The 57654-nt window shown below is 45.7% G+C and overlaps 1 long non-coding RNA gene across 1 annotated transcript; it reads right to left on the bottom strand.

Annotated features, from left to right (window-relative positions):
- Positions 1–31999: 31999 nt before the first annotated feature.
- Positions 32000–33130, bottom strand: LOC141172871 (uncharacterized). Its single transcript, XR_012252546.1, has 3 exons — positions 33069–33130; positions 32589–32662; positions 32000–32090 (listed from the first exon to the last, which is right to left on the bottom strand). It is a non-coding gene; the product is annotated as an uncharacterized lncRNA (long non-coding RNA).
- Between the last annotated feature and the right edge of the window lie 24524 nt (positions 33131–57654).

Here is a 57654-nt window from a genome sequence, read left to right as displayed (position 1 = left end):
CTACCCAGTGTAGACACTACTGTACACTGACAGACGGGATTTCTACATATATGTAGTGTGTGTGTGTATGTGTATATATATATATATATATATATATATATATATATATATATATATATATATATATATATATATATATATATATATATATATATATATATATATATATATATATATATACATATATATATATATTACCGCCCAACTTTTGAAGAAAAGAAAAAGGGACAAATTATGCGGGCGCGCTGTGGCAAATTTTGGCCACACCCCATTTACCATTATCTTTCTCCCATGGCAGGAGGAGTTGTCAGAGGGGCGCTGGTAATGAGGGGCTTTCAGCAGACGCTCGAGACTGCAGGGAGCAGACACAGATCCAGGACGGTCCGCTGAATCCGGGACAGTTGGGACTAGAGATGAGCGGATGGATTCCCGGGTCTCCAGTCCTCGTCCAGATCAGTGCTGCATGGCGGCTGGACCGGAGGCCGCGCATCTCTCCTGGGGCAGCGCGACCTCACCTGTGCGTCCTGCTTATCTCTTGTTGGGACGTGAAGATTATTTTTTGTTCCCTCATTCACAGTTGGAGCTGCCAGAACTTTGCAGAAATACTGTGTTTGTTTTCTGCAAATGTCGGCACCAAACTCCAGATGCGTTTCTGGTGCAGATGTGAAGCCGCGTTTTTAAGGTGCTTTTTATAGGACAGAAAAGCTTTGATTCTGCACTTAATGAAGTATCTGCGTTTTTTTTTTTTTAGGCTCCACATAGAAGCGTCTGAAGACTCTGCTGAACTCTGCGGTAGTGATGAGCGAGTGTGTGTTGTTAACCCTCTCAGCAAGCACGCTCGGCGTGTATGTTATTGCCGCTGTGGCTGTCTAACAGCCACGACACATGCAGCTGCGGCGACTCAATTATAGATGCCAAACACGCCGAAAATACTCGGCGAACATCCGAGCCTGCGCACCAAAAGGGTTAACCATACACCCTCGCTCATCACTACTCTGCAATTTTGGTGCATTTTCTCTCTATAGGCTTCTTATGAAAAAAAACGCATGGAGAAAAAAACCACCGCTGCATTTTTAAGTGCAGAATAAAAGCTTTTCTGTACTATTAAAAAGAGTTAAAAACTCGGCTTCATCTCTACCCCAAAATCGCATCAAATAAGCGGGAAAACGCATAAAAGAAACGCAGCAAACACCAATAATCAGAGAAAATTGTTACTGCATTGTCTGATGCGGACACCTGCAGCAAAAAGAACGCAGCATTTACTCTACGTGTGAACACGGCCTCAGCATTACTGTTTTATAACTTTTTTGGGGGTTTAATAAAGAAAAAATATCAATCACGCCATTTTTTTTTACATCATTTACCGATCCCCGTAAGTAATCTGATCGCTGTGTTCTGCGGGTCGTTACGATTACAGAGACACCAAATATGTCCATGTTATTTGCTGATTTGTGATGTTCATTATTTTTTACAAAATGCAAATGACAATATTTTTTTTCATTATCAAATGTTTTTCTTTATTATTTTTTAGCAATTTTATAGGCTGAAAAAAAATCTCTTATTATCACTGTAAAATAAAATTATATATATAGTGCCCAGCAGTGTATTTAGATCAGTACAATAAGCCTATAGTGAAAACCGGCAGTACAGGTCAAGTAGACAAAATTCTAGCAATGGTTTTACTAGAGCTGGTGGCTCAGCAGGATAAGTGTCTGCTGTGTCAGTAATGTTTTACAGTTGTGGGGTCAAGAAAAATAAAAATATCTTTGTAATTGTTCACAAATTTACTACTTTTATTTAAAGGATCAAAAAAAATCATTTTCTTCAGATCAGTACACAGGCACCATAAAAATACATTGCTATACACAATGTATTTCTATGGAGATGTATACTCTGCTTCTGTACTGTCTGTGCTTCTTGCCTCTACAATGCATTGCCTGCATTGTAGAGTCAAGTTCACTAAATCCTCCTATGTTTATCACTGAGTGCTGTAGCTTAGTGGTTAGAGCTGCAGCCTCTGGACACTGAGTTCCTGGTTTGAGTCCTGGCAGATGCGATCACAGGAGAAAGAAGAGGTAAGTATAATTTAATTTATTCATTGACCAGTGAGCGGCCCCACCCCCAAGGAGGAGGAGCTACGGAGCGATGAGAGGTGAGTATAAATAGAATACGGGATATATATCCCATCTGTCAGTGTACACTAGTGTCTACACTGTGTAGCAGTGTTATTTCTGGTCACGGACATGGTGCCATTATTTAGGTACAATACAAATATATATGTGTATTATATATAATACATATGTTAAATATATATATATACTTATATCTGTATAATACACATGTACACATATATATGAGTGTGTATATATATATATATATATATATATATATATATATATATATATATATATATATATATATATATATATATATATATATATATATATATATATATATATATAATTATAACATATGCACACAGTACAGACCAAAACTTTGGACACACCTTATTTAAAGATTTTTCTGTATTTTCATGACTATGAAAATTGTACATTCACACTGAAGGCATCAAAACTATGAATTACCACATGTGGAATTATATACTTAACAAAAAAGTGTGAAACAACTGAAAATATGTCTTATATTCTAGGTTCTTCAAAGTAGCCACCTTTGGTTTGATGACTGCTTAGCACACTCTTGGCATTCTCTTGATGAGCTTCAAGAGGTAGTCACCGGAAATGGTTTTCACTTCACAGGTGTGCCCTGTCAGGTTTAATAAGTGGGATTTCTTGCCTTATAAATGGGGTTGGAACCATCAGTTGTGTTGTGCAGAAGTCAGGTGGATACACAGCTGATAGTCCTACTGAATAGACTGTTAGAATTTGTATTATGGCAAGAAAAAAGCAGCTAAGTAAAGAAAAACGAGTGGCCATCATTACTTTAAGAAATGAAGGTCAGTCAGTCTGAAAAATTGGGCAAACTTTGAAAGTGTCCCCAAGTGCAGTTGCCAAACCATCAAGCGCTACAAAGAAACTGGCTCACATGAGGACCACCCCAGGAAAGGAAGACCAAGAGTCACCTCTGCTTCTGAGGATAAGTTTATCCGAGTCACCAACCTCAGAAATCGCAGGTTAACAGCAGCTCAGATTAGAGACCAGGTCAATGCCACACAGAGTTCTAGCAGCAGACACATCTCTTCAACAACTGTTAAGAGGAGGCTTTGTGCAGCAGGCCTTCATGGTAAAATAGCTGCTAGGAAACCACTGCTAAGGACAGGCAACAAGCTGCAGAGACTTGTTTGGGCTAAAGAACACAAGGAATGGACATTAGACTAGTGGAAATCTGTGCTTTGGTCTGATGAGTTGAAATTTGAGATCTTTGGTTCCAACCACCGTGTCTTTGTGCGACGCAGAAAAGGTGAACGGATGGACTCTACATGCCTGGTTCCCACCGTGAAGCATGGAGGAGGAGGTTTGATAGTGTGGGGGGGCTTTGCTGGTGACACTGTTGGGGATTTATTCAAAATTGAAGGCATACTGAACCAGCATGGCTACCACAGCATCTTGCAGCGGCATGCTATTCCATCCGGTTTGCGTTTAGTTGGACCATCATTTATTTTTCAACAGGACAATGACCCCAAACACACCTCCAGGCTGTGTAAGGGCTATTTGACCAAGAACGAGAGTGATGGGGTGCTACGCCAGATGACCTGGCCTCCACAGTCACCAGACCTGAACCCAATCGAGATGGTGTTGGGTGAGCTGGACCGCAGCGTGAAGGCAAAAGGGCCAACAAGTGCTAAGCATCTCTGGGAACTCCTTCAAGATTGTTGGAAGACCATTTCTGGTGACTACCTCTTGAAGCTCATCAAGAGAATGCCAGTCGTCAAAGCTAAAGGTGGCTACTTTGAAGAACTTAGAATATAAGACATATTTTCAGTTGTTTCACACTTTTTTGTTAAGTATATAATTCCACATGTGTTAATTCATAGTTTTGATGCCTTCAGTGTGAATGTACAATTTCCATAGTCAAGAAAATACAGAAAAATCTTTAAATGAGAAGGTGTGTCCAAACTTTTGGTCTGTACTGTACATATATGTGTATGTATTATATACATCTATATATGCAGATAGATCGTACACTGTGTATAGGTGATAATTGTTGCTCATTTATCTCATAATGCATCCAAAATTATAAATTCTGGAATCCGATTGGTCGTTATCGCAGCGGCTCCAATCGTTTTCTTGCGTTACTTTCTGAACATGCTTGATATCAGTCTGTGAAATCAATGCATGCACGGCCTGTAGATGGCGCTATAGACTAGTCACAGACGATCTACCAGATGAGGATGGGGGAGAGGGGGTATACATGACAAAAGTGGACAGAGATTGAACGCAACCGTTTTTAATTGACCACAAGGTGTGTATCTAACCCCTTCCTGATATGGCTGTACATGCACATCGCATGTTAGGTGCCACTTTATGGCCTGCTCCATGCAATGTGACTCATAATTGACATTTGCTGCAGTTTAAAGGGGTATTCCCATCTTAATAAATGGGTAAAATTACAAAGTGCATGTAAAAACAAGCAACTTTGCAATTCGCCTCTTATTAAAAATCAAGAGCGGAGGGATTTCGAATTCTGTAGGTGGCTGGTCTGCTAGGTAGGGATTGCACATTTGCAGGCTGTTTGCTATAGAGCTTGTTAGCGCTGCTCTGAAGCTCACCGCTTTGCAGTATCCGGAATGTCTTGGTTGCATTAACCTTCTCTAAGAACAAAAGGACCAATGCTTCTGGTCTGAACTGTCAATCTTCAGCAACGCACCGCACGCAGAAAATAAGCCAGGAAGCTGAGAATTTGAACATGAGACAACCCAAGATGCTGCGGTCAATAGCAAATATGGCATCCAAATTATCAGGCAGGGGTTGGGGGTCATGGCAGATCGGATTCTACAGAAGTCCTTCATACCTGTCATCTTGGTACTTCTATGAAGCCCTGCTATAGCACTATGGGTTCTGCTAGCTGTCATGCTTGTGGGTTTGAACCCACTGTGCCATGGGCTAGTCCTGTCTTCGAGGGTCATGACTAAACATCTACTTGGTTCTTCACTAGAGCCCCTGATGGTGGGTTTAGGCTTGTGACGCATGTAGCCGCCACATACAACCCCAGGGCAGGAACGCAGGTATGGAGTCAGCGTGTCAGTCCGGACAGAAGCAGGATAACTGGCAGAAAGGTGCTGGTTCAGACTGGACGGGTTCTGCGAGTTCAGGATAACAGGTACTGGTTCAGACAGGATGGGAACCTGACAACGGACTAGAAGGTTTGAAGGTAAACTAGACACTAAAGTTCGTCAGGCACCTCCCTACAGGGGAGGGTGCCTTAAATACATGATACCTCCCAGCAATAGGCTGGGGACACTTCCGGAGTGTGCGCTTTCCCTTGAAGAAGTGGGGAGCGTACACCCTAAGCGTGTTGCCAGAAGAAATGCGTGGCATGTGCAGGCTCTGGGAGCTGCAGCGGGAGTCGGAGCAAGAGGAACAGCAGAGCAGCCGTGATGGTGAGCATGTCAGCTTCACTACCAGGGAGGAGGAGGAAGAAACATGCAGGGACGCCGGCGTTACTGTACCCACCTCCTTACGCCCACTCTTCTTCAATCCCCCAAGAAATCTCTGCAGAAGAAGTGGGGCATAAATATTCTCCATGGGCTCCAACAATCTCTCTTCGGGACCAAATCCTTTCCAATCCACGAGGAGAAAAGTCTTACCGCTCACCCTCTTCATGGCCAAGATGCTCTTAACCTCAAAGACATCCTCAGAGCAGACTGATGCAGGTGTGAAACCAGGATCCTTGAAGAAGTTGCTCAAGACGGCTGGTTTAAGGAGAAATACGTAGGAGGACAGATGTATTTCGAGGCGAGCCATGCCTTGTCTCCCAGCTGAAAACATGGTAGATACATGTGTTTTGTTGGCATGCCTTTTCATCCGTTGGAAGGACTTCTCAAGAGGGGCTTTGTTGTCCCTCCAGATTTTAAAGAAATCTTCAGTGATTGCATCGGCTGCCGGACTCTAGAAGCGACCGACACCGGAAGAGGAATACCAGCCTGTTGACCATCGACAGTGAAGAATGGTGGCTGCGCAGAGGAGGACTCGCTTACATGGTTATTGTAGGAGAACTCTGCCTAAGGCAAAAGCTTGGCCCAATGGTCATGATGCACGTTCATAAAATGTTGCAGAAAATTAGACAGAATCTGGTTGACCCTCTCCACCTGACCGTTGGATTGATGGTGATATGCAGAAGAGAAGTCCAAGACCACATTCAAAAGTTTACAAGTGGCTCTCCAGAATTTGAATGTGAATTGGACAACCCTATTGGATACATTGTGAAGTGGAAACCCGTGAAGACAGAAGATGTGCTGAATAAACTTCTCAGCGAGCACGGGAGCAGACGGAAGACTAGGCTATGGGGTAAAGTGAACCATCTTCGAGAAGCGGTTCAAAACCACCCAGATGACGGAGCATCCAGAGGACACAGGAAGATCTGTAATAAAGTCCATGGCGATGTGTTGCTAGGGAGCTGAAAGCTCAGATAGTGGTAAAGGTCGCACAGACGGAAGATTATTATTATCATTTATTATTATAGATGCTTTGGAGTCTTGTTACGAGAACAAGAATTACAGACTGAAACAAATTCCACAATATCTTTATGCGTGGTTGGCCGCCAATAATGACATGAGATAAGTTGCAAAGTCTTTTTCTGCCCGACACCGCCAGCCAACTTTGAAGAGTGCCCCTGCAGCAGAACTTTCTTCCTATCCGATTCCGACACTAAAGTCTTCCCTGGAGGAATCTGAGCCAAGTTTACCGGAGCCATAGTAGCTATCTTGGAAGACTCGGTAAGTTGGGGTTCCTCCTCTTGGATGGTGGGTAGAAAGGACCTAGAAATTGCATCCGCCTTGACGTTCTTGCTAGCCGGCCGAAAATGTAGGACAAAGTCAAAGTCAGCAAAGAACCGCAACCACCTAGCTAGGCGCAGATTTAGCCTTTGTGCGGACTACAGATAAGCCAAGTTCTTATGGTTGGTTTATATGACAACCTGGTCAACTAGCCCTCCGAGTAGGTTACGCCACTCCTCAAAAGTAATCCCAATTGGCAATAACTTACGATCGTCAATCGAATATTTACGCTCAGGTGCAGAGAAGGTCTTGTAGAAGAATCTGCAGGTAACCTTTGAACCAGAGGAAGACTTATGCGTGAGAACAGCCCCTGCCCTAGAGGATGAGGCATCCACTTCCAGGAAGAATTGTTTGTTGTCTTCAGACCTATGTAGTACAGGAGCAGAGAAGAAGGCCTGTTTTAGGGAGAGAAATTAGTTTTCAGCCTCCGGAGTCCATACCTTGGGACTAGCGCCCTTGCGTCCAAGAGGAGAAATGAGAATAATCTGGCAGTAATAGCAAATCCTAAAAATTGCTGAATTGCTTAAACGCCAGCAGGACGTGGCCAGTTGAGAATTGAAGACCCCTTCTCAGGATCCATCTTCAAACCTGTGTCCTAGATGATATATCCTAGGAAAGGCAGAGGTGACTGTTCAAAGATGCATTTCTTTAACTTAGCATACAGGCGATTCTCCCTAAGTCTTTGCAAGACCTAACAAATGTTTCTCCTATGAGAAGGCAGATCTGGAGAGAAGACCAGAATCAAATCCATATATACCACCACGCGAGAGTAAAGGAGATCTCGGAAGATGTCTTTCACGAACTCTTGGAAGACAGCTGAGACATTACTGAGCCCAAACGGCATGAAACGGTATTCATAGTGACCACCCCGGGTGTTGAAAGCAGTCTTCCACTCATCTCCTTAGCGTATGCGGATTAAGTTGTATGCTCCTCTCAGATAAAGCTTGCTGAAAATCCTGGCACTTATAAGACAATCAAACAATTCCGGTATTAGTGGCAATGGATATTTGTTTTAAATCGTGATCAGGCTGAGAAATCTATAATCTATAGGAAGCCATCCTACCATCCTTCTTTTTGACAAAGGAGAAACCAGCTCCTGCCTGTGAGGAAGACTTCTGGATGAATCCCCTTGTCAGGGTCACTTTAATGTAATCGGACATTGCCAGGGTCTCAGTCTGAGACAGAGGGTAGATACAGCCTTGAGGGGATGACGATCTTGGGAGCAGGTCAATGGGACAATCGTGCTGCTTAAGGGGAGGTAACGTCTCCGCTTCCTTCTTATCGAAGACATCAGCATATGACCAGTAAGCGGGTGGCAGACCCAGCAGAGTAGAAGGTGTCACTGGTGGCCGAACTGGACATATTGGGGCAAGACACCTTTCATGGCAAGACTGTCCCCAACGAAGCACCTCTCCAGATCTCCAGTCTAGAACTGCTCGTGAATACGTAGCCACGGCAGGCCCAGGAGAAGTGGATGTGACAGGGTAGTAATGAAAGAGTAGTTATCTAGCAACTCGTGAAATTGACTTAAAAAATAGCCTTTATTTTGAAAAAAATTAAAACATGAGACCATAGTGTAAATAAAAGCGTACAGAGGCTTACGCGTTTCGGATACGTAGATCCTTATTCATAGCAAGGTGTGACAAGGTAGGTAGCACATAAAAGGCAGTCTTCTCCATATGCAGAATTCCTACCTGAAGCTCCACCTGCTTAGTAACAAAAAGAACGACTTCGGATAGGACCCTTTCATGAACAGACGTCACCATTAAAGGACTCTGGAGGCATCGGATGGGAATCTGCTATCAATCTACCACGGCTTGCTGCATGAATTTCCCAGCCGAACCGGAATCTAGATACGCCGTCTCAATGAACCAGGTACCTCCACATGATACGGATATGGTCAGGGTCAACGGTAGAGCGGAATTACTCTCACCCAGGGTAGCCTCTCCTACAGACCCTAGGCTTGTAAGTTTCCCGACTTCTCGAACAAAAGCGGATAAGGTGTTCCGTTCTACCGCAGTAAAAGCACAATCCCTTGGCACGACGGTGCCGTTGTCAGCCAGCTTAACGTGGTCGTCCTGCATAGGTTCAATGGAGACTGCTGCCACAGAAGGCTGGGGAATGAATGGTCTCTGGAAGGATGAAGCCAGCCGCAATGGTCTCCTCTCATGTGTTGCTTCTGTGGGGCACTCCTGGAACCTGAGATGGATCCAGATAGCCAGGGAAATTAGATGATCTAGAGAAGCGGGGATTTGCCGGCCAGCCAGTTCATCCTTAATCCTTCCTGACAAACCCTCCCAGAAGGCGACTACCTGCATCTCGTTGTTCCAGCTACGTTCTGAAAACAGGGTGTGGAAAAGGAGATATATTGGCCTACAGTCAGATCTCCCTGACGCAGTCTGAGGAGAGAGGATGCGGCAGAGGTTACACTACCTGGCTCGTTGAAGACCTTGTGAAACGCCCCCAGGAAGGCCTGCGAATCCGAGGTCACAGGATTCCCCCTCTCTCCCATAAGGGATTGACCCATGTGAAGCCCTCTCCTCTGTGGTGGGACATCAGAAATGCCACTTTAGCTCGATCAGAGGGAAATTGGTGGGACAGCAGTTCACAGTGCAGCTTGCACTGGTTAATACTTCCACGGCACTGTTTCGGATCTCTGTAGATAGACCAGGACCAGCTCCTAGTGCGTGAGTTGCAGGCTACGTAGTCACTGCCGAGGTTGCTGCAACTTGGGCTGGAGCGGATGAAGCAGCTGACGTCAGGCCGTCCAAATAGGTGTTCACAGACCGCAAGTAGGTCAAGATAATATACCGCTGATCTCATAGGTGGGTCATCTCCTGGAATAAATCCGAGAGTGAAGGGGTGTTGGGGTCAGCGGAGTCCATGGCCTGAGCAAACTGACACGCTGTTGGGTGTGGACCGACTGTGCCACGGGCTGGGCCTGTCCTGGAGGGGCGGGACTAAGCTGGTTCCTGGTTCTTCACTAGAGACCCAGATAGTGGGCAGTCCCTGGTACCGCAGCAGCTGACTCCGAGGGACGCAGGAACGGAGTCGGACTGTCAGGCAGGACAGGAGCAGGTTCACTGGCAGAAAGGATACTAATGCTGGTTCAGACTGGATGGGTTCTGCGGGTTCAGGATCACAGGTACTGGTTCAGACAGGATGGCTGGTTTAGACAGGAGGTAGGTAGGATCACAGATATTGGTTCAGACAGAGCAGGGACCTGACAATGTACTAGAAGGTTTGTAGACAAACTAGACACTAAAGTTGGTCAGGCACCTCCCTACGGGGGAGAGTGCCTTAAATACATGATGCCTCCCAGCAATCGACTGGGGACACTACCGAAGTGCGCGTGCTGTCCCTTTAACCGCTTACTGGCCTGGGGCGTATTAGTACGCCCCAGGCCATCACTCCCGATTCAGCACGGGCTCCGGCTCTGTGCCCGCACTGAACCGGGCACATGTCAGCTGATTCTTACAGCTGACATGTGCCCACAACAGCCACGGGTGGAATTGCGATCCACCCGCGGCTGTTAACCAGTTAAATGCCGCTGTTAATCTCTGACGGCGGCATTTATCAGGCCGCGCCGGAAGCTCGTCACTTACCCCGCCTATCGGTGACCCCGTCACGTGATCGCGGGTCACTGATGGGTGGGCATGACAACCCTGGGTGTGCAGCAGACCCCAGTGGTTGTCATGTAAGGCTCGCTATGAGCGCCACCTTGTGGTCGGCGCTCATAGTACAAGAGCATTTCTGCTACATAGAGGTGATCTGCTCATCACCTCTATGTAGCAGAGGCGATCAGAAAGTTGCTGCTTCTAGTCTCCTATGGAGACTATAGAGGCAAGCAAAAAGTGTAAAAAAAAAAAAAAAAAAAATGTTTTTAAAAATATAAAAAAAAATTAAAGAAATATAAAAGTTTAAATCACCTTTTGCCCCATTCAAAATAAAATAATAAAAAATAAACCCCACATACACATATTTGGTATCGCCGTGTTCAGAATCGCCCAATCTATCAATATAAAAAAATAAATAATCCGATCGGTAAACGGCGTAACGAGAAAAAAATTCCAAGCGCCAGAATTACGTTTTTTTGGTCGTCGCAACATTGCAATAAAATGCAATAACGGGCGATCAAAACATCGTATCTACCCCAAAATGTTATCAATAAAAATGTCAGTGCAAAAAATAAGCCCCAGATCCTGAAAAATGGAGATGCTACGGGTCTCGGAAAATGGCGCCATTTTATTTTTTTTTAGCAAACTTTGGATTTTTTTTTCACCACTTAAATAAAAAATAACCTATACATGTTTGGTGTCTACAAACTCGTAATGACATGGAGAATAATGATGGCAGGTTAGTTTTAGCATCCAGTGAACGTGGAAAGAAAAAAAAAAAAAAAAAACAACCGTGGAATAGCATTTTTTTGCAATTTCACCGCACTTGGAATTTTTTTTCCCATTTTCCAGTACACGTTATGGTAAAACTACTAATGGCGTTTAAAAGTACAACTCCTCCCGCTAAAAATAAGCTCTCACACGGCCATATTGCCCAAAAAATAAAAACGCTATGGCTCTGGGAACAAGGGGAGCAAAAAACGAAAATGCAAAAATGGAAAATCCCAAGGTCGTAAAGGGGTTAAGAAGCAGGGAGCATGCGCCCTAAGCGCATTGCTAGGCACTAGGACCTGGGAGCTGTGGTGGGAACTGGATCAGGAGTAATAACAGAGTGGCCGTGGTGGTGAGCATGTCTGCGTCCTTGCTGGGGGGGGGAGGAAGAACCATGTATTGACGCTGGCATTACATTAGCTCTCCTCTGACAAGAATGATGAGGGAAAAAAATGATCGGGTATATTGGATTCACATGTCAGTATTTTTTGATCAGTATTTCATCAGTATTTCTATGCCAAAACCAGTAGTGTCTCCAAAACCCAAAACAGGTGTAAATCTTAAATCTTTCAGTTATAGTTTCTCTGTAAGGCCTCCTTCACATGTTTGCATAAAACACGTACGTGAAAAACCGGTAAGAGTATCATCATTGTTTTCCATTTGGTCAATTTCATACGTCCTGATGTTACCGGTACTGGAAAAAACAGTAGTAGTGCTATCCGTGTGTCACATCCATGTGGCATCCGTGTGCCGTCCCTGCGCACCATTAGTGTGACACATACCGGTGTCTGGGAAAAAACAGTACAATGAGTTCTGTTCCCAGGTGCCCGGTGCTGAATCACTCTCATCATTGTCGCCTGGTCTCCCTGCAATCAGCATGACCAGGTGACGCTGATGAGAATTGGATTCAGCACCCACTGTCTGCGTATCACGCGTATTAAATACATTTAAAAACACAAATGACGAGGGGTCCCCCTTAATTTTAGTAACCAGCTGAGGGAAAGACAACAGTTGGGGGCTGGTGTTAATATTCTGAGAAGGGGCCAGTAGCCATAAAGGTTCCCTGCCTATTAATAACAGCTCACAGCTGTTTGCTTAGCCTTTACTGATTAGTAAAAAGGTGGATCCCCCAAAAAAAATGATGAGACGTCACCCTATATTTACTAACCAGTAAAGGCTAAATAGACAGCTGCAGTCTGATATTAATAGGCTGGGAAGGGGCAATGGATATTGGCCCCCTCCCAGACTAAGAATACCAGCTATCAGCCCCCTCAGAAATGACGCATCCATTAGATGTGACAATTCTGGAGTTTAGCCTCGGCTCTTCCCACTTGCCCTGGTGTGTTGGCAAGTGGGGTAATAGTTATGGGGTTGATGTCAGCTGATTTATGTCTGTTTATATAATGCGCCTGTGAGGATCTAGCCTTGTTCTAAAAACTATCAGATTTTTTCCAGCACGGAGCACCGGTGCCATCGATCTTATTGTTATGTTTTATTAGTGATTTTTTTCTGTGTTTTATTGTTTTGCTTGCTCGTCAATATGTGCACTAATTTCACTTGTAAAGTGTCCAGCATTCCAGTAATCTCAATAGTATCTCATGAGCCTCTAACCATTGTTCAAACAGTGACTAGGTCCATTGTGTGAGTGTTGGAAGTTGCCCCGGCAGAGCCGTCACTACAGGGAGTCCAACATGCAGACCCAGGTGATTGGTTCGACCTGAGAAAAATACCTCCACTAATGCACACTTAGCTTTGGGGGGGGGGGGGTGGGCGAAAGCAGTTCTGCCCATACAGGGGCTGATCCCAGTGAAGGAGAAAAGAAGCCACATGTTTAGTGACTTGTTGGTGGAATGATGTCGAAGGGGTAGGATCTAATATGTGGACCTGGACCATGGATGGATCGATGGCATATGTGACTCGCCCAGGGGGATATGGGGGACTCGGTACCCGGGGCTTTACCTTCTTGGGAGGTCACGGCAGTCTGCTCCCGGGCCCGTACTCTGGGGTCACTCTTTAAAAGGGGCTTGTTACTTGAAGGGATGAATAACAGTTTTGTCTCGTGACGCTACTTGTGGTTCCCGGTAATGGGTACCAGCGCTGCTGCAGACCTCCGGGGGTGACGGGATGGCAGCTGGGATGCTTCGACTCCCCGGGGCAGGGTTAATGGAAGGAATGCAGGTGAGAGGTGGCCCGGTCGGGTCAGGGGGAATGATGGACACGCACACAGGGGATTCGCTTCAGTACCTTTACTGGTGTAACGGCAGGTATGGTCCAGGGTACTCAGTAGGAAGGGTGCACTTCTGGACTCTCCCCAGTGATCGGGTAGTAGGCCTCCTGATCCGTTTCTTCCTCTCTCTAAAGCTCCTGGCCAGCCTGGAACTCGGCCTAGCTTCTGTGCTCTTTCACTCTCTCACCTTCGGCGTGGTAGTAGAACTTTTCTCTGGCAACCACTATCCCTGGATGCTGGGGCCTTCGTGGTTCCTAGTTCTGTAAATGATTACAGCTTCAGGTTGACCAGGGGTCTGTAATCCTCCTGGTATGCCGGTTATCCCTACTGGGTGTAGAGGACCCTGTAGGTGCGGACCCGGTGTCCAGCTTGTGTTCTGGGGTGAGCTTAAGGTGCTCCTCTGCCCTCCTTAACTTCTCTCTCCTCTCCTTGCCTCGGCCACGCTCTAGGCCCTCAGGCTTCAGCACGTCCTTTGGGCCCTGGCTTGCCCTCAGCACAGCAGCACAACAGGTGCTGCCTCTTCACTGATCTCCAGTGCCAGCACTCTCTCTCTACTTAACTCCACCCTCCAGTATATACAGTACAGACCCAAAGTGACTACCTCTTGAAGCTCATCAAGAGAATGCCAAGAGTGTGCAAAGCAGTCATCAAAGCAAAAGGTGGCTACTTTGAAGAACCTAGAATATAAGACATATTTTCAGTTGTTTCACACTTTTTTGTTAAGTATATAATTCCACATGTGTTAATTCATAGTTTTAATGCCTTCAGTGTGAATGTACAATTTTCAAAGTCATGAAAATACAGAAAAATCTTTAAATGAGAAAGTGTGTCCAAACTTTTGGTCTGTACTGTATATCCCTAACAGGGCTCCCTCTGGTGATATGAGGTGGAAGGGTGGAGGTGTCTGTGTGTAGTGAGGGCCTCTTGTGGAGAAGCCCGTCCATGCACCCTTTTGGGTGGTAGCAGGGTGCCACATATGGAGTCTTGGAGATCAGTACCGACTGGGCTGGATGAACGTGTTACAGTTGTGGGATATGTCATTGGGATTTAAACTTTCTTTAAGGGAATCTGTCACCCACTGGGGCTTATCTGACCTACAAATATGGGCATACAGGTGATAGAAATGTTAATCTATATATATATCTATATGCCTCATATTAGAGGTCTGGTTGTTATGAAATTGCTTTCCATTCTTTCAGGTTTCTGATGCTTTGGAGGCCCGGCTCCCACAAGAAATTCCCCCATCCTGAATTAATTATAATGTTTCCCCCCTCCCCTGCATGTCATAGTGCCCTGTGCTGCGCACAAATCCAGCACCTGCACACTTCCTCCATTTTATGCTCATTGCATAGGAGGATCTTGTGCGCAGGCGCCGGTGAGTCACTGTGACTTATGCTTCAGTGGCCTCCGGCATGCAAAGCACTAAGGTGCTCTCCCCACTTCCTCCCTGGATCATCATCGTTAGGAACCATATGCATATACATATGGTTCCTAACGATGACGATGCAGGGAGGAAGTGGGGAGAGCACCTTAATGTTGCGCACGCCAGAGGTCACTGGAGCTGAAGTCACAGTGAATCGCCAGCGCCTGCGCACAAGATCACTGCTGTACACAACATAGCCGGGAGCAAAAAGTGCACCTTGCGTGAAAGGTGATGTGCGCATGCGCGAGTTTTGGATGCCAAGACTGAACATCACAGGGACTGTGACTTGCAGGGGAGGGGGAAACATTATAATTATAATTAATATAGGAGGCGGGGATTTCTAGCAAGCATCAGCAACCTGAAAGAATAAAAACAAGTTTCACAACAACAAGACCTCTAATATGAGGCATACAGGTATGTGTAGATTTACATTTCTATCACCTGTGAGAGGATGATAGGAGTTATTCTACACCCAAGACTACGATGTAAGACACAGATGAAGTTATTCTTCCCTTATCTGGACATTTGGACTGACGCCCAGAAACTAGATTGTAACTTGTTTTAGCTGTCTCAGCAACCTTCTACTAATTATCACTTTTCTGTTTATGAAACTTTCTTATCAACATTCCACTGTTATGAATCATCATTTCACTGCTTGTGAAACAAAGGCATTTTACTGCGCATGTCTGACAAAAAAAAAAAAAAAAAAAAAATGATTATTATTATAAATAAAGGGACAGCACCCATAGAGGGAGACGCGCTCAGGGGCTTCCCAGTACTTGATTATACACTACGTGTCTGTGTATTTCTTGTTACGGGGATACCCCGACTCCAACAAGGACCCTCCATGGCTGAATGATCCTAACAATTCCTGGCGCCCGAAACAGGGACCCGAGGTCTGCGTATTCCTTCAAGTTCATCGACCGGCACGAGTAACCGCTGAGATTGGGACATCGGAACAGCAGATGACAAACCTGGCCAGGTAAGAGACACTGTTAGTTCTCTTACATCTGCTCTGCGATAGTCCGTAAATTTCATGCATATCTTGTGTTGGGATTGAGGAACTAGTAGAGAAGGATACCTATAGCTCGGGTCATTCATGTATATACTGTAGGATCTGCCGAAGGAGAGGTCAGAGAAGGTTATGAAACGGATGGTATGAAAGAGATGTGGATGTCGGGAATAGCCTCATAAGCCGCACTAAGGTAGATGACATAAGTATTACGGAGATTGCCTAACTGAGTCATAAGGTTGTGTCCTTTCGGGGAAACCTTCGCTCACGCTTAACTCCCGAACCTTTGTCCTCCTTTTTGACGGATAAGAGATTGACAGAATGAGCCCATGGAAGTAATGATAATACTCCAGGGACACGATATATAATGGAGACTGTATGGTTCATTTTATGTATTGTTGGTCTTGCCCTTGTTGCCATATATATGTGTGTTAGAATTACTCTACACTTCAGACAAAACGGTCCAGAGAAACCGTTTCAGATACTGGCTCCTTAGGACAGAATAGGTAACGAGGAAAGGTAGAATATAGAATATATTTTATCTAACCCAAAAAGCCTCCTAAGGTAAGAATAGTCAGGAAAAATGGGCAACAAACAGACTAAGACCACAAATGATGAACAAGATGTCTATATGATCGTGAAAGAAAGGTGTGGTGTAGAAGCAACTAAGAATTTAGGGAAAGTTTGCAAAACTTTTCAGGTAGCAAGGCATGACAGGTTTAACAGGAAACTATGGGAGGATATTCGGGTTAGAAAAGCAGGAGTGATAAGAGACAAAGGATGGCAGGAACAAGTAGAGGCCATGGTCGAACTATCAAAAACAGCAGAGACAGACCATTGGACTTTTAATAAAGACAATGGATTATGGAGAACTCCAGTCAGACAGGGTCCCATTGTACAAACAGAAAACAGTAAACAAATGAACCCATTGGCACCACCATATCAGCCCAGGTCAGAACCCACACCGTATCCTGATTTTCGGGGTCCGGGTGGATGGACATGTACAAACTGTGGACTCCAGAATCCAGACTGGAGAGACACATGTGCAGGATGTGGAGCACCACGACCACATGATATGTTGGCACCAGTGCGTATCCTCAGTCGACCATACAGAGAAGAAGATGGTGGCAATCCACCGCGTAGAGTAACTAGATACCATCAGACTAGACAATATTTTCCATGGACCCCCGCTGAGGGAATGTCCCTACTTCAGAATGCACCAGATCCAATACAATGCCCACTAAGATTTGCTACGTACATACAGCAGATAATACACACCCATAATGGAACATGGTCAGATGGGACAGAATTATGTAGAATGAAAATGACACCAGGGTTGTATCAGGAATTGATGACAGTTATAGAACCTCATAGACCTCAACCAGTAGATGGTGAGGATCCAAATACCGCACTGTCAGGACAGAATTTTATGATCAGACTTATGGAGTTTATGAGAACTAAACAACGAATGAGAGGGACTTCAGGAACTGTCTCCCAGAAGTCAGGACAGCCTGTAGATGAATACTACTTAGCGGTAGAAAACAGTTACAGAGACGAGGGAATGGACCTTTCCAATGAAGGAGTCATTCGACTGATGACAAAAACTTTTATAGAGAATCTTAACCCAAAACTTAGGGAAAAGTTCAAGGCTGCAACTCCTGATTGGAGAACCCTAGATGATCCCCAGATAGTCAGACAAAAACTATTAGGGATAGAAATGGATATGCGTGAGGCAGCATCCAAACCCGTCAGAGTAGCAGCAAATAATAGTCTGGTCAATAAAAACAACAGATCAAATCAGACCTATGACAAAGGGAATTTGGATAAGAAAACTAATCCATGTCACTACTGTAAGAAACCAGGACATTGGATTAGAGAATGCAGGAAAAAAGCCAGGGATATAGAAGATGGTACCTATGTCCCAAGAGAATCACAAGAAAAGACAGTACAGGCTTCTGCTCCTGCAGCAAGCGAGTGACTAGACGTGATGCAAACCACTTTGACTGGAAGGCGCCCAATAATTCAGGTAAAAGTAGCAGGAAAACAATGCCCTTTTCTAATAGATACCGGAGCAACTTCCTCCGTCCTCAATGAAGACGCCTTACCAAATGCTGATTGTTTATCAGATGATGTAACCTATACCGAAGGGTATGATGGAGGAATCAGGCCACTCCCATATAGTATTCCCCTTGAAACAAAGATAGGATCTAAAATATTTTTATCTAAATTTCTTTTTGTCAAAGGGGCACCTACTTGTCTTCTAGGTACAGACCTATTAAAGCAGACAGAAATGAATATCCAATTTTTGGAGGATGGTAGAGTCCAAATTTTGGTGCCTGATGACCAAGAGTCTCTAGAAAACATTGTAAAAGTCCAAGCCTTAGAGGATGAGAAAGATCCTGCCCCTACCCAAATTATTTTAGATCTTTCTGAGGTACCAGAAAAATTATGGGCACAACATGACACCGATGTAGGACTAATGCCAATAGCTCCAGTAAAAGTCACTCCTGTTCCAGGTGTGACACTACCCCAATTGAGACAGTATCCTATTAGTGCCCAACAAGAACACGCCATAGGAGAACAGATAAAAGATTATCTAAAAACTGGAGTACTGATAGAAGTAAAGTCACCAGCCAATACACCGTTGTACCCCGTAAAAAAGAAATCTACTGAGGGGTCAGCTGCTAGGTACCGGATGGTACATGATCTAAGAGAGATAAATAAAATTTTGGAACCTATTACTCCTGTTGTGCCAAATCCACACACGTTGCTATCACAGATCCCAGCAACAGCACGAGTATTTTCTGTCATAGACTTATCAAATGCATTTTTTTCAGTACCATTACACCCAGACTGTTACAAACTGTTTGCATTTACATTTAAGAATAGACAATTAGCATGGACAAGATTACCACAGGGTATGATACATTCACCTACCTTGTACTCAGAAGCTATGAGATCAGTTCTTCAAAATTTCAAACCTACGGATGAGGTTGTAATTCTTCAATATGTTGATGACCTATTATTATGTGCCCCTGCTCAAGAGTCCGCAAACAGCAACACAATAAGATTGTTAATATTTCTAGCAGACATGGGCTGTAAAGTTAACAAGAAAAAAGTACAACTTTGTATGACTACGGTAGTATTTCTAGGACACTGCATTTCACAAGGTATTCGGCACCTCACCGCCGACAGACTAAAAATCATTAGAGATCTTGTTCCTCCCAAGAACTACAAAACATTAAGAGCATTTTTGGGAATAGTATCACACTGCAGACAATGGGTTATACATGCTAGTCAGCTTATGCAACCTCTATATGATTGTTTAAAAATCGAACCTTTCCAGTTAACTGAATCAGCACTCATAGCCTTTCAAGACCTCAAGAAAGGTCTCATGTCAGCCCCGGCCTTGGGAATCCCAGACTACGCCAAACCATTCCAATTAATGGCTGCGGAAATGTCTAATCATGCTACAGGAGTACTAACACAGAAACATGAAAATAAACAAAGACCTGTCGCATACTATTCTGCTCAATTAGATAATGTTACCAAAGCTGCACAATCATGTGTCAGAGTAGTAGCAGCTGTCTCTCTTTTGGTAGAAAAAGCCTCAGAAATAGTACTAGACCATGCCCTAATAGTACAAACTACACATGATGTACATGGCATACTGAATCAGGTATTGCCAAAACACATTTCAATGGCTAGACATCTTAGATTACAATGCTCCTTACTAATGCCACCAAACCTCACTTTTCGCCGCATATTGTCTCTAAATTTAGCCACTCTGTTACCACTAGAGACAAAGGGGGGAGTGGAAGGAGGTCAGGAAGACGAAGATGAAAATTTTTTACAATACCACGAACAAGACAATATAATACATGATTGCTTACAGTGTATAGAACAAGAAACACAAGGGCTACCTAATGTACAGGACACCCCTCTTGACAATCCAGACCTACATATGTATATAGATGGTAGTAGGTATGCAGATGAAACTGGTAACTTTCACACAGGTTATGCCATTGTATCAGATCATGATGTTATTGAAGCTGAGCCAATGCAGGCCAGCTGTTCAGCCCAGGAAGCTGAACTATTAGCTCTAATACGAGCATTACAGTTAGCAAAAGAAAAAACCGCTAATATTTTTACTGATATGCATATGGTATTGTACATGATTTTGGATGTATATGGAGAGCTAGAGGTTACATGACAGCTTCAGGTCAACCAGTAAAACATGGACAAATGATTAGACAAATCCTAGAATCAGCTGCCTCAACCAAACAAGTAGCAGTAATAAAAGTACCTGCACATGTAAGACTCGACACCGAGATAGCTAGGGGTAATGACCGAGCCGACAAGGCTGCTAAGCGAGCTGCAGTAAAACCTCTGACAACTGACCACACTATTAGTGCAGTATCAGAATTTGACTTAATTACACGGCTCAAAGAAGCCCACCAACAGGTGAGTAGAGAAGAAAAAGAAGAGTGGCAGAAACAGGGGGCAGAAGAAAAAGAAGGACTATGGAGAAAAGGAGATGAGCTTTGTCTCCCCCGAGCATGGTACCCTGTTGTGGTCAGTGAAGCCCACGGACCTACACATGTGTCTGCAAACGGTATGATACAGAGGGTCAGACAGAAGTGGTTAGCCCCAGGGTTCGGCCAGGTAGCTCGAGCAAAATGTGGTTCTTGTGAAATCTGTTTAGCCCACAATCCAGGACAGACTGTTAAGACCCCCCAGAAGCACCATGTAAGACCACTATATCCGTTCCAGAGACTTCAGATCGATTACATCCAGATGCCTAAGCATGGACACTATGAGTATGTACTGGTATGTGTGGACATGTTTTCGGGGTGGCCAGAGGCTTATCCAGTTCATACAGCCACGGCTAAAGTCACTGCAGTAAAAATAGCACATGAACTGGTACCCCGTTATGGTATCCCAGAAGTGATCGAGTCAGATAGAGGTACACATTTTACTGGAGAGATCTTTCAGAATGTAATGAAAATGTTGTGTATAAAAAGTGAACTACACACCCCTTACCACCCACAGAGTTCTGGTAAGGTTGAGAGAATGAATGGAACACTTAAGTTAAAAATACAGAAAGCCATGGCAGAAACACAGAAACCATGGACTGAGTGTCTCCCAATAGCATTGTATTCAGTCAGAAACACCCCCCAGGGAAAGAGCAAACTCACCCCCCATGAAATATTGTTTGGTAGAGTTGCCAATACAGGATTGTATTTCCCACAGACTTTAATGTTAGAAACTGAAAGCTTAACTGCTTATGTACAAAATTTATGTAAGCATGTGTCTAAAATACACTCTTTAGTGTTCTCTTCCATTCCAGATCCAGATTCCATTGAGGGAACGCACAAGCTGCAACCAGGAGACGAAGTTTACGTAAAAAGACATAACAGAAGAACGCTAGAACCCAGATTTGAGGGTCCATATCAGGTGTTATTGACAACTCCAACTGCAGTAAAATTGGAAGGAAAATCAGCATGGGTACATGCAAGCCATTGCAAAAAGAAATAGTGGTGATTGTACTTGTGTTAGCTATAACGATAGATCAGGGAGACCTGTGGGATAAACTAAGTTCCCCAAAACCTACAGATAATAAATTTATAAAACATCATGAGACATTGGTAAACAGGCTGCTCGATGGCGGACAGAAAATAGCAGACTGTTGGATTTGTACGCATTCTCCAATATCAGCCACGAGCATACCCTTCCTGGCCGTACCCATGACCCCTGAGGAAGTGTTTACATGGACTAATTGCTCAGACAAATTAGCAAATAACCAAACCGTTAATTCTAGATTATGGAACACCACTGTTGCCATCCCAGTTGTGGGGTGGGTGGGATTTCCCTGGTGGCAAGGTAATATGACCGGAAAAATAAACAACTTACAATATTTAGCGTTTAAAGGAGGTGTATGGGTTCCTAGAAATAAGACGGGACTAACAGACTTAGGGTTAATTCCTACAGAAAATATACAACTCAGTTTTAGTAGCACAGTATCTTCTTCTCAACCTTTTAAACCTGATATAGTAGAAAAATACATACACAATAATGGTTGGAAATATTCACAATTATTCCCCGATGGAAACAATGATACATGTTCAAAGATACCAGGTAATATATTATGTAATGAGTCAAGTGCATATGACCCAGGTACACCGACTTGTGAAAATCCAGATGCAGGATACTGTAGTCCATTAGGTCAAAAACCCCCTTGGTGTATACTTCAGAATGTATCTAAATTTTTAGATTTGGTACATAGGTTGGTGCTCCAACACTCTGCAATATGGGATCTGCCTGAAGGAACCTTCTGGATTTGTGGAAATGGAGCATACAAATGGCTCCCAGTAGGAATAAAAGGTACATGTACTCTAGGACGCTTAACACCGGCCACATTTATAGTTCAGAATCAGCAGGTAGATATGCAAGCAGTACCTAAACACACACTATACAAAAGAGCAGCCGACAACTCGCCTAGACCTTCAGGTAGGCCACATGTGGTCCAAATGGGAATTCCTAATAAAATATTCAGCACTTTCTTTGTGTATCCAATGTTGATGCAGATGTGGGATAAATTAGTTCAGGCCACCGACTATCTAGATGATCAGATATGGGATATTATGGATATACTTAATACTAGTATAGCTGTACAAAATCAACTTATAATTGTTACTAATCAACATACTGTAGTGTTAGACTACCTAACTGCGGCCCAGGGAGGAATGTGTCAAATTATTGGTCCAACCTGTTGTCATTACATAGATCCAAACAGTACAATGAGTATGAGGTTCAAGCTGGCAGATATACAACGATTACGGGATGAATATGACAGACACAATGACCAAAATAAAGATAGCTGGTGGTCAGACACCTTCTCCTTTCTCAACCCAAAGAACTGGTTTAAGGGTATTGGAGGTTGGGTGGCTGGAATTCTGCAAGGTATATTACAGATTGTGCTAATTATAGTAGTCATATATGTAGTGTTTAAAATAGGATTAAAAATTATTTTAATATGCATAAATAAGCTTTGTAACACGGACTCAAGAATATGAAAGAAAAGAACTCCCGGACCAGGTCTTCTACCAAAAGTCCATAAGGAAGAATCAAAGGGGGGACTGAGAGGATGATAGGAGTTATTCTACACCCAAGACTACGATGTAAGACACAGATGAAGTTATTCTTCCCTTATCTGGACATTTGGACTGACGCCCAGAAACTAGATTGTAACTTGTTTTAGCTGTCTCAGCAACCTTCTACTAATTATCACTTTTCTGTTTATGAAACTTTCTTATCAACATTCCACTGTTATGAATCATCATTTCACTGCTTGTGAAACAAAGGCATTTTACTGCGCATGTCTGACAAAAAAAAAAAAAAAAAAAAATGATTATTATTATAAATAAAGGGACAGCACCCATAGAGGGAGACGCGCTCAGGGGCTTCCCAGTACTTGATTATACACTACGTGTCTGTGTATTTCTTGTTACGGGGATACCCCGACTCCAACAAGGACCCTCCATGGCTGAATGATCCTAACACCTGTATGCCCATATTAGAGGTCAGATAAGTGCCAGGGGGTGACAGATTCCCTTTAAAGGACTGTTGCTACTGGATACTTGTGCTTCCATCGTGGTCTGGACGATCGTGTACTGTGGCTACAGACTATGCTGGCTGGAGATATGAAATCTGTAGGCCAACTAAAAGTTGGGAGACTGTGAGTATGGCCTGATACAAATTCAGTGGAACTACTGATCCCAGGTTGGGAACTTGAGGACTGAGAGAACTGTATTTTGGCCATTTACCTGGAGTTGTTGAGTTACCATGGATGTTGTTGCATCGTTAACCTGCCTAGGTGATTATTTACAACCTCAGATCTTCACAGCGCCTTTTCCATAGACTGTATGTGTAAAACTGTGGCCGGCCTGTGCATGCGCTCATTAACTCTGCCTTCACGTTTGACCTTACGAGGAGACGCGCCCCCGGTACCCTGGGCATGCACATTTAGCTTGACTCCTTATTGTTGGGTTTCGTTCATCCTGCGCAAACACCGTCATCTAATGGCAAGCAATCTGTCCTTTTGTGATGCTTTTGTGGTGATTTATTTATGTGATTTAATAATGGATGCCCCCTTCTTAACTAAATGCTGCAACAATCGTTATGTACCGGTAATTACTAATCACCTAATTTTAGCATGTATGTGTAATGACCGGAGGTCCGAGAGAGATCCAGTGAGTCACAAACTGAGCCAGAGACAGAAATAAACAACACTTTCTTTACTAAAACAGGGATTAGACTAAAATTCAGTATTGCATGAATCAGTCTCAGGTTCTACCTGGGACACTGTCCCTACTAAATACACACAATCAGCAAAAGCTGAAATCAATGTGCCAATCTCAAGGTTTCCAGCTTGTGTGAATTATTCTAAAGATCTGGAACAATTTTACCTAAACACAGTGTCAGTCTAGTGATGGCGGTCTATAGGGACCCCTGAGATGGCACACTGCATACAATCCTACCACTATTAGCAATAACAATGCATGAAACTATACCAATTGCTCTTATACCCCTATTATAAGGATACCCGGGTATCTTAAAGTTACGGTACCGTTAACCTCAGATGTGGTCTATCACAGTCCTGTGAATCGCGGTGGCTGCAGCTAGTCCCGGAAAACTTTGGCACCAAAACAAAAGCAGCGTTCACAAAAACAGCAAAGGCTCCTTGTCTTGTCGGCCGATGCCGAGCCCACACGTCGGGGACTTTAGTCCTGTAGCCTCAGGTTAAGGTCTGGGAAGATCTCTTCACAAGGCTTGTCAGTATCCTCTCCATGTGAATGGCACCGGACCCCTTCTCTCCTCTCGCAGTCACTCACTCTTTTCCAGACCACCGACCACACGTTCCTTCACCGAGATGGATTCCTCAGTCTCTTTCCCTTCTCAGTCGACACTTGGCTCCTTCAACACAAAGTCTCTTGTCCACTCAGCATGGACTTCCACAAAACTCCAAAGAGCCACACAGCTTTCCTCAGCTCAGCACTTGTTCTTAAGCAGGGACACAGCTTCACCAGGGCCAGGGGTTAACAATCTCCACAGGGAAGCTTGTACAGAGAGAGTCTTGTTGCAGCTCAGTTCTCACAGACTTCCTGTCTCGCCTCTCACACAGCAGACACCCTCAGAACACACAGGGTTTCCTGCTCTGCCCCTGCTCTGAGCTCAGCCAGGCAAAAGTCACAGGGTCCTAATGCTCTCCTGCTGCTATCACAGTTCACACTCTCACATATGTATATCAGTACTCTCTGCCTGCTATGTACTCACACTTCCCCTGATGAAGCTGTGATCCACAGCGATATGCATGGAGTTTGTCCTCTGACATTTGGGCTATACCTTCTTTATTTCCTTCCATCACTTTTTACACTTATTGATTATCATGCCTACTTACGAGTATCTTTAGTATGATGGTGCTGCTTACACTCATGGTTTTCCCATGTTCATTTTCATTGCATGCCTTGTGGTTATCCTTCTGATTTTTTTTATACACATGTGCTCAGGCCTGGGACAAGGGGTAGGCAGGGAAGGCACCTGCCTAGGGCGCCACCTCCTGCCTACCCTCGGTGGGGGGGGGCACATTTTTTTTAAAAAAATCACTGAATGTCACAGATTTTCAGCACGGTGATGGCTGGGGCACTGATGTGAGCGATGGCACTCACTGACACCACTCACCCCTCTCTGCCTGCACTCCGACCATCGCTCCCTTCTTGCATTCAGTTGTATTCTTGTCTGGCAGACGAGAATACGATTGCTATGTGCGCTGTCTGGGACAGAAGCAGAGGAGCTGTAACAAACCCCCTGTTCCACCGGGATCTCTGGTAAGACGCAGTTAACTTCTGGGGACATTGGATGGTGCGATGGAGTGACGTCATTGCGCCATTCAACATCCACTGCTGCACTTCACAGAAGAGGAGATGGTCACCAGGAGCCGGGATTATGTGGGTGGAGGGGGGTGAATAAAATGAGGATATTGTCTGTGCTGATGGGGGGATAAAATGAGGGGAGGGGCTGTGCTGATCTGGGGGAGAATAAAATGAGGGGAGGGGCTGTGCTGATGGGGGGATAAAATGAGGGGAGGGGCTGTGCTGATGGGGGGAATAAAATGAAAGTAGGGTGTATGTTGATGGGGAGGTAAAATGAGGGTCTGTGCAGATCAGGAAATAAACTGAGGAGCTGTGCTGATGGGAGGGTAATAAAATGAGGGACAGTGCTGATGGGGGTAATAAAATGAGGGGTTCTGCTGTTGGGCCAAATAAAATGAGGGGCTGTGCTCATGGGAGGGGTAATAAAATGAGTGGCTGTGCTGATGGCGGGTAATAAAATGAGGGGCTGTGCTGATGGGGGTAATAAAAAGGGGCCGTGCTGATGTGGGGTATTAAAATAGGGGGCTGTGCTGATGGGGAATAAACTGAGGGCTGTTCAGATGGGGGGACTAAAATGAGGGGCTGTGCAGATGGGGGATAAAATGAGGAGCTGTGCAGATGGGGTTAATAAACTGAGTGACTGTGCAGATGGGGGGAATAAAATGAGTGGCTGTGCAGATGGGGGATAACATGAGTGGCTGTACAGATGGGAATAAACTGAGTGGCTTTTAAGATGGGGGGAATAAAATGAGGCGGTGTGCAGTGGGGCATAACATGAGGGGCTGTGTAGGGGGAGCATGAAATAAGGTGCTGTGCTTTTGGGCCATGAAATGAGGGGCTGTGTGAGGGGACAGCAACGTATATGAGGAGCTGTGGAGACCATACTGAATATGGGGCTGTGGAAGTCATCATACTAGGGGATGTGGTGACGATACTGGAAAAGAGGCTATGGTAAATATCATACTGTTTGGGGTGCTGTTTGTGGGCCATAATACTGTATGCAATGCTGTCGGGGCCATCATAGTATACATGGGGCCTGTTTTGGACATCATACTATTTATGGGGGTCTGTGTTGGACATTATACTATATACTGTGAATTCGCATATATAGTGTCTTCAATAAAATGGCGCTGGAGTTCACAGTATGCGCACGCGCTGACTTCTGCGCCATTTCAGCTTCAGACAGAAGGACGCGTCCAGCATTATATATAAGCTAATGGTAGACAGTGTGAAGGTCATATAACATAGGAGGCTTATTTAGGACATAATATGAACAGATATTTTTATGCAGAGGGCATTGTAATAACACTCTTATTTTTATCGGCACCTTGTGGGGATATGCTGCAAAAGACCGGAGAAAAGGGAGGTCTGCCGAGACCAGCTGTGGATGTGAAAAATCATAATGTCATCTAGACAAGATGGAGATGGAAAAAAAAGAGACTACTCCAGAGAATATATCATCTGTAAGGTACCTGGATGTAAATATTTATTTCTGATACTTACTAGGTCTCATCAGTGCTGTGGTTCCTGTATGGTCCGCAGTCTGATGATGGCTGTTAATAACAACTCCCAGTATCCCCTTACCATTGTTAAGGTCATACTGGGAGTTGTAGGGTTGTAGGCTCATGCGATACAATTATTTATGGGGCTGACTTGATATTACAATTGATCGTTGTGCTAATCTTGGTTCTTGCATTCAGGTACTCTTGGTTCTGGTTATGTATTCATGTACTTACGGTTGTTCTGGTCATGTATTCATGTACTGATGGAGGTTCTGGTGATGTATTAATTTACTGATGGTGGTTGTGGCGACTTAGTCAAGTATTTATGTTGGGTTGTTGGGTCTGTTGATGTATTCATGTACTGATGGTGGATCTAGTGATGCATTCATGGATTGATGGTGCTCTGGTGACATTCATGTACTAATGGTGGTTCTGGTGACATTCATATATTTATGGTAGTTCTGGTGACGTATTTATTTACTGATGATGTTTCTGGTGCCATATTTATGTACTATTGATGGCTCTGGTGCTTTAATTATGTACCGATAGTGATTTTAGCTTCGTATTCATATACTGATGATGGTTCTGGTGATGAATATATCACCAGAATCATCATCACTTCATGAATATACCACCAGAACAACCATCACTTATTGAATATGTCACCAAAATGTGAATCCATCGCCAGAGCCACCATCAGTTTTGTGCAAGCTGTATTTGTCGCATGATGGACGTAAAAACCATCAGACATATCCCTTTATTTATAGTGGGGGTCTGTTTATTTTCCCTTAGGGTATCTGCCCAATGCTGAACACCTTAATTGCACTTAAACATCCCTGATTATAGTTACGCATTATTAGTTTCCATAAACTATCTTTAGGTTCTACATTTAAAATATAGGACCGTCAGGGATGTATATGGCTATTTTTTCCCCTGTATTGTGTAAATGGTCGGTAAAAAATGAGTGATTCTGTATCTAACTTTGAAATTGCACTCCCTGTTAAGTCACATCCATTATGTACACCACTTTTTATTTACTTTTGATAAAATTTATTGGAGAAAGAGGTAACAATTCTAGTGGAAGTGGTCATCAGAATATGCTACCTAACCTATTGGAGGAGAATGGGGGAGGTGCATTAGGCCAATCCTTTGCTTTGGGGTGAGGGGGATGGCCATCGGCTTCATCTCCTTAGGGCACCAAAATACCTTGTCCCAGCCCTGCATGTGATCCACGTAGTTTGCATCACTGTGACATTGATCCACCATCGGCATTCTGGTAGTCATGCTCCCTGTTTTTTTATGCATTTACTACTTGTCCCTATTTTTTGGCATACTGTCTTATATGACTGCAGGTTAGGTGTTGAGTTGTACTACTCTTATACAGCTCATGCAAAGGCGTAGCTAGGGTTTTGGTTCAGGGAGGGGTGAAACTTCTGAGTGGGCCCCTAACCAGGTAACCCTGATTACAGCTATGGTGACGCACCCAGATAGTGGATGTAGGAGAAGCTCAGCAGATGATCGGGCTGTTGCTAAAAATAATCTCTATACAAAGACCAGCACTGATGCTACCGCCATATGGTGACCATATATTGATAGATGCCAGGCCTGCAGAACATATTAGAGATCACAGCACGGTTATACATACAGTAGTAACTTACAGGTGATGTTCTTTCTGATTATATTGTTCATTTTTCACGTCTTTTCCATCTGGCCCAGACCGACACAACAACTTCTCCCGCCAGGACTCAGAGTCTCAGGTCTGCAGAGATCACAACTAAGACACATTTGACTCCTTACATTTCAGGCCCCGTCCCCATCTATTCCCAAGCTGCACAAACACCTCTTCCTGCTAATACCCCAATACTGAGCCGCTACTATCATATCCCTATTACTGCACCTGCTGTGTGCGCTCTAAATAGTAAAACAAACCTCTAGAATATAGTAATGCTGTGTGTAAGTGCCCTAGAAAACAGAGCCCACATTTTGCCCCCTAGAAAGTAATATTGCCCTCTGTGTGCTCCTTTGACAGTCATAACAACCTGAGTTCCCCTATAACAATAAGTGCCCACTTAACATTTAATAATGTCCTGAGTCTCCCCCCATGTACATCTCCTCCCCTCTACACTGTATGATGCTCTCTTATACACGGTATACTGACCCCTTAGTAGCCTCCAAACTGATGGCTCCCACACTGTATGATGGCCCTCACACTGTGCAAAGACCCCACATTATCTCCCACACTGTATTATGGCCCCCACACTGTGCAAAGACCCCACATTATTTTCCACAATGTATTATGGCCCCCACACTGTGCTAAGACCCCACATTATCTCCCACACTGTTTGATGGCCCCACACTAAACAAAGATCCCACATTATCTCCCACACTGTATGATGGCCCCCACACTGTGCAAAGAGCCCACATTATCTCCCACACTGTTTGATGGCCCCCACACTATACAAAGAACCCACGTTATCTCCCACACTGTATAATGGCCCCCACACTGTGCAAAGACCCCACATTATCTCCCACACTGTATGACACTAACCGAAATCCCCACACTGTATAAATAGTCCTCAATATAGTATAATGCACTCCCCATAATCCTTCATATAGTATAATGCTCCCCCCATAGGCAGAGACTGTAGTATAATGTCCCCCCCATAGACAGAGTCTGTAGGTAGTATAATGTCTCCCCCATAGGCAGAGTCTGCAGGTAGTGTAATGTTTCCCCTCACCCATAGGCAGTCTGTATGTAGTATAATGTCCCCCCCCATAGGCAGAGTCTTTATGTAGTATAATGTCCCCCCCCCATAGGCAGAGTCTTTATGTAGTATAATGTCCCCCCCCCATAGGCAGAGTCTTTATGTAGTATAATGTCCCCCCCATAGGCAGAGTCTGTAGGTAGTATAATGTCACCCCCATAGGCAGAGTCTGTAGGTAGTATAATGTTCCCCCTCCCCCATAGGCAGTCTGTATGCAGTATAATGTTCCACCCCATAGGCTGAGTCTGTAGGTAGTATAATGCCCCCCCATAGGCAGGGTCTGTAGGTAGTATAATGTTCCCCCTCTCCCATAGACAGAGTCTGTAGGTAGTATAATGTCCCCCCCATAGGCAGAGTCTGTAGGCAGTATAATGCCACCCCATAGGCAGTGTCTGTAGGTAGTATAATGTTCCCCCTCTCCCATAGACAGAGTCTGTAGGTAGTATAATGTCCCCCCCATAGGCAGAGTCTGTAGGTAGTATAATGTTCCCCCTCTCTCATAGGCAGAGTCTGTAGGTAGTATAATGCTCAATTCTCAAACTTATTGAGAATCTAATAAGAAAAACAGTGGTGTGCTTGGTTTTAACTTTATTCTTTTATGAGTTTTTTACAAGTTTATAACCTCTTATAAAATGTGTTCGAAGTGCTGCCCATTGTGTTGGATTGTCAATGCAACCCTCTTCTCCCACTCTTGACGCACTGAGAGCAACACTGCAGAAGAAATGCTAGCACAGGCTTCCAGTATCTGTTGTTTTATAAGTGGTCATAAACTTGTAAAAAACTCAGGAAAGAATAAAGTTACGTTAAAACCAAGCACACCATTGTTTTTCTAATGAAATTCTCAATAAGTCTGATGTGTCACATAACCCTCTTCCCATTGAAAAAAATAAAGTTGGATCCAAAGTGGCCGACTTCAAAATGGCCACCATGGTCACCACCCATCTGGAAAAGTTTTCCCCCTCCCATATACTAATGTGCCACAAACAGTAAGTTGATATTATCAACCATTCCAATTTAATTTAGGTGTATCCATATAAATGGCCCACCCTGTATATACTATATATACACATTATAGGCGTATACATATGCTTTTAAAACAGAAGTGTTGATATATTATTTTTGTTAATTAACAAAATGCAGAGTAAACTTTGATGAATGCAAAAAAACTAAGTAAAAATATATATAATTTTTTTTTTATTGATAATGGGATAGAAGGATAAGGGAGGGAGAAATGCAGGAATAGAATCAATAGGTGAAATCATAGTCAGGAGCACAGCCGGGGTCAGATACCGGGTGATCAGTAAAAGCCCAGACAGGCGAGCAGTATGAATACCGCGGAGCCTGGTGACAGAGGTGATACATGTCCGGGTAGAGATGGAACAGTCAGAAGGCCTCAGGTAGATGGTGAAGGTCCTTCTATACAGGTCCAGCAGTGATGGTGGATCTGCTGGACTTCAGGTTTTCTGGCTTTTAGATGGTTTTAGGGCAACAGTGACAACATGCAAATGCACGAGCAGCCCTGGATAATCCACGCCGGCAGGATGATAAGATCCGGCGGAAGATGGAACCTATGAGAAGAGAAGTAAATATAATGTAAGTGATGGGACTCCATAATACATGATACTACTGTGCGGTCACTGTGCCGGACGGCAGAGGAATCTCATCACACAGAGGTCAGGGATCATTGTCAGCCATCACACATGTGACAATCCCATCACTGACAGATGACATCTGCTCCACATGAATTATTCTCACTGACCGACATCACACAACATGGAGATGACTCTCACACTTACCTCGTCTCTTTTTCCCCTTTTCTCCATTTTCTGGTTTTTGTTCTTCTATACTCAGATTTGATGCAGATTTTCTTTCCTCCTCAGCTGGAAATTCTGAACGGAAAGTTAAAAAAACCTCATTAACGACATATTCTTATGGGATCTGCTTTGTATCTTTCCTATACATAGTAGAATTGTTCTAGTCCTGTCCCCTATAGTCCTGGTAATCTGGCATTACATAATAGGGCAGAATAAGTCCTATATACCACACACGACCTTATCTGAGGGGCATTAAAAGTATCACTAATATGAAGCCGCGAGCGCCCTGTGTGCCGCCATATGGTGCATCCCTAATGAGCGATATACTATTGTAGGAGACGATGTCTCATTATGATGACGTAGGTCACTGGATGCTCCAACGTATCTCACAGAATCCATGAAAAAACTGTACAAAATGTAAGGAAACTGAGATACAATATGGACCCATGGGCAATATCATTGGGATCCATGAAACATGGATAACATAGTAGATCTATTACAGAAAAAACATGTAGAAATATTTGAGTCTTGATGGCAACATCTCCATTCTTTGTGCTGTAGACATGTACATACCTGACAATGGGGACGAGGATGGCAAGCTGATTATAGCGTCGTCTCTGTCAGATTCACGGAAAGATTCTTTCTGCCTGTTTGGAAGAAGAAAATGTGTAAATCACAAGTAAACGCAGGATATAAGGGATTGTCTCACTAGAACAACACCGACTATAAGGACTAATAGGACATATGACTGTCATCGTGGGGAAGGTCTCCTGCTCAAAACTATCTTCTGTGGATCAGAGCAGAAAACAACTACCAAGAATGGCTGACATGTAATACTACATCTCTCCTACGGTGTGGGCAGCAGTGAAAATGCATGACTAGCTACAATTATGGACTGCTATCACCAGCGATTTCTGAAGCCAAAAGTACAATGACCGCTAATCATGGGGTGGTGGATTCTGCATTTGATATTATCGTATTTATGTCCTATATTTGGTGTTGTGCAAATATATCAGCATGGAGCTTCCAGTAATAACCCCATAATCTACTTACATTTCTGAGATGTTTGTACTGGATAATTGGGTACACTCGGGAAAGGACTTGGGATCCTCATCATTCATCGTTCTGGTAGCGGTGGTATAGAGCTGAATACAAGCAAAAATAAGATATTTATTTTTTTTTACTTTTAGAGGTCTTTTATTACATATTCTGGATTTATTGATCACATACTTACTTTACAAAGCCTTTCAGAAGATGATATAAAATTTTGGAAGTCAGGGCTCTCATTGTCCTCACTTGTGTTCTTCTCATCCTCTGAGACCAGATAATTGTTTATTTCAGAGTGATCTACAAAACGTAGGTAATGAAGTGTTATTAAGGGTTGTCAGTATAACACAGTCTCCATTAATCACTAATATTAATGGGAACCAATTGTCACATTTTATCGAAGATGAGACAAACAGCCGCTTAGTCTAGGTGACGTCTCTTTCTACTTACTGATAAATAAGCTGGTGTCCTCATCTGACACAAGCTGAGGAACGTACTCCGGCTTCTGACTTAGAAGGTTGTCAAAATCTAAGTCACTCAGGAACGGATTGCTCTTGATCTCAAATGCTCCTCCTGGAAAAAGAAAAACAGAAGTGATTTGGACATTGTCAGAAACGGCTCCATATCTGAGCAGTATATCTTAATCTGAACTAATGACATAAGCAAGCTGACATGAAGGAAATAGACTGAAAATCATAGTATGGAGAACTAGAAATAGGCAAGCAGACAGAGAAGTGCTGATCCTCATGGATATGAGCGATATATCCTTGGTGTAATAAGAAATATTAATGCTATTATATCTGTTACCTGTCCCAAGTCTATGTGCCGGATTTCTTCTGAGCAGCTCATTGATGAGGTTCTGAGCATCGGGAGGAGGAGCATGATCGCAATCCCAAATAATGTCTCCTGTTATATAGAAAATTACAGAAAATAAAAACTCAGCATTGGACTGTAAGATAAAGCAAAGGAAATAACTAAACCAATGTAACCAGTGAAAGCAATGATTGGATTATTCTACCTACCAACTTGGCCAGTTCTATAAAGCTCAGTTAGTGAGTTCTCATCAAATGGTACAGATCCCACAAGGAATTCGTGCAGGATGATCCCCAGTGACCACCAGTCAATAGGTCTTCCGTAGCCTTCGTTCAGGAAGACCTCTGGGGCGATGTAATATGGGGTGCCACAGATCTGGAAGCGAACAGAAGATCAAGATGAGAATCGATGAAACGATTATTGTGAAAAGTTCTTGCCATAAAAACACAATGACAAAAGACAAAATATCAGTGGAAAAGTTCTCTAGAAATGAAGAATGTAGAGAAGAGACAATAGTGTAATGAGATTTGTAAAGAACAAGCTAAGTTCCTGTAAGTGATGCTGACCTCGCTGTCCAGGAACTCTCTGTAGATGTCCACCGCTAAATCCTTGTGGACGTTGGTTTTTGGTATCATGAGACCAAGTTTGGAAACTCCAAAATCGGTGACTTTTATGTGTCCAGCAGATGTAATCAGGAGGCTGTGAAAGAGAAGATGGTTTTAGACTCACAGACCATGTGATAATAGATGATAACTTTACCCCTTTATTATACTACAGGGGGCACTTACTTATCTGGCTTCAGGTCTCTGTGCACCACACCATAGCTATGGAGGTATTCTACAGCAACAACCGCTTCTGCAAAGTACAAGCGGGCCAAGGGGACAGATAACGGACCCCTGGTGCTTAGGAGGGTCCCACAGTCTCCACCTGTAGAAGAAAGGAAATATGAGCGGTGAGGGGTTTATACAGCAGATCGCCATGATGTATGATGAGAAGTGAGCGGAGACATTGGGGCAGGAGAGAATATATACAGATATCATGTATAGTGCACATAATATTAGTCTGAAGTCATGGTGAAACGTCGTCCATGTCACTAATAACATAAAGTGATGTCACATCTCGTCTACAGCTGGAGATACTGACGTGCTCAGTGCGGACATACAAGGAGATCACACACATCAATGACTTTCCAGGCATCTTGGTAATAGATAACCTGTAGTAAATGCTCTGTGGGGATGTAACCGTCCACGGGGAGAATCCTAATGATAAGATGTCAGCAGACATGAGCTGAGTATAATACAATGTACGTGTCCTACCTCCTACATACTCCATGACCATACACAGGTGAGATCTCGTAGGGAAGGAGCAGAGCATGGAGGCCACAAAGGGACAATCAGAGAATGTCAGGATGTCCCTCTCCAGAAAGGCCGCTGGTTTATCCAGGTTCCGCTTGGCCATTTTCTTCATGGCAAAGATCTGTTTTGAGTCTCTGTGGTGCACTAAGTAGACGGCCCTGGAGAGAAGGAGAATCCATGGGTTATAATGAATCATTATTAGCAGTCCGTCTATAGAAGTCATTATATGATCTTCTGTACTAATGTTTAATACTAGAAGTCCGGCCGTCACTAGAAATCCACATCTAGAGATACATGAAATAGCACTATATAGATCACCTATGGGAGGTCTGCACAAGTCACGTCTGCCCTCACCCAGGTCACATTATCACCTATGGGAGGTCTGCACAATGCCACGTCTGCCCTCACCCAGGTCACATTATCACCTATGGGAGGTCTGCACAATGCCACGTCTGCCCTCACCCAGGTCACATTATCACCTATGGGAGGTCTGCACAATGCCATATCTGCCCTCATCCAGGTCACATTATCACCTATGGGAGGTCTGCACAATGCCACGTCTGCCGTCACCCAGGTCACATGATCACCTATGGGAGATCTCCACAATGCCACGTCTGCCCTCACCCAGGTCACATTATCACCTATGGGAGGTCTGCACAATGCCACGTCTGTCCTCACCCAGGTCACATTATCACCTATGGGAGATCTGCACAATTTCACGTCTGTCCTCACCCAGGTCACATTATCACCTATGGGAGGTCTGCACAATGCCACGTCTGCCCTCACCCAGGTCACATTATCACCTATGGGAGGTCTGCACAATGCCACATCTGCCCTCACCCAGGTCACTTTATCACCTATGGGAGGTATGCACAATGCCACGTCTGCCCTCACCCAGGTCACATTATCACCTATGGGAGGTCTGCACAATGCCACGTCTGTCCTCACCCAGGTCACATTATCACCTATGGGAGGTCTGCACAATGCCACGTCTGTCCTCACCCAGGTCATATTATCACCTATAGGAGGTCTGCACAATGCCACGTCTGTCCTCACCCAGGTCACATTATCACCTATGGGAGGTCTGCACAATGCCACGTCTGTCCTCACCCAGGTCACATTATCACCTATGGGAGGTCTGCACAATGCCACGTCTGTCCTCACCCAGGTCACATTATCACCTATGGGAGGTCTGCACAATGCCACGTCTGTCCTCACCCAGGTCACATTATCACCTATGGGAGGTCTGCACAATGCCACGTCTGTCCTCACCCAGGTCACATTATCACCTATGGGAGGTCTGCACAATGCCACGTCTGTCCTCACCCAGGTCATATTATCACCTATGGGAGGTCTGCACAATGCCACGTCTGTCCTCACCCAGGTCATATTATCACCTATGGGTGGTCTGCACAATGCCACGTCTGCCCTCACCCAGGTCACATTACAGATGAGAGAATCTACCGATATTCATCCCGGGCAGATTCGCTATATTTCACCAGTAGATACGATTCAGTCCAAATAAAAATTGGTCTAAATTGAAAGTCGTCCAATGGCCGAAAGAAGAAGTTTATTATGCTCCCCCCACACATTACAAGGCATAATTGCTCAACTGTATATAGCTGAGCTGAATAGTGATCATTAGATGTGGACAGTGGTGTGGACTCATCATGTCCCTATGATAACACTGAATGGCAGCACAGCATTGTCATAGGGAACCCTTAGAAATGTGGATGATACAACAGAAATCTCACCCATAACATCCGCTGCTGATCAGTTTGGATGTTTCGTAGTCGCTGATATGCGGCTTTCTCGCCGGGATCAATGATTCCATCAAGTTCTAGAAAAGAAGAAAGAATGATATTAAGATACAGAAGATACAGGAAAAAAGCTCCAGATACAGAAACTTCTCCCCTATATTATGTCCCAGCGGATGTGCAGTGATCCGATGTAGGGAGGATACAAGCCGGACGCTCCGCAGACACGGATGTAATATAAGGGGGGATCCTCCCGGGGTTATATGGAGGATAATACTGGACGGGTCATTCACACCCCATGACCCGGTGATACACAGACATCTCCCCCTATGATACTTACATCAGCAGATTCTAGGATCTCCGGGATCTCACAGATTACACTGTCAGGATCCGCCAACTCAGCTGTTTCTAAAATAGTGATAAAACGAAGAAGAAATAAAATGTATTAGATGATATTAATCCTACATAGATAATACAGCAATATAACGGAGAAATGACAAGACGTCTGTGAATGGGATTAATATTCGTTATATGGGGATTCTAATATGGGAGCGTACGGCGCATCCATAGACATCAGTAGCATCGCTATCTGTAGGGAGTGGCAGAGGGTGCGGCTGGGGCGCGCTCAGAGGGTCCTACCAGGAGCATCATACATCATATTATGCATAGGGGAGCTGTGGGCTCACTATACCATATATAAGGGAGCTATGTACTCAACATACTGTGTATAAATGAGCTGTGGGCTCATCATACTGTGTATAGAGGGAGCTGTGGGTTCATCATACTGTGTATAGGGGAGCTGTACATTGGCGGACTCAGGGGACATTATTAAAGCGCACTTGTCAGCAGGATTGGCTCAGTAAACTACATACACTGTCAGGTGGGTGACATTACACTTATTAATATGATACCTTGGTTGATGAAATACATCATATGGTTCTTGTGTAATCTTCACTTTCATTTTGGAGATAATGATATGCTCAAGCTTCGGGGTGGGACTGTAGGGGGCGCTCTCTCTGGTGATCTGCTTTCATATTCATTTGTATGCTCTTATGACAGCTCACTGTGCCTTCACTGACCTGCCTGCTATTTTACCTAGCCCCACACAACTAGATGCATTATGTAAAATAGGAGGCACGTCAGTGAAGGCACAGTGAGCTGTCATAAGAGCATACAGATGAATATGCAAGCAGAGCACTAGACAGAGCGCCCCCCACAGGCCGCCCCGAAACACGAGCATATCATTATCTCCAAACTGAAAGTAAAGATTACACAAGAACCACAGGACGGATTTCATCAACCAAGGTATCATTTTAATGAGTGTAATGTCGCCTAACTGACAGTGTATGTAGTTTACTGAGCACAATCCTGCTGACAGATGCGCTTTAAATGTTAAATGGGCACTTGAGCATTATTATTATAGGGGCACTCAGAGTATTGTGACTGTCAAAGGTGCACATTATGGCATTATCACTTTCTGGGGCAAAATGTGGAAACTTTTCTAGGACACTTGCACAGGGCAATGATATTTTCTAGGGGGCAATTTTACCATTTAGAGGGTAGAAAGGGGGCAATTTACTATGTAAGGGGCACAGTGGTGGCATTATTTTGTGGGGCAGTAAGAGGATCCCTGTTATTGTGCCGCACAGCAACTGCAGTAATAGGGACACATAGGGCAGCAGCGGCTCAGTATTGATGTATCAGCAGGATGAGGAGTTTGTGGAGGTTGGGAATAGATGGGGACGGGGCTGGAAATGTAAGATGTCAGAATTGTCTTTGTTGTAATCTCTGCAGACGAGTCCTGGCCGGAGAAGTTGTTATGTCAGTCTGGGCCAGATGGAAAAGATGGGAAAAGTGATCGACTCCATCAGAAAGAACATAATATGTAACCATCTATAACTACTGTAATCTCATATAAATCTAACGTTATCCCCGTCCTCTGTAATATCTGGATATTCCTTGTAGAAGGTCGGGTGATCGCTCACCTGTAATCAGATCGCTGTTCAGCTCCGGCTGACTCATATTAGGGTCAGCGATTTCCGGGATTAGACTTTGCTCATCTTTGGTGTCGCCTTCTGGTGTTTCCTGTTAGATATAATATATGTGATTAATATGTGGAACCTTCCTCTAAATCACCAAATGCATAAATCAGGACGGACTAAACCAGATCTTCTGAGATCTGACCGGTGATCTGGAGAAGATCAGAAAACAAGGACGTGTGATAGAGAAGATGATGGCTCCTTACCGGGCGTTCCGATGAGCGGGCCGGACGTTCCAGTACACACAGGACTTTTTCGGCCAGTTCTTTAATAAAAGCCAAATCTCCATATTGAGATCTTTTTTCAGCCTATAAAAAAGAAAGGAAACAAAAAGGAAAATTCTGAGATGAGAAAGGTCACAATGGAGGCCACCATTGTCTGTGACATCTGCTCCTCTCTCTGCAGATACAAGACTACATATCTGGGGACCCGTCGTGCTTTATATGGAGGAAAGAAGAATCTTCTATCCCACCATTATTATCTATTATCAGGTCCCTCAGACCCTCATTCATCTGAACTGTATTGCTGCCCAGAGACCGGCTCTCTGCACCACAATACCTATAGCAGCCACCAGCCAATCAGAGGCCAGCAGCTGATGTCAACGTTGCGGCACGGCTGCACATGACGCCATTCCTAAGCGCCCCGGCTGTGGAGGAGAAAGAGGACGCTGTTCACCGAGGGAGCGAGATCAGGTGAGATTAATTTTTTTTACGTATATGTAAAGAGCAGCATAATGGGGGACACTGTTACAAGATGGGGCCAGGATGGGGACATTACTATAAGATGGGACAAGGATGGGGACATTACTATAAGATGGGACCAGGATGGGGACATTACTATAAGATGGGACCAGGATGGGGAAATTAATATAAGTTGGGACCAGGATGGGGACTTTACTATAAGATTGGACCAGGATTGAGACGTTACCATAAAATGGGACCAGGATGGGGACATTACTACTGTAAGATGTGGCCAGGATGGGGACATTACTATAAGATGGGACCAGGATGGGGACATTACTATAAGATGGGAAACACGATGGGGACATTACTATAAGATGGGACAAGAATGGGGACATTATTATAAGATGGGAAACACAATGGGGACATTACTATAAGATGGGACCAGAATGGGGACATTACTATAAGATGGTGACATTATTATAAGATGGGGAACAGGATGGTGACATTACTATAACAATGGGACCAGGATGGGGACATTACTATAAGATGGGGACCAGGATGGGGACATTACTATAAGATTGTGACATTATTATAAGATGGGGACAAGGATGGAGACATTACTTCTAAGATAGGACCAGGAAGGGGACATTGCTATAAGATGGGGACATTACTATAAGATGGGACCAGGTTGGTGACATTGCTATAAGATGGGGACAGTACTATAAGATGGGGACAAGGATGGAGACATTACTATAAGATGGGGACATTACTATAAGATGGGGCCAGGTTGGTGACATTGCTATAAGATGGGGACATTACTATAAGATGGGGACAAGGATGGAGACATTACTATAAGATGGGGACATTACTATAAGATGGGGACAAGGATGGAGACATTACTATAAGATGAGACCAGGATAGGGACATTACTATAAGATGGAGATAAGGATGGAGGCATTACTATAAGATGGGACCAGAATGGGGACATTACTATAGGATGGGGAACAGGATCAGGATTGTTATGGAGAAGTTTTGTGCGGAGCGTCCGCCACTTACCTGCTGTAGTAATGTCTTGATGTTCTGAGATAAATCCATCAAATACTCTGAGGTGAGATGACCTTCTTGGTATTTGGTCAGGCAGCCCTTTACTAGCTCCAGCACCAGCCGGTGCGTGAAGCTGAGGACGCCATCAGGTGGTAGAAGCTTAATATCAGGGCGATTGGTGGTAAGAATCTCCCTTAGTGCTTCTACCTGAAGATTGTCCATAAGTAATTCAGCCATAGCAAGAAACTGCAAGTGCAATCAGTCACTATGGAATAGCGAGAAACTGCAAGTGCGATCAGTAACTATGGAATTGTGAGAAACTACAAGTGCAATCAGTCACTATGGAATAGCGAAAAACTGCTAATGCGCTCAGTCACTATGAAGCCAACAAAGGCACCTGTGACCCTGTGTACATTGTATAAGTAGAGGCCGTGAGCGGTGATGTCATAATGGCCGACAATCACCAGTGATGTCATCATGGAATCTTGTGATGGAATCTTCAAGGTGCAGCTCTGCACAAATAGATGCTGCCTGGCGATATTTAATGTGGAAACACCATAGAATTAAATACGTCTCCATGTTTTGATAGCCGTTCTCGTTTATTTCCAATCAGAACACAACCATTATAAGGGTAGGTTGACATGTTCGGCATTTTTGCAGCATTTTTTTCTGTACCAAAAACCACATTGTTTTTGCAGCGTTTTTACTTGCATTTCTTTTTTTAATTCACTTGAATGGGTGAAAAATGCTGCAAAACCCGAAAGAACTGACTTGCTGCAGATTTTAGAAAAATGCAAGAAAAAAACGCAGGGTGTGAATGAGATTTTAAAAAGATATACTCCGTCATATTCTGGGAAATATTGTGTGTATTTATTACCTCACGTGTCTTTTTTTCTCCATAGACATTTACCTCTTTGGCTGCAGAGCTTCCTATTACCAGCTGTGACTGTGATAAATCATTCACATCATTAATATTAATGGCTGTTCTCTGTGATCTTCCTTCCTTTCCCGTGTGGGTTTAGGTGGTGATCGTGCGGCTGCAGGAGCGGAGAGCGGCTGTCAGACCCGGCCAGACTCCCTATAAAGATGGTTTATTACAAAGATCTCCGAGCATCAAATCAGTCACAAAAAGACGAAAAATGTATTATACAAAGTGATACCTGTTATTGTAATATGCAAAATACACGGCACAGATCAGCTCTGCAGCGGAGGCAGAAGACTGAAATTACTAATATCCAGCCCTAGTTACAGGGGAAATCAGCGAGCATAAATATGTATTTATATAGTGAAATGACCCTCTTTTATGGCCTTATGGTGGGCACAATGTATGGAATAAATTTAAAAAAGAAACAAATAAAAAGGAGGAAAAATATAATTAGGTCCAGAAATATTTGGACAGTGACTGAATCTTGGTGATTTCAGTTCTGCAGGCCAATATTTTGGATTTAAAATGAAACTGAGATACAATTCAAGTGTAGACCTTCAGATTTAATTAAGGGGGTTGAACAAAAATATCCTGTGAAACATTTAGGAATTGCAGCCATTTTTCTACAAAACCTCCTCATATCAGGGGCTCAAAAGAAATTGGACAAATTAACTTTACAGTAAATTAAATGTTAATTTTTAATACTTTTTAGAGAATCCTTTGCAGGCAATGATGGCCTGATGTTGGAAGCCATGGATGTCACCGAACGCTGCATTTCCTCCTTTGTGATGCTTTACCCCTTTAACCCCTTAGTGACAGAGCCAATTTTAGAAATCTGACCAGTGTCACTTTATGTAGTAATAACTCTGGAACGCTGCAACGTATCCCACTGATTCTGAAACTTTTTTCATGACATATTGTACTTCATGTTAGTTGCGAATGTTGGTCGATATGATTTGAGACTATTTATGAAAATATCAAAAACTTGACAAAAAAATTTAAAATTTTGCAATTTTCAGACTTTACTAGTGATGGGCGAGCACTAAAATGCTCGGGTGCTTGTTTCTCAGGTCGAGCACATTGGAATACTCGGGTGCTCGACCCGAGTAACGAGCCCAATGTAAGTCTATGGGAAACACGAGCATTTTTCCGACAGCTCCCCCCGGCGTTCTGCAGAGGGACTAAAAATTGCCCAAATTGATGGGAACAGTGCTCAAATGACATGGGAACAGCATGAGGAAAACCCCTGGAAGCATTTCGGACTCCCAGGTCACTGCTGTCAACAACGTCCGAGGTATTACACTACTTTTACGGACTCACAATAAAACATACAAAAACAAAACCATAATGGATTTTCCTGGAAAAAATGTTAAGGAACATCCTTTCCAGGATAATGACTTGTATATAAGGCAAAATAAATATCCAAAAACAAAAATGCTCCTCCACACCTTGGGCTATGTTCACACATAGCGTTTTTGATGCGTTTTTGCACTTTTGCATTGCTTTCAACGGTGAAAATACATTCACCAGTAAATGTCATTTTAACATTTTACAACCTTATCTGGCTATGTGGTGTGTGAGATATCATCAGACACATACTGTTTCATTTATGAAAGAGGGACCCTGAAAGTCACAAACAATATTTTTACAGCCTTACTATTCTTAAAGGGCCAGCAGTCGGCTATGCTTTGTTTTTCCCATTATTAAAGAGTGAGTCTCCTATACTGTTATTGCGTATGCAGTGACTACAAGGGCTGGCAAAAATTTGGATGCAACCCAATACCCCTTTGAAGAGACATAATGTTCCCATTATAAAGGAATGGGTCTCCTATAGTGGTAATGTCCATGCTGTGACTGCAAGGGCTGCCAAAATTTGGGAAAAACCCCACTAACAATTTAAAGACACATAGAGCTGGGCCACCATAACGACATGTTCCCATTACTAAGGAGAGAGTCTGCTATCCAGTTATAGGGTATGCTGTGAGTCCAACGGCTGCCAAAATTTAGAAAAAACCCCACTAACAATTGAAAGGGAATGTGTCACCCCCCTGGGCGATATCAGACCTCTACTATGGGTATACAGGTGATAGAAAAGTAAATCTATACTTACCTGTATGGCCCATAGCACAGGACTGATTGGTCTGGTTTATAAAACCAGATTTCTCTGCAATCAGCCCTCTGCTATGGGCCATACAGGTAAGTATAGATTTACTTTTCTATACCCTGTATGGCCATATTAGAGGTCTGATATCGCCCAGGGGGGTGACAGATTCCCTTTAAAGACACATAGATCTGGGCCACAGCAACGACATATTCCCATTAGAAAGGAGAGAGTCTGCTATCCAGTTATAGGGTATGCAGTGAGTCCAACGGCTGCCAAAATTTAGGAAAAACCCCACTAATAATTTAAAGATGCATAGAGCTGGGCCACAGTAACGACATGTTCCCATTAGAAAGGAGACGGTCTGCTATCCAGTTATAATGTATGCAGTGAGTCCAATAGCTGCCAAAATTTAGCAAAAACCCCACTAACAGTTTAAAGACACATAGAGCTGGGCCACAGTAACGACATGCTCCCATTAGAAAGGAGAGGGTCTGCTATCCAGTTTTAGGGTATGCATTGGGTCCAACGGCTGCCAAAATTTAGGAAAACCCCACTAACAATTTAAAGACACATAGAGCTGGGCCACAGTAACGAGTACGACATGTTCCCATTAGAAAGGAGAGGGTCTGCTATCCAGTTATAATGTATGCAGTGAGCCCAATGGCTGCCAAAATTTAGGAAAAACCCTACTAACAATTTAAAGACATATGGAGCTGGGCTACAGTAACGAGTATGACATGTTCCCATTAAAAAGGAGTGGGTCTCCCATACTGTTTGCTTATGGAGTGAATGCAACGGCTGCCAAAAATGTGGAGGAACTCCAGTGTCCCTTGCAAGAGACGTAGAGGTCAGAGGGCCCCCTGAAAACAATGTTCCCATTATTAGAAAGTTGGTCTCACGTACTGTTTACCTATGCAGTGAATGCAACGGCTTCCAAAAATTTGGAGGAACTCCAATGCCCCTTACAAGAGACGTAGATATGGTGATATGGTAGATATGGTGGTGATATGGAGGAGGATGTGGAGGATGAGGAGAAGGAGAAGAGCAAATAGACAAAATCAGGAAGCGTATACCCATGTCTGGGTGTGAAGACAGAGGTGCATGGGAATAGAGTTAGACCTCCCAAAAAAGACACTGTATTTGAGTTTATGTTACACTGCTATCATTCGGTGGTGTTGAGAAGTCTGGCCCAATCCAGCCCTTGTTCATTTTTATAAGAGCCAGCCTGTCAGCATTTTCAATTGACAGGCGGATGTGCCTATCGGTTATAATTCCACCAGCGGCACTAAAATTCCGCTCTGACAAAACGTTAGCGGCAGGGCAGGCCAGGACCTCCAAGGCGTAGAGAGCCAGTTCATGCCATGTGTCCAGCTTGGATACCCAATAATTATAAGGCACAGAGGAATCACGGAGGACACTGGTATGGTCGGCAAGATGCTCCCTCACCATCTTCCGAATCTTTTCCCTCCTTGGGAGGGTACCCCGCGCCTCAGGGCCTGTGCAGTGGGAGGGTCTGAGAAAACTGTCCCAGAACTTTGACAGTGTTCGCCAGCCTCTGCTGGATTGCGTTTGTGTCTCTCTCGCTTGTACTCCTTGGTTGTACAACGAACTGTGACCTCTGCTGCCAGCATTTTCAGATGGGAATTTTTTAAATAATTCTGCAACAAGGGCCTTCTCGTGCTGCACCATTTTATTAGGCCTGTCCTGCAAGGGAATAAGAGACAGAAAGTTCTCCTTGTAGCGTGGGTCTAGAAGTGTCACCAACCAGTAATGACTGTCACCCAACATTTGGACAACGCAAGGGTCACGGGAAAGGCAGCGTAACATAAACTCAGCAATGTGTGCCAGACTGCTAACAGGCAAGACTTCAGTGTCCGCACCAAGAGGATGACTAACCATGGTCTCCTCCTCACCCTCCTCCTCCTCACTGTTTATGAGGTCATCCACGCTGAACAGACGGTATGACAGTTGTGCAGGTAGTACCGTCTATAGCGCAGGAAACTAGCTCCTGTTTTTCCTCCTCCTCCTGTTCCTCATTGTCATCCAATCCAAATTGGGATGAGATGAGGCTGGGCTGTGTGGAATCACCCTGCTTAGTTCCTTGCACCATCTCATTGTGCTCCGCCTGCAATGCATCTGTGGCACCCCAGGGGTCTGGTTTCCACAGTAATAGCAGTATTACGTCTGTGAGCAGGTGGGAGGTCTCCTGGGCAGGAATCCTAAGCATGCCACACGTCCTGCCCAGTCCTGGGAGGGGAAGAACTTCCCCTACAAAAACTGGGGCTGAGGCAGGGTTAGAGAGAGGAGTTCCAGACAGAGATGGAGTCTGGTCTGGACACGCAGAAACAGGGACAGATAGACATCAGGAGCTCTGTAGGAGCCAAGGAGAAGCGCCAGGGGCTGGAGCCGTGCAGAGCTCGCCCTGGGAGAAGGTACTAAAAGCGGACACAGGAGTCCGAGGCTGTGGGGACTAAGATATACCCAGCAGCAGAATCCATCCGGCAGGGGATTCCAGGTCCTCTGGCCATAAAAGCCCGGAGGCTCAGTCACAACGAAGGGACCAGCACCGCCATCCCGGAGCGGAGGCTAACAGGAGGCCCCAGGTCACCAGCCATACGGGTGAGCACCACACGGTATACCCAGGGACGTGGGCTACTTGTAACCGCTGAAAGCAGGGTAGCCAGGAAGGGTACAGACTAACGGGAAGGCCTACAACTCCACCTGGCCAGGGGAACTCCGGCTTACTCGCAGACTAACCAGGCCCCAACTACTAGCCAGTACTCCCGGGGGAATTTGCCTTGTACCATCAGTAAAGGCCCTGAACTGTACCCTCGCGTCTCCGTGCTTCCTTGTCGCACCGTTAGTGCTGGGACATCCACACCATCACTCCCAACATCACCCACATCCGCTGCCCTGAGGCCATACCTCTCCCGTTGGGGGTTATATCAACATTGCTGCACACCTATACCAACGGCATCAGCGGTCTGCCCTGCAGCGGCGGTTTCATAACCGCATTCAACGGGTGGCGTAGTCGGACACTAATACCATCATACCAATAACTGCCACTTAGTTTGACCACCCTGGGCGCGGACCGGGTCACCGCCACACGAAGACTACTACCCCCATCGGATCCGGCTCCGGGTATCCCCCGCGCGCACGCGCGCCGCACTACAGCACTGGCCCAGGGGGCGAGTCAATTTTGGCGTAGTCGGCAGGATCACGTGCCCGCAACCACCGGGTACTGCGTGCCTGAAAAAAAAAAAAAAGAGACTTTTATACTTACCTGTGGTGAAGTTTCCCGCCGTCCAGAGTCGTTTCCCGCCATCTGGAGCCGATTCCCGCCATCCGACGCCATCTTCTGCCTTCTTCCCGCCATCCGTGGAGTTTTCCCGCCATTGGACGCCATCTTGAGGGCGCCGCGCGGGAAGAAGAGGGGCGTGGACTCCGAAAGCCCGCGAGAACTGAAGCCCCGCCTCACGTCCGGACGTTGCGTAAGGTCCTGGAAGGAGCCCAGCGGACGCCGACGTCACAGGAGAGCGACGGAAGGTCCTCAACCCTGACGATCGACTGCGGAGCCGCGGCCTACGGAAGAGGATCATCGCAAGGTAGGCCACGGTCCACTAGGGGGGAGGAGGATGTCGGATACGGAGGAGAGCTTCACCGCCACAGCCGCCGCCAGCGCCACCGCTGCTGCGGTCATGCCTTTCACCATGCCCTATTTCCCGGGGGCAGCCTGGCTACCCCAGTACTCAGGGGAGTCACATACCCTAAATGACTTCAGAGAAAGGCTGGATAGCCTCTTCCAGGTGTATCCCCTCACGGAGGCGCAAAAAGTGAGCATCCTGGTGGCCCAATTAATCGGGGCAGCCCAAAGGGAGGTAAAGTCCTGGCCACCTGGGAGGAAGAGGACTGTCAGAGACATACTAACCCGGCTGAAAGACACATTAGACACCCGCACCTCAGCCGAAATAAAACTAAGATTTTATGGGTGCAAACAACGGGCACATGAGAGTATAAGAGACTATGCTCTAAACCTACAAGAGGCCCTGAGAGCCATTAAGCAGGCAGACCCTGACAGCGTGGGAAATGAAGATAAGCTGTTGACTGAACAATTCATTGAGGGTCTACTGTGCAATGCCCACCGAACCCAGTTGCGGGCAATGGCCTTACAGGACCCTGACCTGGACTTTGCACAGTTCAAGGACAGAGCCATCCGGGTGCTCCGAGAACCGGCACCAGGTGGCGCTGTGACCCACAGGCGCCCTGCTATCACTTACCACCAGGAGACGGCGCCCTTGTCTGCAGGGCCTGTGGGAGCTGATGCGCAGGCTTTAAACAGTGACCCGGCTACAGACCTGCACCATCAGGTCCAAGAGCTGACTAAGAGCGTTGCCGCGCTAACCAGAACTGTGCAGTCTTTACAGGTCTCTTCTCCAGGAAAGATCCAGCTGGCATCCGGACCGGAGGACGTCCCGTGGCGCCGACTGAGGAGGACCCCACCGGCCAGAGGAAGACCCAGCGACAGATACAACGAGGACGGACGACCCATCTGCCGCCGCTGCAATCAACCCGGACATGTGGCAAGGTACTGTCATTTAAACGGGCACAACCTGGGGTAGAGGGCCAACCCCCAGGCATAAGACCATCAGGCCCATCAAACTGGCGTGATAAATACGTAGGGGGACGTCCAATCTTGCCTGTGGTACTGGATGGCATTCCTATGAGTGCCCTACTAGACACCGGGTCACAGGTCACCACCATCCCGTACGTGCTCTTCAAGCAGTACTGGAATGACTCGGACATAGCCCGCTACCCAGATGACGACCTGAGTATCATCGCCAGCAATGGTCAGCCCGTGCCGCAGGTGGGATTCAAAGAGGTGACCATTAAGATCGGTAAAGTCGAACTGGCGGCACAAGGACTGATAATAGTGGACATAGACCGTCATGAGAGTCACCCTAGAATAACCTTGGGAACCAATGTAATTGAAAATTGTCTTGCAGAGGTGATTCTCATTTTACAGCAGGTTGCCAAGAACGCCAGTTCCGGCCAGCAGCGTGTGCTTCAAAAAGAGATCCGGGCACTGATGAAGCGGCAACAGGTGGAACTATCTGGTGGTGAGATAGGTAGCGTGAGAATGTGTGACTCGTTCCCTATTGCCATGCCCCCAAAAAGTGAGATGATGATTTGGTGCCGGGCAGCTATTGGTCTAAGAGGTAGAGACTACCAAGCAATGGTAGAACCCGTCTACTCAGACAGTAGGCCCACCATTTTGACAGCACGGGGGGTGGTCGATGTACGCCATGGGAGGGTGCCCGTTCGCATCATAAATATCGGTGAGAGAGAAGTACACCTGCCCCGGTATGCCACGCTAGCTAAATTGTTCACCATAAACCAGAATTCTGTACAGGCCGTGGAACCCTTGCCTCCATCTCAACCAGAGGAAGGTAACGGCTCTAAGAAACCAGTGGGGGACTGGTGTCAGCAACTACATCTGGGTACCGAATCCACTCCCTCACACCAGAAACAAGGAGTCTATCGGGTGGTTCAAGAGTACGAGAGAGTGTTTAGTAAACACCCGTTAGACTTCGGGCGAGTAAAGGGGGTAGAACACCACATCCCCACGGGAGACCATCCTCCCATAAAGGAGAGATACCGACCCGTACCCCCTGCACACTACCAACACGCCAAGGGGATGCTTAGAGACATGAAGTAGGCTGGGGTAATCAGGGACAGCTGTAGCCCCTGGGCAGCTCCACTAGTCTTAGTGAAAAAGAAGGACAACACTATGAGAATATGTGTAGACTACAGGAAGGTCAACCGTATCACACACAAAGATGCGTACCCGTTACCAAGGATAGAAGAGTCCTTAGCTGCATTATAATCTGCTAACTTCTTCTCTACTTTGGATCTCACTAGCGGATACTGGCAGGTTCCTGTAGCAGAGGCAGACCGGGAGAAGACCGCATTCACCACCCCGATGGGTCTCAGCGAATTTAACTGCATGCCGTTCGGGCTCTGCAACGCACCAGGAACCTTCCAACGGTTGATGGAATGCTGTCTGGGACACCGGAACTTCGAGACGGTCCTGTTATACCTGGACGATGGCATCGTCTATTCCAAGACCTACGAGGACCACCTGAAACACCTGGCAGAAGTGTTCGAAGCTCTGGCAAACTACGGCCTAAAGGTGAAACCCTCCAAGTGTCACCTCCTGAAACCAAAGGTGCAATACCTGGGACACGTGGTGAGTGCTGACGGAGTGGCTCCTGACCCTGATAAGATCACCGTGATTAAGGACTGGCCAAGACCCTCCAGCATAAAAGAAGTGCGGCAGTTCCTCGGGTTGGTAGGCTACTACCGAAGATTCATTCCCGGTTTCACCAAAATGGCAGCCCCTATGCAGGACCTCCTGATAGGTCAATCTCGAAAAGCCAAAAACCAGAAGCCGCCCTTCAGGTGGGAAAAGCTGGAAGAGGAGTCCTTTTGCCAGCTGAAGATGGCCCTCACGGGGGATGAAATCCTGGCATATCCAGACTACAGCCAGCCCTTTATCCTCCACACGGACGCAAGTAACATCGGGCTAGGAGCCGTGCTGTCCCAGATCCAGCAAGGAAAAGAACGAGTAATCGCTTACGCTAGCCGAAAGCTACGACCCACCGAGAGGAACCCTGAGAATTATAGCTCATTCAAGCTGGAGTTCCTGGCAGTAGTGTGGGCAGTGACCGAACGTTTCAAGCATTACCTTGCCTCCTCCAAATTCATCGTGTACACGGATAACAACCCGTTGACACACCTGGACACTGCAAGGCTCGGTGCTCTGGAACAGAGATGGATGGCTCGCCTGTCCAACTTTGAATTCACCATCAAATACCGGGCAGGACGCTCAAATGCCAACGCGGATGCCCTGTCTAGAATGCCGAACTTACCGGACGTAGGGGAAGATCCAGAAGATCTGGAAGAAGTTGAGCTCCCTGCGTTCCACCGTCATGGGATTACCCTGTATTCCCACCGTGTGAAGGACAGGTGCTCCGCGACGTTCAATCCCTTGCCCCACTACAACTGGGCGGAGACGCAAGACAGTGATCCTGCAGTCCGTCTGGTGAAGGAAATGCTGACCCAAGCCGATGCCAGTCTGGACCCAGACGCCCCAGAAGAGACTAAGCAACTGTGGAAGGAGAAAAGTAGGCTGTTCCTCTACAGGGAGAAGTTGTGCCGGAGAATGGTTAACTCTCGAACACATGAGTTGACCTGGCAGGTAGTGGTCCCCAGACGAGACGCGGCTATGATTCTGGAGGCGTACCACAACGGAGCAGGACAATTCGGGTGGAAGAAGCTGGAGTTCTTGTTGCGTGAACGGTTCTACTGGGTAGGCATGAGAGGAGCCATCGAGAGGTGGTGCAGAGACTGTGGACCGTGCCACCTAAGAAGGAAGGACCGTGCCAGCCAGAAGACTCCCTTGCAGCCCATCATCACCCGACAGCCACTGGAACTGGTAGCCCTGGACCATGTGAAACTGGCTCCAAGCAGATCTGGGTATGTCTACGCCCTCACAATCGTAGATCATTACTCCCGGTTCCTGGTGGTGGTCCCGGTCAAGGACTTAACGGCTCAAACAGCAGCTAGAGCCTTCCAGCAGCACTTCTGCCGTCCACACGGGTACCCGGACCAAGTGCTGACAGACCAAGGGCCAGCCTTCGAAGCAGAAGTCTTCCAGGAGTTCTGCAACCTGTATGGCTGCACGAAGATAAGAACAACGCCCTATCACCCACAAACTAATGGACTCTGCGAGAAGATGAACCAGGTGGTGATAGACCTCCTGAAAACATTGCCCCTGGAAGAACGCAGTCTGTGGCCTGAGAAGCTGCCTGATCTGGTGGACCTATACAACCACATCCCTGTAGGTTCTACCAACTGTACCCCGGCTTACCTAATGAGAGCGAGGCCTGGTAAGCTGCCTATCGACCTGGATATGGGAGTCCTGACGCCCGAGGACACCTCGCCAGAGGCAGACTGGGATACAGGACGGCAGCAGCAGTATCGGAAAGTGCAGGAGAGCGTGGAGCGAAGTCTGTCTCAAGCTAGAGAAAGGCAAGAGAGGGCTTATAATCAGTATGCTCCCGCTGTTCCCCTGGTACCTGGAGAGCAGGTCTTGAAGAGGAAAAGACGGCTCCACAAGTTGGACGACCAGTGGGAGAAGGACCCGTACACCGTACTGCCATCAAGCCATGAGAGCCCAAAGATTTGCGTGATTAGTAAGGATGGAGGAGAAACCACAGCCGTTGTCTCCAGAGACCACCTGAAGAAGTGTCCCGAGCAGCTGCAAAGCCCTGAAGAAGGAGATCAAGAAAACCCTCGACCCGCAGAGGAAAGGGAAGAAATGATCAGGACTGTACTCGGAGACTTCCCCCGGTCTTGGACACAAGTAAACGGTGATGTCGTGGTACCCGTCCTCACCTTTCTCCAGCCAGCCCCGCAAGTGCCTACAGAGGAACCAGTAGAGCTGGAAAAGCAGCCGGCCCAAGAGGCAGAAGAGTCCACGCCAGCAGTACAGGAGGATCAACCCTCTGCTAGTAGTGAGCCTGCCGTGCCCCTAGTGAGCCAAAGAGTGCGCAGAAAGCTGCCCAGTCTGCCCATAACACCTCCTACACCCTGTAGTGCAGGACCAGTTAGTGAGAGCCGTAGGTCCACTAGGGTTACCAGAGGCCAGATGCCCGTACGTTGGAGAATCTAAGTTGGCTAGTTGCTTTAACTATTTTATGTTTACCTGTTTTGTTGTAGCCGTTGCTAATTATGTTTTTCAGTTACAGATTTCTTTATATGGACTGACAGGTTATGGACAGTGAGTAACCGGAACTCTGTTGTAAATATGTTTGGAGCGTAACCCAGGAATGGACTAAAGACTGTTGAAGACTCGGGGCAGGACAGACCCCTACCTGGTTACGGCTCCCTGTTCTTTGGTGAAATGGACACCCTTATTGCTTCCCGGTTACGGACACGCCGTGACCATCTCATGTATTTAATTGTTATTGTTTATACCCTGTTATGTTTTAAAAAAAAATATATGTTTAGTCCGGGAGTACTAAATTTCACTAGGGGGGAATGTGGCACCCCAGGTGTCTGGTTTCCACAGTAATAGCAGTATTACGTCTGTGAGCAGGTGGGAGATCTCCTGGGCAGGAATCCTAAGCATGCCACACCTCCTGCCCAGTCCTGGGAGGGGAAGAACTTCCCCTATAAAAACTGGGGCTGAGGCAGGGTTAGAGAGAGGAGTTCCAGACAGAGACGGAGTCTGGTCTGGACACGCAGAAACAGGGACAGATAGACATCAGGAGCTCTGTAGGAGCCAAGGAGAAGCGCCAGGGGCTGGAGCCGTGCAGAGCTCGCCCTGGGAGAAGGTACTAAAACCGGACACAGGAGTCCGAGGCTGTGGGGACTAAGATATACCCAGCAGCAGAATCCATCCGGCAGGGGATTCCAGGTCCTCTGACCATAAAAGCCCGGAGGCTCAGTCACAACGAAGGGACCAGCACCGCCATCCCGGAGCGGAGGCTAACAGGAGGCCCCAGGTCACCAGCCATACGGGTGAGCACCACACGGTATACCCAGGGACGTGGGCTACTTGTAACCGCTGAAAGCAGGGTAGCCAGGAAGGGTACAGACTAACGGGAAGGCCTACAACTCCACCTGGCCAGGGGAACTCCGGCTTACTCGCAGACTAACCAGGCCCCAACTACTAGCCAGTACTCCCGGGGGAATTTGCCTTGTACCATCAGTAAAGGCCCTGAACTGTACCCTCGCGTCTCCGTGCTTCCTTGTCGCACCGTTAGTGCTGGGACATCCACACCATCACTCCCAACATCACCCACATCCGCTGCCCTGAGGCCATACCTCTCCCGTTGGGGGTTATATCAACATTGCTGCACACCTATACCACCGGCCTCAGCGGTCTGCCCTGCAGCGGCGGTTTCATAACCGCATTCAACGGGTGGCGTAGTCGGACACTAATACCATCATACCAATAACTGCCACTTAGTTTGACCACCCTGGGCGCGGACCGGGTCACCGCCACACGAAGACTACTACCCCCATCGGATCCGGCTCCGGGTATCCCCCGCGTGCACGCGCGCCGCACTACAGCACTGGCCCAGGGGGCGAGTCACATCCTCTTTAATTGTGAGCAGAGAGCTTTTCAGAAGACAGAGAAGCAGGATGGTGACGCTAATTATGACATCATCGCCGCTCACCATCTCGGTGGAGTCCTCAAAATTTTGGAGGATGGTACATATGTCTGACATCCGGGTCCACTCCTGAGGTCTTATGTGGGGAGTCTGACCTGAGTACTGATGGCCTTGTTGATGCTGGTAGTCAACAACTGCCCTCTTCTGCTCACAAATCCTTCCCAACATCTGCAGTGTAGAGTTCCAACACAAATGCCGCTGAAGCATGGCAAGGGCGGCGGAAGCTGTAGCTGACTTTCTAAAATGGGCACACAGGTGGCGTACTTTGACAAGTAGATCCGGCAGATCTGGGCAGGTTTTGAGAAACCGCTGAACCATGAGGTTTAGCACATGGGCCAGGCATGGTACGTGTGTGAGCTCGCCTCGCCTCAAAACCGCCACCAGGTTCCAGCCATTGTCACACATGACCATGCCTGGCTGTAGGGTCAGTGGTGTCAGCCACAGATCTGCCTGCTCTTTCAGAGCTGTTCACAACTCTTCAGCGTTGTGCGTTTTGTCACCTAAGCATATTAGCTTCAGCACAGCCTGTTGCCACTTGACCGAGGCATTGCTGCAGTGCTTCCAGCTTGCGACTGATGTGGTAATTTCAGAGATGGAGGCTGAAGAGGAGGGGGTGGAGGTGCAGGAGCTGTAGAATGTGGGGGCTACCCTGGTTGACTCAGGACCCTCAATCCTCGGCGTCGGGAGAATGTGTTCCATCCCAAAGTTCGACTGGGTCCCTGCTTCCACTATATTAACCCAGTGTGCCATCAGCGAGATATACCATTCCTGCCCACAAGCACTTGTCCACGTGTCCGTGGTTAGGTGGACTTTCCCAGTAACTGCATTGTTTAGGGCACTACTAATGTTGTGGGACACGTGCTCGTGTAATGCGGGGATGGCACACTGGGAGAAATAGTGGCGGCTGGGGATCGAGTACTGAGGGACGGACGACGCCATCAGGTTGCGGAAAGCTTCCGTCTCCATGAGCCTAAAAGTCAACATTTCAAGTGCAAGCATTCGCAAAATGTGTGAATTTAGTAGTGTGGCCTTAGGGGTGTTGGCTGCGTATTTGCGCTTGCATTCCAAGGACTGGGGTAGAGACAAATGAACGCTGCGCTGGGACAAGGACGTGGACGTGCTTGCTGATGGTGCTAGTTCAGAGTGTGCAACGACACGTGCAGGGCGGGACGCATCTTGGCATGCGCCATGGATAGAGGATCGGCGTGCAAGCACAACAGCAGAAGAAGCAGTGGTGTCACCCGCAGACACTGTTTCTGGACCCTGAGGTTCAGCTCACTTAGTCGGGTGCTTTACTGCCATGTGTCTGATCATGCTGGTGGTGGTCAGGCTGTTATTTTTGCTAGCCCTGCTGATGCTGGCCTGACAGGTGGTGCAAATGGCCTTTTTGGGGTTATCTGCAGAGTCTTTAAAAAACAACCAGACTTGGGAAGACCTAACAGTTGTACTGGCAACTTCCGTGTCTTGTGTCTGCGCCACCACACTGCTTCTTCCTGCCTTTTGTCCTTGCTCTGTATGTCCCCCTGCCAGGTTGGGTCAGTTACTATATCATCCACCATCTCGTCTTCCACTTCCGCACCCTGGTCCTCCTCCTGACTTTCTGGCAATTTTGTCTCATCATCATCATCCACCTCTTCGACAGTAATTGCACTTTCCCACCATTGCCTTCATTTGACCATGGCTGCTCCAATATTTGGGCATAGCTACATGCGTTCTTCTCTTGACTCGCTTGAAGCTGGGCAGGCGAGAGGCCCGAATCTACAAATGGAAAAATGATCAGCTCTTCTGAGTGTCCGAATGTTGAATCAGTTGTCTCCGGGCACTCGGTATGGTGGGAGGAAGGAGGTTCAGAGTGAGTGCGGTCCAGACTCACGGCTACTGAAACTTGACCGTGTGGCAGACAGAGTGGTGGTGGTGGCAAAGTGACTGGAAGCATTATCTGCTATCCAATCAACAACCTTTTGACACTGCTCCGGGTTCAGTAGTGGTGTACTGTGGTCCCCTAGTAATTGGGACCGGAAGGTCGAGCGACAAGATGTGGGTGTTTCTTGTGGCACAATTTCATCTTGCCCACGGCCACGTCCTCGGCCTCTGCATGCGTCATCATCATGTCCACTTCCCCATCCCTTGCCACTCATCTTTCCCATTTTAAAAGGAGGATAATATTTTCCACGTTTACGAGAAATGGCTGATTTTAGAACGCAGATATATATGATACGTCTAACAGAGAACCATGATTTTAAATAGCAGGCCTGTAATTTACTAATATTATTCTACACAGAGATCTAGTGTGAATAGCTTGACCGACACACTGCAACAAAATGAAAATGGAAGAAATGGCTGATTTTGGAACACTGTTATAGGTGATATGTCTGACAGAGAACCACGGTTTTAAATAGCAGACTTGTAATTTACTATTGTTATTCTACACAGAGACCTAGTGTGAATAGCTTGACCAACACACTGCAAGAAAATGAAAATGGAAGAAATGGCTGATTTTGGAACACTGTTATAGGTGATATGTCTGATAGAGAACCACGGTTTTAAATAGCAGGCCTGTAATTTACTATTATTATTCTACACAGAGACCTAGTGTGAATAGCTTGACCGACACACTGCAACGAAATGAAAATGGAAGAAATGGCTGATTTTGGAACACTGTTATAGGTGATATGTCTGACAGAGAACCACGGTTTTAAATAGCAGACTTGTAATTTACTATTGTTATTCTACACAGAGACCTAGTGTGAATAGCTTGACCAACACACTGCAAGAAAATGAAAATGGAAGAAATGGCTGATTTTGGAACACTGTTATAGGTGATATGTCTGATAGAGAACCACGGTTTTAAATAGCAGGCCTGTAATTTACTATTGTTATTCTACACAGAGACCTAGTGTGAATAGCTTGACCAACACACTGGAAGAAAATGAAAATGGAAGAAATGGCTGATTTTGGAACACTGTTATAGGTGATATGTCTGATAGAGAACCACGGTTTTAAATAGCAGGCCTGTAATTTACTATTATTATTCTACACAGACACCTAGTTTGAATAGCTTGACCGACACACTGCAACAGAATGGAAAAGGAGGCCAATATTTTCCATGTTCAGTTCAAATTTATGGATTTTTATCGCTGAAATATGGAACAGATCTGGCTGTATTCTGCAGTGCTAACAAGCAAATGGAGCAGAAAAATGGTGTACTCTGGATTTTTTTTTAAGCAAATAACCAGGATTAAGATAAAAAAAATTTTGACCTGGCCCCTGATATCTGGGGCTATGTCTACAAATATCTGTAATTATTACAGCAGCAGACAGGACGTTCAATGGACCCTCTTGCACTATATGCACTGCAGTCTGCCGCATACACTGCCTGCCTGCCTAACTCCTGCTGTCACCACTGAATACATGCAGCTGGATTAGTCCTCAGAAGGACTGTTAGTTAAGATGGATATACTGTATATACAATATATGTTGTGGAATACCTATACTAACTAGAAACAAGCAAATCTCTCCTTGACTCAGCAACACCTCTCCCTACTCTACCTGTTTCCGGGGTAGACTGTGACGAGCATGGCGGCACCAGGTCTTATATACACCTGATGACGCTGTGTGGCCAGCCAATCAC

The sequence above is a fragment of the Phyllobates terribilis genome, unplaced genomic scaffold, assembly GCF_046119375.1.
Source record: "Phyllobates terribilis strain yellow unplaced genomic scaffold, ASM4611937v1 Scaffold_1__5_contigs__length_1240528914, whole genome shotgun sequence".
NCBI lineage: Eukaryota > Metazoa > Chordata > Amphibia > Anura > Dendrobatidae > Phyllobates > Phyllobates terribilis.
The sequence above is the reverse complement of the archived record's forward strand: the minus strand, read 5'-3'. Positions and strand labels throughout refer to the sequence as shown.